This window comes from Oculina patagonica, unplaced genomic scaffold, assembly GCF_052425735.1.
Source record: "Oculina patagonica isolate OP01 unplaced genomic scaffold, crgOcupat unplaced41, whole genome shotgun sequence".
Lineage (NCBI taxonomy): Eukaryota > Metazoa > Cnidaria > Anthozoa > Scleractinia > Oculinidae > Oculina > Oculina patagonica.
The window spans coordinates 1-50,664 of record NW_027558266.1 but is presented as its reverse complement, the minus strand read 5'-3'; the positions used below and the strand labels follow the sequence as shown (position 1 = coordinate 50,664).

The window sequence follows — 50,664 nt, the reverse complement described above, 5'->3', positions numbered from 1 at the left end:
TATGCAATCTTTCGGATTCCATTCCCTTCGAATTCGAGTATGTTTGCTTGCTCAGAAACATGGATCACGTCTCAAGTCGATCAAGATAGCATAAAAATTGCAGATTACAATATGACAATAGACAATCGCACGTTTTCAACAGGCGGCAGAGTTGCTTTTTATCTAAAGTCAAACTTTGACTATACAATAAGGGACGATTTAAAATAGATGGCATTGGCCGTTTTAATTTCACACTAGAAGACGGACAAACCGTCTAGACGGACAAGTCGTCTGACGATTTGTTCGTCTAGTGTGAATTTATGACGGCTTTTTGACGACTTGTCCGTCTCGACGACCAAGTCGTCTTTAAAAAATCGTCTTCTCAGACCGTTAAATCGACAAACAAATTCAGACGACTTGTTCGTCCAAAATCGTGTCCGTCCCGTTTTCACACTAAGACGACCTGTCCGTCTCAGACGATTTGTCCGTCTCTTTTGTGAGAACGGCCATTGAAAATATTTGGGTAGATACACAAGACTTGCTAACTGGCGTTATTTATAACCCGCTTAAGAGGACCCAACAGCAATTTCTTGATGAATTTGAACAAGTTTTGCATTCCATCTTTTTGTCAAAGCGAAAATGTTTAATCCTAGGTGATATCATTATCAATACACTTGTTAAGAGTGCAATAGCAAAGGAATACTTTAATCTTATTCATTCTGAAGGTTTTAATCCCCTGATATTTGAAGCAACCCGTATATTAACTGAGACCTCATTAAGTTGTATAGATCATATTCATTCCAATTTTGTTTCTTCAAGTACAAGTGGTAGTATTGCAGTATAGATGGCTGATCATTAACCTGTTTTTACCCTTTCATACGACCTAACACTTAGCCCCTTTCCTGATACTACTGAAATCAGAGAATTTAAAGGGTTTGACAAGATTGCTTTAATTTCCGTGATGAATTAAGGAATGAAAATTGGAAGCCAGTTTATAATAGCAGCGATGCAAATGAAAGCTTAACATGATTTCTGCACGTATTCAACAGGATTAGCAATAAACATGCACCAATTAGATTAATTAAATCAAAAGTAAGTCTAACAAGCCCTAAGTAACTAGGATTAAAAAATTCGATCAAAGTTCGAATAGCTGTATAAAAAATGGTCTACAACTCGTAACAGCTATTATTATAATCTATACAAAATCTACCGAAAAAAATCTTTTCAATCAATAATGTTCCGTACCTTTTACTACGATAGCGTACTAAAGACTCAACAAACACTAAGATAATGTGGGATAACGTTAATTTAATAATTAATAAAAAGCGGCCGTCCTCTGTTTTTGAAAATTTGCAAGTTAAGGGTAAAAATCTCCAAACCGCTTCAATATCAATGCTATCAACAAATACTTCTGATGTTCCAACTGACTTGCATCTGATCTGCCTATCAGATCGCTGTGCCTCGTCTTATGTTTAAAGAAAAAAACGCAGTTCCACTTCACTAAGTTAGCGAAATGGAGGTCTTTTTACTATTAGATAGCATTGATTGTAAAAAATAATTTGGTATTTATAAGATTCATTTCTTTTTATTGTTTTTCTGCAGCGTTGAAAATATTTAGAGCACTGACTTTCATTATAAATTTAACACTTGAACAAGGTATATTTCCAGATAGTTTAAAAATTGCCAAGGTTATCCCGATTTTCCAGCAAACAAGGCTCTCGTTCCTCATGCAATAACTAACGGCCCATATCAGTTCTTTCTGCGTGTCATCGGGCGAGAATAAGCAAAAGTGAATGAATGAATGAATGAATGACTGTCCTGTAGCTAGGCCACAAGTCAAAACATCACGAGCAGGGGGTCCAATACATTGAAGAAACCATCCCCCCTTGTCCAGGCCCCGCACGTGTCCTATGCTATTACATAACAATAACTGTTGCATAAGAAGCTTACACACGTGCCTTCAATGTTGCACTATTAAAATAAACCAAATTCACCGGGAAAAAAGACATACAAATTCTATTCGCATAGCACAATAATCTCTTTCTCCAGAATAAATATTAGGAAATTTTTCCCTACTGTTATTGGATGTTACTATTGGAACGACTTTCCTTTATCTATACGTTACTTGCCAACACTTCACCAGTTTTATTTTTCTCAGTATTTAGGGGGGAATAATTTTTTTTTTTTTAAATAAAAAAAACCCGGGGGGGGGAAAAAAAAAAAAAAATTTCACCCAGAACCCGCACAAAGGAATCCAACCGGGGGCTCGTTGTCATTAACGCGAAATTATTTTTGTTGCGTTTAAAAGACGTGCCGAGACCCGGCAAACCGAGCCAGCCCGGCTCATGTAAACAGGCCCTTATTTATTCATACCTCTTCCTCTCCTATGTTAGGTAAACTTTTTTACCTTTAATTATTATTGTTATTTTAACAAGGGCCTCCATTTCTCTCCTTCTACTTGTTTTGGTTTATATCTATCTTTGTAATTTTGAAATGGAATAAATAAATTAAAAAAATACTTGCAATCGCATGCACTGCAATAATCAGATTCGCAACCCATAACGTTTAAAGCTTGTAATCGCAACTCATAACGTTGTTCCGGTGTGATTCACAAGCCAAAACATATCATAATGTAGTCCTTTCAATAGAAAAAAATAAATTCTTTTATAAAGGAAAGCTAAAATTACATCACGGAGTTTTTTTGTGCAAGGCGAAATTGTAACAAACACTAAAAACACGCAACCAGCTGTCGTAAGTTGGTTCTAGAATTCTTCTAGAAATAGCTTCACTTCACGAAAACAAAAGATGGACATAATTACTTTCAGAAGCCTGCGTCACAGACAGCCCACCTACAGTCTGGATGGAAGTGCTGGAATCCAAGATAGCTGTGGAAATTTCGGCGATTTTTTGGTTATAAGTTTAAATTTCAGTCCTTTTCTCAGCAGTAAATCTCAGGTTCAGTTAAAACATCTCGTCGTTTCTCAGACGACTAAAATTCTGACCAGTTCTCGGCTATCAGTTCAACCTTATCCAGACCATCTTCACCGCTAGTATAGTCGGTTTAATTTGTAAAACGTGCAAATTACTATGTTCCAAATTCGCAGGTGCATTTTGACAAAAGCATTACGAAGTAAACTTAATTTCAAACACACAATCGTTTTAAGATAGAGCAGTTTTCAAATGAAAACAAAAATAAACACTTTGGCCCATCACAGAAGGACACCGACAATCCAGTGAACCAATCAAAACTCGAAGCAAATACATTTAGCAAGCGCGAAGCGCGGGAAAACGTGTACGAACTTAACACGATTAGTTTTAGTTCTCTTCTGATTGGCTGAGATAGTAACGCGAGTGTATTTAAGCCAACCGCTAAGCGTAGTAATGCAAAACCAAAGCAACGCAAATTACTTTAGACACAAGTGGAAATTGCTCTATAACATCTAATGTAGTTGTTTTAAAAGAGACAATACAAATTAAAGTAATCCGAAAAATTTCGTTTTCCTTTTTAGATAAGGTAAAAAACAATTATGTTAACCAACCTTACACTCGTGAGTAACTGCATTACGCAGACTGATCAAAATTTGTCGTTGAAACCTCCAAAGGTAAAAATCTACACCAACAAAAATCACTTCAGATCCATCCTATAATGAATTCAGTTGCTAATTTAGGCGGATTTTGTTACGTTGAATATATTTAACCTTCCCCCGGCCGTCCTATACTTCCTTTTTGCATTTTCTTTTGATCTCTACCATTTGGTTGATTGTTTTTCTAATTTTTAGTTTTTCTAATATCCGTGACCGACATATTTTCTGTGTTTTTAATTTTCAAGAGTGCTTGTAATCTTATTGTAAGTACTATTTTCTTTGTGTGTATTGCAATAAAAATCTTTACTGCGGACAAAAAAAATAAACAAATAACAAGCTCATCTAGCTTTATTGACCCTGCGTGCATTTATGAAGTCTTTTTATAGGTATTATTGTACTTTTTTGCAGGCATCTGCGGGCGTCACGTTAAATTTACCACTGTAAAGAATGGCTTTGCTCTTGAGGGTCACGTGATTAAAAACCTGACTCTACAACTAAGTCAGACGCGTGACCCTTGCAGAGGACAATGTGTCATGGAGAGTCGATGCATGTCCATCAACATCGGTCCACCAATAAACGAAAGAATAGTATGCGAACTGAGTGACTCGGATCACTCTTTGCACCCGGAAGATTTTACACCACGGGCAGGATTTACGTATACCTTCACTGGAACTGCGGTGAGAGTTACATTTCAGTTCCATATATAGATGCACATTAGGGATAAATCTGACAAGCTCTTAAGCTAAGCGTACTGATCACGCTAAATAAACAAACCATTGATTGATTGATCAATCGATTGATCGATTGATCGAAGAATCGATTGATTGATTGATTGATTGATTGGTTGATCGATCGATTGATTAATTCATTTATAAAACTTTTCAAAAATTCGACAAAAACTTTAAGCTTCTGAAATTTAGAAGGTTAATTAAAACCTTTTCGAAAAGATGAATTTTGTTGCGGGTTACGGACTGATACGATGCTGAAACAAACGCTAGGTCTACCATACGAAGCCTGGCACTAGTAGCTTGTTCAACTGCGAGCTGTATTTATTCTTTAAAAAGGATGAATCGCTTACACTGAATATAAGAATGAATTATATATTTAAACTGCGGGTGAAAGATCTGTGCAGTATTGTTTGTTGTTTTTTTCACTAGCGTTCACTTGCAAATTTTATGGGTTCAAACCCGTTGAGACTTACAACACAACACTTATTGGGGGGATGTATTTTGTTCTCTTCAGAACGCGTGCTCCATTAATCCTTGCTTTCATAATGGAACCTGCCTGAATGGATTTACAGACAAGGGATACCGTTGCGTGTGTCCAAAATACTATTCGGGAGAATACTGCGAAAAAGGTAATAACAGGCAATTTTTTATTGCGCCGTAGTTCTGACGTTTGTACACAGTCGCTCAGGCTAGTATTGCTCGTTGCCTTCAAGCCGAAAGTACTTACCACCACCACAACAACCTAATCCCACCCCTAACACCATAACTGCACATCCTGATATTAATTAAACTATGTATATTTATTCAAGATCTTATCATTTTCTCTTGTTAGCTCCGCCTCAGTCCTGCAAGGAGCTGTTTGATAAGAACTTGTAAGTAGCAAGTGTAACTAAATTTTTGCTAGTAACAACAACGAAGACGACGACAACAACAACAAAATTTACAATAATAATGATGATGATGATGATGATGTTGATAATGATGATGATGATGATGATGATGAGGAGGAGGAGGAGGAGGAGGAGGAGGAGGAGGAGGAGGAGGAGGAGGAGGAGGAGAAGAAGAAGAAGAAGAAGAAGAAGAAGAAGAACAAGAAGAAGAAGAAGAAAAAGAAGAAGAAGAAGAAGAAGGCTACAAATGCGTTTTTACATCTAAAATTATCTTCCCTACCGAATGTCCGTTGGCAGCTTGGGTGGGGATATTTAACAAAGTTTAATATACGGGAAGGCTACACCCCGAGGTCCAAACCCTTACCTTTTTATATACTATATTTGACAGAAAAGGTAACCTTATGTAACTTCAATAAAAATTGGTTGCTCAAATATGAATCAACCATTAGGTGCGTCTGTAAGAGATTTTCTCGGAAAGGCTCTTTGACATAATTTAATAACATTTTACCCTTCCATTTTCTATAATTCAACACGTGAAATCTTTACACTTTTGTATACCTCTAGGCTCTTACTGAAAGTGCTAGTACTTTTTTTGGCATTATTTGGCTTCGCGAGCTTTTTTTTTTTTTTTACATTTTATCCCAAAAAGCACTGCTAGCATTATTTTGGATTTTCGACTGACTATTTGTCTAATTTTGTGTTAAAAAGCACAATCTGACTTTATTTATGGCGTCCAAAGATGCATTAGCCCTCATTTTAGTCAAAGGAGCCGTGGAGGCCTGGGGAACAGGTTTGATACGTCAGTGGTTGCCTTCTAGAAACCCAGTCCATCACACTCGTTCCAAGATGACGTCATCCACGTTGTCATCGAGGAACAATGGAAGTCAGCCAGCCAAGGCAGAGATAGCTCGAGAGCGTACTCTGTCATCAAACATTGATCGTTACATTTTATTGTTGAAAAACGTAACTGAAAATCTGCAAAATGTAATATTCTACGTTTAAAAAAAGTCGGAAAAAAGTGAGCATTTTTATGTTACCCACGAGCACTTTTTAAAAAAAATTAGTATTATTTTTGGACTTTTTTGGCAAAAAACGAGCACTTCGTTTAGCATTTAATGCCTTTTTAACGAGCACTTTCGGTAAGAGCCTATATACCTCCAGCCCGAAAACTTAAGGTACCCGTTTCGAAAGGTGCCAACCCGTATATTCCACTATAGGAAGCCCCCCCCCCTCCCCCCTCCATTGGATGCCAAGAAGGTAATTAAAACTCCAATCTCGATATCTCATTTTATTTTATTTTTGTTCTCGTAAGAGTCTCATCAAGTTTTCATGACTCTTTATTTGTTTTTCAGGTTTGAAGGTAACAAATCCTACCTTCTGAAGCTGGGACCAGATCTACTTCCTGTCTACTGTCACATGACCGCTGACCTTGGATCATGCGGAGGTGGTGGATGGACGCTGGTCATGAAAATCGACGGTAACAAGGTATTCTCTACCTCTGTTGCGATCTTTTGCAGTTAGGTCAATGTTTCCTGTTAATAAAGTTCTTTCGCTTGGTTAATACTGGCATGCATTTATTAACACAGGTATTTTTATGAACAAGTTTTTGAGGAGTACAGTCATCTTGCAATTGCTATTTTTGTTTAAAATTTTTAAGTTATCTGTTTACCTTTTTTTACAAGGGAAACTTTCACTACAATTCCAATTTCTGGGTTAACCAGAAATCGTTTAACCTTGCTGGAGGGGAGACTGGGTTCGACACCAACCAGACCAAACTGCCGACTTACTGGAACACTCCCTTCTCCAAGATTTGCCTCGGTATGAAGATAGCCAACAGATCAACTTCATTGTCATCAACAAGCAGGCCAACTCTCTGCTCTCGTTGATCGCTGACGGGCAATACCGCGCCACCTCACTGGGTCGTGACACGTGGAAGACGCTGATTGGTTCTCAGGCCTCGTTGCAGATCAACTGTAACAAGGAAGGGTTCAATGCCGTTGCCATGGAATCGTCTCACGCTAAGGTCAGGATCGGTATCATTAGCAACGACTTGAATGACTGCAAGAAGTGTGACTCCAGAATCGGGTTTGGTACAGGAGGAAAACATGATTTCAGCAACACGTGTGGAAACGAGGCTACAGTTAGTTCAGATAATGGAGACAAACGCATCAAAGCCATGGGATACATCTTTGTTCAATAATGACTGTATCAACTGGAATTTCCACAAATAAGACGAGTTAAGTCCAGGTTACCATCTTTAGGTTATTCCACTGAAATGGAACTTGCACTGAGATTTTTTTGCCAAACTTTGATTATTGATTGTTTATGTTATAGGAACTTAATTTTTTATATAAAAATGGGGGGGGGGGGGACACAGGCTCGTTTAGGAGCAACGCACTTGGTTTATACCCAATAGGTTATTCCACTGAAATAGAACTTGCACTGAGATTTTTTTGCCAAACTTTGATTATTGAATTATTGATTGTTTATGTTATAGGAACTTAATTTTTTATATAAAAATGGGGGGGGGGGGACACAGGCTCGTTTAGGAGCAACAGCACTTGGTTTATACCCAATAAATCCTTTAATATCACCAAAATTGCTTGCTTAATTCACTTTTCCGATGATTTTTTCTTATTCTACACTGAGAATCGGTCCATGAAAAGCAAGCAATCATATATTTCACACATCACTATATAGCTAAATTATATTTACAATGAGCCTGTAAATTGTTTTCTCTTGATGTCACTGGAAATAAAATCCTCAAATTCATTTATTATAATTCATCAAGTTTAAATAAAAATCAATAGCATAGATTTTTTCGACTTTATTTCTCCCCCGTTTACTTCTTTTTTGTTTCGATTGAGAAGATATATCAAACACTCGAGACAGTGTTTCATCAGCTATCCAAACACCTCAAATTTCGTAAAAAATACTCGTATTTACAACTCTCTTCTCGTTGTTTGGATATCCCGATGAAACACTGTCTCTCGTGTTTGAAATATTACGTAAAGGCAGAAAAAGAAATTTAAAAAGATAAAAATTTTAAAAATATATACAAATAATCCTTTCTTATTGTCATGTAGTGTAGCCCTATTTTCTTCAATGTGAAGTACCGCAACTAAAATTTAATTTGTTTAACTTTGGGATAAGGTCATATCGGCTTGCGTTGACCGTAAAAATACTATTAACGTCCCTTCCCCGCTCCCAACCGAGATGGTAAATCGTGACAATTTTTGACCAAGGAAACAATAAATCGTTACAAAGTAGTGTTTGTTTTCCCAGGAACTTTAGTGAATTAGTCCTTCTTTTTTCCATTGCATTATGGAACGGCTCCATCTATTCCTCAGACAAATAACTGCTATTGGGCTTATGACATTAATCATTCAGGGACTTGCAGTACTATGATAATATATAGATTTAGGCAAGCCTAAAAGCGGAGCTCCACATTTATTTAAATTTCACTGGAGCTTAAAATGTTCCTTCATTCTAGTGAATAAGCGGCCAAAGTACAATACTAATGTTTATCGGTGGTTTATAGGTGCAAGACAAATTGCTGAATGTCTGCGGTACGACAAAAATAATAATGTTGTGTCTTAAAGCGGGGCAAATGTCATTACTCGTGGCACGAAAAATTCGACTTTAGAGTACAGTAAATTATCTGTTACCCTTCTAGCAATAAAAAATAGTTTCGGGATCCTGTTATAGTTTCGCAGCAGTTTAGTAGACCCCACAATATCTATAACATTAATATAGGATTAACGTACGTACGTCGAGCCCGCCCGCGAAGCACGCCGCTAGCCAAGATGACCATGAAAACTCAAATGCATGGATTTATGAGTATGGGGCTCTGCTCTGCGACCCTTCGGGCCGCTGGAAGCTTCGCTAAAAAATTGAGTTTTCCAAACAAAAGAAGTCTGGAACCCAGCTCATTCTGCACCCAGTTGACATGGCGGTGGCATGTGCTCTACCACTGGAGTTTTTTTTTTTTTTTTTTTGAAAACAAACCAAGGAAATCTCTGTTAAATCCTAGCTGGAAATTCACTACAACGCATAACTTTTGCAAAAAAACAATGATAATCTTTATTTCTTTACGATTTCTGTATTATTTTATAAAGTGGAATGCTTGATATTTTATAATAAAATTATAAAATATCAAGCATTCCATTTTATACAATACTTGTTACTTGTTGACGGAACAAGATTATGTATACAGCCAAAAATTAATTATTACATTCTTTCATTAATTGATGGCTACTTTTTATAAATTATATTTAATGAAAATGTTTGAAACAATAACTTACTGAACGGTAACTGTAACAGAGTCTGCAACTTTTCTTTTTTTTTTTGGCCACTTTTTTTTATATTATTTTTTTTTTTTATATATTAATTTTTTTTTTTTTTTTTTTTTTAAAACAACCCCTTTTTTTTTTTTTGTTGTATTCAAATTCTATTGGTATTAGGTAAATTTCACATGATCCTCAGCTGTGCATATGTTATACTTACAATGGTTCATGCAGAGCTATATTAAATAATTTAACTTATCAAACGAACGGAGTAGATGTCTCACGGAATCGATCAGCCATGTGCATTTTCGGCAAGCGGGGCAATTATTTAAAAGAAATCTTCATGTTTTAAAAGCCATGTTAAATAGCATGCAGTGATGCTACATTCAAAAAGGAATTAAAAATATATGCTGTTTGTAAAATTAATATTTAATTCTTAAAGGAATATTTCAACATTAAATTTTCCTTCAGCAACAAGTCGGGTGTAGCTATAGTGTGAATCTGATTAACTCTTCACATCAAAAGAATGCTGTTTTAAGAGCATTGTTATTCTACAAAACTGAGTAAAATTTTGAGCGAATGAATGTTCCTTCCAGCGAAAAGTTGGGCATGCTGTATGCACAGCTTACTGTGCATACAGCATGCCCAACTTTTCGGTTAAAACCAGGTTAAAACCAGGCTGATGGCAGCTTGTTGGGCATCTTCTGGAATGAGTGCTGGCAGGGCATCTGGTAATGGGCGACTCAGGAAGAGCGCATGAAATGGCAGTGACATACAGAGGTATTGACTCTTTGCCTCTGAATATGTAGCTGAAAATAAATAAATGAATAAAGTATTTAGATAATAACATTTTGATAAAAAAAAATATGATAAATTTTGATTAAAAACGGGTAATTGTAAGCAAATTAATGGGAAAATATGTCACAAGGGTTTTAATTGTTTATCGTCGAAACTGTGCTATATGACCTCTAGACACCACAAAAAAGATATTGACCAAATTAGTGGAACAATCTTGAGCTTTATTAGCGTATTTTGGAAAAAATGCGAGAACTTAAAAAATTCCGCCCGAATTTTTCAAGTTGTAATGTATCCTTGCTGTAAGATCTAGAGTCTAAATATAATACAGTAGCTTACAGTAGAACCCCGGTAACTCGTACACCCCGCTAACTTGAACTAACTTCCATTTCCCTTGGATTTGACCCCACTTTTCAGTCATTTTTACTCGGTTTACTTGAACTCGGATAACTCTGACGAGATAAGTTGAATTTGCACTGTACTATTTACTGAAGAACTGAAAAATTAGTAAACTATCAATTAGTAACTTGGCAAATTAAATATCAAATCCACCCCGATTACTCAAATCCGCGCTTGTAATTACTCGAATTGTTTTTTGTTTCCCGTCAGAGTTCGAGTTATCGCCTGGTTCTACTGTATAGTATACAAAGTAGCTATAGTTACTCACCACACAAAAATTGGTCGCCCTGGATATTGTTTTCAAGTATTTTCTGACACTCATCATAAGCTTTGGGGAAGACTCTCTTCTCAGTTATTTCAATTGAGTAATAAGTGACCTTATCTTGGTCTTGTGCCGAAGCTTTTGCTTTAAAAATAAGGATTAGGATGTCCTCTGCAAGGAAAAATAAGATGTTGATTATTATGACTATGAACAATTTAATCCTTGATAATGCATTTTTAATGATATTACAAAAGTAAAGAAAGTTTTTGATAGAACGTTGATAGAAATATCAAAATTCCAACAAAGAAGAACAGAAAACTTACGGTATATTTTATGACTGATTGAATATTGAAACTCCAATAAATAACGGAAAACTTGAGAGATGCTTATGAATGAATGATTGACTGACTGACTGACTGACTGACGCTCACCTAAAAACTAAGCTGACTGACTGACTGACAGACTGACTGATCACTAACGACTACTAATGACAGACTGGCTGACCTGTTGATTGATTGATTGATTGATTGATTGATTGATTGATTGATTGATTGATCGATCGGTCGATTTTGATTGATTGATTTATTGGTCTCTTGGTCTACGACTCGTACCATTTTTTTCCTGTGCCTGCTAAGCAGGTAAACTGTATTATATATGAACTTTCTGTCTTACCTAGCAGCACTGTAAATTCCCTTGCGGCGTCACATGATTCTCTATGCACATCCGTCTTCAGGGAGTCAAAACCCTGGAACACTGGGCGAGGAAAAACCCACAGGAAATGAGGAGCCGAGTTGTTGTTGTTACCGGTAATGAGGGACTGGGCTGTTTTTGGTTCCGTGATGAACAAAAGTTCTCCAAGCTGTTCAAAGGTGTAGTCACTGAATGAAATCTTGTCTTCTGCCAGCCTTTCTCGTACATTTTTAAGCAAATCAACCAAGTATTTATAAATGATGGATTTGCCGGTTCCTAAAGCAAAGTAATGCACAAAATTAAAATAAAGCAAAGCCATGTGGAGACAGAAGAGTAATGAAAACTATTTTTTTATGCTTAAATACAATATTACCCTCATGTTTTATTACAGAGTAAGACCCCCGCCCCAATCCTATAATATTCTGAAGTTTCAGTTGTCTCCTCACCCTAACCACACCCATACACCCCACCCCACCCCCCCCCCAGCCCCGAGAGGCCTCAGCGTGAAAGACATTCTTTATCGGTAACCCCCCCCCCCCCCCACCAACGCGAATAGCCTACAATTTGTGTCCTATTTTTCCTCCTTGGACTACATGTATAACGGTCTTCGATTGCAAGCATCAATCAAACTTGTTCAGGAGAAATATATCACAGTGGGTATAAGACACTAAACTCGGAAAAGTTATTATGAAACAAGAATCAAAAACTATAAACTGACAAATAAAAGTTTGTTAAAACAAAAGATGTTAAACTTTCCACACTTCAGTTCACTTCACCTAGTTCGATTATCATCAAGCTGCTAATCGAGTGCGGACCGAAAGGCCAAGAGATAGAATTTCCATCCATTGCAAATTGTTTTCTTTCTTTTTATTTTTCCTTTTTGTTTTTTGAAGGTTAGGAAAATTAATAATATCATTGAAGAATAAAGTTTTGGTCTATTTAAAAAAAAGCTGACATCAATACAATATTTCGGCTGGTAATCAAACATGTTAATACTAGTGGTAACCACAGGTTAGAAAGTGCGGGCCTCGATGCAGTTAAGAGAAGGTACTGGGAGGGAAGTGTTTCAGTCAGTGTCGATAAATCACTGGACAAAAGAAAATATTCCGAGTCAGGTCGAGTGTGATTTTTCGCATTCTTATCGCTCTTGGAGACAAGATTTTTCTCTTCCGGTGTTACGACAAACTGTCGTGATTGACACATTTTTTGCATTCCGATCGTTCTTAGTGGAAGAACAAAATTTTCATTCCGGTTTGAAGTTAGCCTTTATAAACGTGGCGCGCACGCGTAATACGCAATCCGCTGGTCACTGTCAAGATTAGGGTTGCGGGCCTCTCTTGGGCCCGCAATTATGTAATTTAACCAGAAATGTAGGTAATCTGAGAACAGGTCTTATTCTCTAGAGGCCTTTAAACACTTGCACGCATTGCGTGCCTTTCTTTACGGGATTCGAGGCAAGGAGGGAAATCACTTCGCTCACTAAAACTCTTTTCCGAGTTAAAAAGGATGCATCTACGTAAACTCTGAATTTCTCGCCCAGTTTGCTTTAGCTTGGTATACGTGATGATTTGTTTTTTTTTTCAAAACTGACTCCAGTATAGTTAAAGTTAAGGCAACAATTTCACAACTTACCAATAGGCATTCCGATTGCTAACCAAAGCAGTCCTGGTTCTCGCAACATTGTGTCCGGGACCTGCACTTCAGCGTGAGCGAGGGCAAACGAAAGAACTCCCTGTACACCACAAAGCACTGCGAGCGGCGGCACGCTGAGTAAACTGCCAACAGCTTTACATCCCTGAGGACAATGATGAAAGTATATAAGCAACCTCAGAATACCCGGCTACTTTACGTAGGGCTTTCCACAAGTTGCTCGGCAACTTTTTGGCAACTTTTCATATTTCGAGCAACTTTTTTCACTTCGAGCAACTTTTTTCCTCTCGAGCAACTTGTTGAATTTTGAGCAATTTCCAGACCGAAGATCTCCGAAGATTATCCGAGTGTTGTTCAAAGGCCATACGAACGTTTCCAAAGATTTACGAAGTTTGCCGAAAATTGTCGAGGAACATCTGAAGACCCTCGGCTCATTTTGCATTAAAACATTACAAACCTCGTCAGCAAACATGACGTCATCGATATCTTCACGATTTTTCTTAGTTAGAGAAATCCTTGTTATTTAACAAATTTTCCCCTTAATATTTTATTTAGACACTTCTTAGGAAAAATAAGCATATATTTAGAGAAATTTTCTTGATTAGAAGCAGCGTTTTGGATTTTTTTGGAGCAACTTTTATTAACAGAAGCAACTTTTTTTTATTTTTGAAGCAACTTTAAGCAACTTTTTTAAAAATTACGGGCAACTTTTTGGGAAATCTCGAGCAACTTGTGGAAAGCCCTAACTTTACGGCGTTATTAGAAAGAGCATGACGTTTATTTTTCTCGCGAACGCCAAAAATTCAACTACTTCCGTTTGCCATGTAAAATGAGTAGTTGTGTGTTTTTCGTAAATGTGGCATTCTTTCCCTATTTTTATGAGGAATAAAATTCGATAAAAAAGGTAACAAAATGAAAGGCAAGCTACCGTTTTCCGTATAACTTCATGCTCAATTCTCTAGTAATAAAATCTACTGCTTGGGTAGTCCCGCAGGATTAGGGTTAAGAAACACGATTTTTGGTTAACTTCCGCAGTCCCGCATTAATTTCCCGAAGACTGATCATTATAAATATAAATGAGGCTGGTTAAGGTATCACGGAAGGAAAATTGGCGTTTTCGTTCCAAGTCAAATTGTGTGCAAACCATCAATGGTAACCCCAATAAAGTATATGTTTTCTGAAAGCTTATTGAATAAAGATTGTAATTTTGGATTTTGTTTTGATCGTATAGACCATAATACCTGTGATACCTTAAACGAATGCTTCTGCAGTCCTGCTCTTTCGAAATGGAGAATAATTAACAATTAGACTACGAGCCCGAGTTTTCTATGAGCAAACAGTCAACGAGGCGCAGCCGAGTTGACTACCGCTCATAGAAAACGAGGGCGAGTAGTCTAATTGTTTTAGTAGAAATTCTAAAGGATTGCAGTCCAAAACCTACAATATTGTGCACTTTGAAGACAAAAATCAAGAAAATTTACCGCTTAAAGAGCTACGCGCGCGCGACTGTTTTCTATCGGCGAATAGAAAACAGTGGGAGAACCAATCAGATTCGCGGATTTCCAATAGAACACAGCTGAGTTTCTACTAAATAAAGTTAAAATAGTGAGACTGCTGCTTCTGCAGTCCCGCACCTCCGAAGTCGAAGAATAATTTAAGGACTATGATGCACTGCTTCAGAAGTCCCGCATTTCTTAAGTCGAATTCCTTCCTAGCACTTATTAAAGAACAACATATACACGGTTTTTCGGCAATGTTACAAATTTGCAATGATAAATCTATAGTTTTGCACGTAAAAAAATGTTACATGTAAATAAATGGAGCCCAATGAAATAGTTAACAAAAACAACTATGAAAATGAGGACAACTTTTACAACATGACGCGGTGATTACGTTCAGTGCACATTCTTATTAAACAATCTGAACAATGTACTTTTATTGTAGTTCAAGAGGATCCGAAAGGGCTCTGAGAAAGATTTGGTTCAAATAAGGTAAAATGTTAGAATTCCATAGATACTCAAGAGAATTATTTTACTTGATTTTCGCGGTAGAGCGCGAAACGCTACACACTCGAGACGGGAAAAGCGATGCGCTCTCTTAGCGTGTTTCGTGCTAAGCGTTCGTGTCTTGCGCTCTGCAGAGAAACTTTTGCGGTTCTTTTATTTGTTAAAAATCAAACCTGTGTGATTGCAAAATATCGCTTTCGCGCAGGAAGCTCTTCTCACTCTCCGCTTCACACCAAAAACTGTCAAAAATGATTCTTACCTTGCTAATATGTTCCGGCAGCAGGTCCCAATTAAATTCGCAATCCCAACATTTACGTAGCTTTTCAGCAAGGTCATTGTTAGAAGTCATTGTAAAAGAGAGAAAAATTTGACTTGAACTCGTGTTCACTAATCGACAGTCGAGATGAAAATGCGAGGAATTAAACTTTGCACGCGCATTTATAACAGAAATTATGCCGAAGTTATTGTTTGTTTGTCGAATAGCAGATTAACGTCACTTAGGTGTGATAAATCGGTACAAGCAAAGGGCGGCTTGTTTAACAAAGGCTGGAAAAATCGGTCAAATCTGTATTGTTTATGGCAATTAGAGAAAAGTTGTGTGAAAACAATCCTTCACAAGTGTAATAAGATTTTTCAAGAGGCTTGTGTTTAAAAGGTCGGCGCAAACCCCGGTTTTCAAAGCATATAAAAGCGACTAACAATAAGGCCTCCGCTTGTGCCTTAGCAAATTAATGCTAAGAAAATGTATGTTATCAGAAGTTCAAATAGAATTATGAAATTCTGTCGCAATGCTAAAAAAAAAAAAAAATGCGGAAAGTTGATGAAAAGGTGCGATAATTCGGTACATGTAGTAACAGCTTTTAAGCTGTTACTAGTGGCTGGAAATTATCGGTCAAAACACAGTTCAAATTTGTATTGCTTATAGCAATTGAAGAAAAAGCCGTGTAAAAACAACCCTTTGAAATTGTAAAAAGACTTTTTTCAAAGCCTCGTGCTTAATTCAGGGAGGCACATAACCCCAGTTGAAGCTAAATCGTTCACGCCATAAGGCCATCCCATGTTCAACTACAATAGCGGGAAAATGTATTGTTAAATGCCCCAGTATATGAAGCAAAAAAGCGCGAGTAAATTCCAGTCGCACTGTTTTTTCGCTTCTCACTGCCGCATATTTTTTACGGTAACGGGCGGGAATATGATTTGATTTATGCATGCGTAAAATAAAATAGAGAAAGTGTATGGCTGGCTTGTGTCTGCAGAAAAGCTTGAACCCTGACTTTCAAGTCTTATTTTCACGCCTGTTCACGTAAGGGAAAAATATGCGACTATAGAAATCCACCTTCTTCACACTGGATGGACTACGAACAAAAGTGGGATGCTCTCAGTGTACTTATTCTTATCTAAGCAATCAATTTTTAACTTAAGGTTTTTTGTCTGGAACCGAATCACAAGAAAAACTGCAGCTTTGCCATCCAGCGGATTAATAGTACGAAGCGGCTTTCTACACAGGATATTCTAGACACATCATTTAAAAAGAAAACTGATTTTACGTAGTTCGTTGTTCATCGACAAAAGTTAATGCTTACCGTTATAGACTTGTTGTTTTCTTTGAATTGACTGTATCTCTAAATGAGTAAATAAAAAGCCATCGTTATTGTTATAGCACGCCGGTTCTGTTTCTCAATTTTGATTGCATTAATCACACATACTTGTGAAAATGTAAACAAAACCTAAGCGCTTAAGGTATGTATCTGGCTTTTCAAAACTTTTCATACGCAGCATATGCATACGCATGCAGCGCACAATTTGAAAGCAGTTTTATGCATGTGACGTAATGACCACAGTCGTCTTGGAATCAAAAGAAATAAATCTATGTGTCAAGTATTATTAAATTCAGACGTTTCGCGGGCTGTTGTTGTGAGTGATGTTGAGGATAGCTTGTTTTCATAAAAGAATGTCCATGTCTTTCAATTGCGGGGAAGTGAAAAACTAACTAACAAACTAACTAACTAACTAACAAACTATAACTAACTAACTATCTAGCTAGCTAGCTAGCTAGCTTTCTTACTTACTTACTTACTTTCTTACTTCCTTACTTCCTTACTTCCTTACTTCCTTCCTTACTTACTTCCTTCCTTCCTTCCTTCCTTCCTTCTTAGAGCAGTTTTCAATTGAGTGTCGTAAAACCAAAACCAAAGTAATTACTCTGGCCAATCACAAAGAACACAGACAATCCAGTGAACCAATTAAAACTCGAAGCAAATACATGTAGCCGGCACGAAGCGCGGGAAAACGTGCGCGAGCGAGTCATGATTGGTTTTGGTTTTAGTTCTGATTGGCTGAGAAAGTGGCGCGAGATTTTTGAGCCAATCACTAAGCGTAGCAATGCAAAACCAAAGCAAACGCAATAAACTTTCGACACTCAAGTGAAAACCGCTCTACTTACTTACTTACTTACTTACTTACTTACTTACTTAAAGATTGGAAATAAAATTGTCCAGTTCAGAGTCCACAATAAAATTCGATTTTTGCTCGGTTTCCACGGTGCAGGGCTGAGAAATGAAAAGAAAACTATACTTAATGTTACGCTTCTTGAAACCAAACCCCGATATAACGATATTCCCGATATAACGATGAATATTCTATGTCCCGGCAAAAGTTACAGTAAAATGTATGGGACAGAACCCGATATAGCGATCTTCGATATAACGATATTCCCAATTATATAACGATGAGAATTTAACGGACCGAACGTAAAATATTTCAGTACACGGTAACAATTTCAGCAAAATATTGAATTTAAGACAACATTACAGTAATCGAGTCAGTCATTTCTAACGTTTCTGACAACAGCTTTATACGGTGATATAAGAAAATGATACTGTGTTTTAAGCCTCTTTATCCAGCAAAAAGGATGTGCTAGGTTATCCCGATATATCGATATTTTCGGTTATTTTACGGCCATATCGTTATATCGGGTGTTTCGATATAGCGATTCTTCAACAGAACGATATAATTTTACCGCTCCCTTGACATATCGTTATACGGGGGTTCCACTGTAGCTTAAAAGCCCAGAAGGAAATCGGTAGTTAAATTTTGCTTATCGATATCATCATAGGTCAGCATACCTGACTTGCAAGTGTTTGGAGTCGTGGCGGTTCTATCGTTTGTAATTCAACACGTTTCCAGTTTATAGGGAAGAAAAAACCGTGCCTTTTTATTTTTGGGTTTGCTCCTTCTTTACACGATAGTCGCTCTTGGGGGTTTCTCTTTAACAGCTAAAATAAAATCAGCAAATACAAAAATGTTATTGTTTGAGGATATGCTATCAGAGCTTTAAATAAAAATTTCGAAAATTTAAGTTGGGTCTGAAACAGCTCCGGAGAAATTTTTTTTCAACACTACGAAATCTTTTCCTAAACTCGACAACTGAACGCCGCCATCTTGGAGCTGGTAATGTATGCTTGACGTCAGAGAGCTCAGCCTGAAGTTCGGCGGGAAAATTTAAATACTCGAAACTCCTAGTTTCTTTGTAGTGGCTTTTGTTTGTCAAAGTGCCTGTGTAAGCAGCTCCATTTTGCTCAAACAGAGCTCCAAGAAATACAGAAAACAAGGAGTCTAAAATTTCTCGCCAAACTTCAGGGTGAGCTCTTTGACGTCACGCATACATTACCAGCTCCAAGATGGCGGCGTTCAGCTGTCGCGTTTTGGGAAAGATTTCGTAGGGTTATAGCGAACGTTGAAGGCTCACATTTTGGTGAATGACATACGTGTGTGTAAACTTTTTATTGGCGTAAAGAAAATAAATGGCCATTCTGGAGTGAACTTCTCCTTTAAAGCGTAAATTAAGGGTATTTTCAATCGGTGATTCTGCTGCTATGGTGACATGTGACTTCATGAAAATGACCACAACTTGTTCAGCATATGTTTGATATCATAATTATAGCAGCAACTAATAAAGATTTGTCATACTGACATATCAAATTTTAAGAGCTAGAAAATGCTGGAACCGTTGTGAGCCTTCTTAAGAAGCTCGATGTGCTTTTTTTAGCCCTTGGGTGGTCGATTTAAAAGTAAAAATTATCTAGGAAGCAAATGCTCGATTTTTGCCAAAATACGCCATAATGATCAAATATGACCAAAATTTAATTTTTACTGGTCACTTAGTCACAAAGGTTACCATAGCAACGATTGTCGTTTCCTTTTGTTTTCAAACAAGCCTAATTTTCTTGAAATCTAGCTTGACTTTTGGTATTCATTTTTTGATATGTTAAAGATCAGTAGATTAACTAACTATTGACAGGTATATATTTAGCTAACTGGCAAATTCCAGAACCAGATAAACGAAAACACGTTGTCTTCATAGACTACCAGGGCTGTAATGCACTGCAAACAATGTTTGGTCAATGTTGTGTGCTTTGGAAAAACAGTCAAGTCATTTAGTCAGTTTACTTACGTTTCTCAGGCAATCTTTTGCTTCAACACCCAACTTCGATGCATGAGCCTTCTCCGCCATCTCATAGTGTACAAATGGTTCACGAATAAAAGAAATCACTGACAGTTGGTCAGAGCTGTAAAATGGCAGCTGACAAAGAAGAAAAGAACAAGATGCTAATTGATGCTAGGTTAGAGCTAATATGTTCATCGTGTCCAACAATTCAGACCACAAATAAAAATCTTGATAATTAACATGTAATATTTCGGTATAAGCTATACTGATGATGGTATAGCTTATACCGAAGTATTACAGTTTATTTATCAAGATCTTCATCTGTGGTCTGAATTGTTGCACACAATGAACGTATTCGGGTTATCCTTCGTCCCTTAGAGCTAATGTCTGATGAAAGCACTACTGGCCTGCGCTACATTGAATAAGGGGGTATTTATTGGAACAAGGTAGACAAGAAGTCTACAAGCTTGTACTTCGACTGAATTAATAATATTTACATGTAGCACTTTTCGGTCATTACACCTGTTCGGGTTAGGAAACCTTGTCTAAAATTTAGTGTAACTGAAAGTCGTTTGTTGCCGCATTTCTGAAAACTAAAAAGTACAAAATCTCGTTGGACACTTCAATTTATTCCACTAGCTATATTCATATAGTACCACTGCCGTTCTTCTAACCATGTTACCTTCGGCCGCATACCGCGCCGTTAATTTTTGGCGCTGTATATAAATGCATGATTCTCTCGATGGAAATGTAAACTTGATTGTCAATCAGTTGGTTGACCGATCGACCTGTCAGTCAGTAAGTCAGTCAGTCAGTCAGTCGGTCGGTCGGTCGGTCGGTCGTCAGTCAGTCCTGAGTCAGTCAGTCCGTAAGTCAGTACGTCACTAAGTTAGACAGTCAGTGAGTTAGTTAGTTACCTAGTTATAGTTATAGTTAGTTAGTTAGTTAGCTAGCTGTTTGTAAAAGAATTTGTTGTAACACTACTGAAGCAGTGTGACCCACCATTAATTAGGTATTGTACTACTAAATTATAAATGCTGAATGACGCATTGATTCAGAAACGCTGCCTTCCTTGATGAAAACAAGGTTTTTCACTTCCACGCGATTAAAAGACATGGACAGTCAATCAGTCAGTCAGAAACTAGATAATTATGCTACCTCTAGAATCATAGCTAAATATATCTTCCTAATGTTTCAAAAAAGAAAAGAAATTTTAAAATGAAAGTTATATCAATAAATAGTTGTATAATTAATAGTCCAATTATTACCGTAAACGTTTGCATTGTAATTCAATTGTTTGTTATTAAGTAATTTGTTAGCATAGTTGCTATAGCACCTTTATTGTAACTAGACCAATACCTCCCTTTGGAGTGTAAGGCACAATAAAGATTTACTGTTACTGTTACTGTTAATCAGTCAGTCAGTCAATCAATCAATTAGTCAGTCAGTCAGTCAGTCAGTCAATCAGTCAGTCAGTCAGTCAGTCAGTCAGTCAGTCAGTTTATCAGTCAATCAGTCAGGCAGTGTTTTACCCGAAACCCAATAGCTTACAATAAGTGTCGCGTTCAAACGTGCATGGACAACTAGTAAAAAAAATTCAAAAGGCGAAAAAAAAAAACTAACACAATGATCCTAAGTCTTCTAAATTGAACATTTTTTTAGCCCTCTAAAATGATGGAATTTCAAGTGTATTCTAGTTTGAAATCAAAGGTCAGATTTTGGGGCAGCTCGGATTGCTGACCATTACACGCCTAACAACGGCATAAAGCAATGTGGCGAAGATACCAACCTGGCCGGTCAGCATGACGAACAGCATGATTCCAAATGCCCACCAGTCAACTGAGCAGTCATATGGCTCATTGTCAAGCATCTGAAACACACGTCACGTGATTTACATTAAGCGGAACTGGCTTATAATGATCTGCATAAACTTGACGCTTATTTAAGGGCGGCGCTCCTTAGCACCTTCGCTCCTTCCTATTAATTTGATAAGCTAAACATAAGAACATCCATCTTTCCATAATGCTGAAGAGTTTTAGTTTTAAGGCACGTCTAAATTGAAAAATTCAAAAAGTTTGTTTGTTTTTCTTTTAAGTTTTTGTTTGCGTTTACAGCACTACACAGACGCATTTGTTTAAATAAGCGCGCGCCCTTCTACCTCAAAAACCTGTAATAAATCGCCTAAAATCTGTACTATAAAAAAAATGGTAAACGCCATACGCTATGGCGTTAACCATTTGTTAAACGGTAGCCTGGAAAAAGCCTTAGCATATGGCCGGAGTACTATCACAGATGTTTACGGGAGAGGCCCATGTACTTTTATACATCATGCTTGATTTATCTTAAAAGATAACGCAGTTAGATACATTCCATGGAAAATGGTATACATGACTAGCAACGGTTATACTGCATAATCCCTTCTGAAAAGGTTTTGCTTGAGAAGCCCCCTTGAGTTAAAATTCTCAGCGGAATCATTTTAAGTCGAAATCTTTGAAAACATTTAAATGCAGAAGCTCAAGCTTACTCGTTTTTCTTTTGTTTTCTTATATCCCTTTTAATGCTTAGCTTTAACCGGTAAAACTTGATCATGACCCTCTTTTATACTTCAGCCTGGAAAAGCTCCCCCTTTAGGGCAAGTTTCCCTGTGTTCTTACCGCGCAACTGCAGTCAAGCTGTAAAATGGCGATTTGCTTACACGTTTAATAATATAAAATTTTATCTTCTTCTCATGCTTGAAAAACAAACTATCCAAACTTTATAAAAAATATTCCAATTGATTCTGAGAGTATATGGCTTGGGCAACTGTGAAAACCTTTTTAATACCTTGACTTAACTTCCATACGAATCATATGCTGATTTACCTCAGGTGCCATATATGGCAGAGTTCCCACAATGCCTCTCGTCCCGTTAGCATTCATGGTGGCTAATCCAAAATCTGATATTTTGGCATGTCCCTCTGCGCTCAAAAGTACATTTTCAGGCTTTATGTCCCTGCGTGGGAAATCAGACATGAATTAATTATAGTAGAATCTTTTTTTCTAGAGTGCTCGGTTTAATTTCTCGATACTGGAGTCAATTTTGTTCCCCTTGGACGTTAATTTTCTGTAACTTTCCCCCCGCTATCTCGAGTCACTCAATTTTTTGGGAAAGTTTCCTTAAAGGCTTGAGAAATCAGGATTCAGTGTATGCGTTTTTTTCTCCACTTCTGGTAGTCCACAACTTCTTTTGTTTTTGCTGTATCATTTTAGAACGGCCGAGTGTAACGGCCCAAAACGCTTCCTTTAAGCGAATCGCCATATTTAGCCCAAAGGTACCCTTTGGAAAGACATTTGTAAATTTCATATTTTAAAGTTCGAATTCCAGCGCTTATTTATTTTTCAGAAATTAACGAAGATTGGAAAACGTGGTTAAAGAAGGCACGAAATAAAATGCGAGGACGAAGTCACGTCAAAGTCTCAAAAACTTCAATTGACACCAACCACATGAAATAAATCCCTTCTCTCAGGTAAGCTTGTACATTTTACCAACCTGTGAATGATGCCCTTTACATAAAGAAACTCCAGCCCACATATTATTTCTGCGGCAAAAAATCTGAAAAAAAAAATTATTTTTAAGACATTTAAAAAACGGTTTCCTATTTCCATTTTTCTTTTAGTTTCGCCATACAACAGGTATAATATTAAGTAAAGCAAATGTCTCTCTGAGACTAGAAAGGCAAGACTTAACTCTAAAAAAAGGATTCTGAAAAAGGTGAAACCGTATTGACAAACTAAAGAGCCGTATAAATAAATATCCCTAGATACTAGCTATAGATGAATAAACGGCACATTTCTTACGGATCAGGGAGAAGAGATTGCGACAGAAACAGAAAATAAGCAGTCAATAATATAATAAGACAAACTTGGCCGTCAAAATAGCCGCAAAGTATATGTTCTGCTAAGGACTTGGTCTCAGATTACTCTGTTATGACCTTGCTTATTATTTATTTTTAGCTGTTTGCTTCCCCTGTTAAAGGGATACTGTCACGAGCTTCACTTCAAAACTTTAAGAGTCAAAAGACGCACAAAAAATCTGTACGAATAGTGGTGCAGTTTCGTTCAAAGCTACTATGACAGTGTACTAAAGCTATAAACAAACGGTATTTTGTAATGCTATCAGGAGCCTTTGATCTCAACTTGAAAACGTCAGGCCTATTTTTTCAAGTTCTACCCTTGTGGCCTGGAAATAGCTAAATAACTTACAACGGCTCATAACCTTTTATCTTGTCCAGACTCGTACCCAGTCGTTACTCGTTTTTTCGTTTTTCGCTACGTTCGAAGAGGTTGATGGGAAGGACGTAGAAAAAGTAACGCGATTTAAGTTCGTCCTTCCCTTGATGCCTTGTGCGCCGCTCAAAAAGCAAGAGAAGCGACTGGGTACGAGTCTGTATCTTGGCCTCGATGTGCTAGGTGCATTTCGTGCACAAGTGAGAGTACTGCGTCAATTTTAGCACTTTTTACTTAAAAGCAAGTCCCCGTAACAAATTCCCTTTAATATTATTCATCTCACCTGGCCAGTTCTTCAGGGAATTTTCCCAATGCATTAATGTGGCCAGCCATATCTCCACCTTGTAGATATTCTAACACAAGTACCAAGGATCGCTTGTAAGAAAAGAAGAAAACCACGGTAACCATAACTTAAGGTAGGTTTTTAATACCGGGCCGTGAAGGTATCCTACAACAAAGTTTCAAATTACGCTCTAAGCTACGGATCCTAAACAAAGGAGGGAAGTCGAGGTTGAGGAGAGAAAAAAAAAAAGAAAATTCAAATTATTCCCCTGAAGCTCGACTTTATTCCATTGTTTGTGATCAATGGAGCGTAATTCGAAACTAGCCTATTTGTTTCATTACAGAATCTAAATTTGCATTCCCTTGCATTAACTCTATGGTCACTAATTGCAAATTAACACAGGATTATATAGACAATAATTCTAGTAATATAAGTTTTTCTGTTGTCATCATGACGTAATACGACGTCATTTGTGACGTCATTTATCTCAATTTAATGACTGAAAAGGTATTTAATCATTATTTTCACACGATGGAAGGTATAACCTCAAACCCTTTGCAGCAACTTGTCTGACAAGACTGTTGTGCTTGACAGTAGGCTGGTTGTCATTATCAACAATAATATAACGTCTTTATTACGTCTTTGATATTGAAATGGCCGCCATCTTGGATTCGTCATTTTGAATTGCTTTAAAATCATTCATTTCGTTAAATATCCTAAAAATCAAGATTAGCAGACTGCAAAACTTAATTACCTTATAAAAGAATGTTCAAAATTGAAAAATATGAGACATTAATTGTATTACAGAGCAAAATGGTCTGCATTGTAAATCAAGTCCACCACCGTGAATTTCAGAAATTTTAAATAATACTTGACTGAAATTAATTATTTGACTGATTATATCAGAGAAATAATGCTGTTTAAAACCGAAAATGCGAATTTTGAAACATGGTTGTAAAAAAACTGGTTGCCATGGAAACATCAAAGTTGGTGATCACGTGCTGCAAACGTGAAAATATTTCCGGAATCATTTTAGAAAAAGGCCATGTTCGTGGTTATAGTTTTAATTTTCTAGAAGTTATACATTTTCAAAGAAGGTGCGGCCCTCAAAAATCCCCCCGGTCTGAATAATGTTAATGTTAAGACTCAAATACTTAACTCACTAGAAAGAGGTTTAGAAAAATGACACAAACAATAGTGCTTTCAATCATACCGCCCGGCGCCATGCTAACGTCAATTCGTTGTCCATTATTTTTCAAAAGCAAAATAACCCAAGATGGGCTTATCAGTGTCCAGTAAGTTACCATATCATGAAGGTGTTTTATCGATTTATAAGGTTAGGTCAGGTCAAGTTCATAAGGTCAGATCAGTTCATCCCAGATTATTAGTTCAGTTCAGCGCAGGTCAGGTCAGTTCAGGTGAGATCAGGTGAGGTCAGATCAGGTGAGATCAAGTCAGGTCAGGTCAGGTCAGGTCAGCTCAGATCAAGTCATACCAAGTCAGGCCAGGTCAGTACTGTTTAGTTCAGAACAGCTAAGCGTGCTGACCACGTTAAAAAAAGGTTGATTGATTTATTGATTTATTGATTTATTGATTTATTGATTGATTTATTGATTGATTGATTGATTGATTGATTGATTGATTGATTGATTGATTGATTGATTGATTGATTGATTGAGGTTAGGTTAGTTAAGGTCAGTTAAGATCAGTTCAGGTCAGGTCAAGTCAGAACAAATCAGGTCAGTTCTGTTTAGTTCAAATCAAGATGAGTTCGAGTCAGGTCAGGTTAGAACAAATCAAGTCAGATCAGGTCAGGTCAGTTCTCTTCAAATCAGATCAGGATGAGTCAGGCCAGATCAGGTCAGGCCAGGTTAGGTCAGGTCAGGTCAGATAAGGTCAGGCCAGGTCAGATAAGGTCAGGCCAGATGAGTTCAGTTCAGGTCAAGTCAGAACAAATCTGTTCAGATCAGTTCTGTTTAGTTCAGATCAGGATGGGTCAAGTCAGGTCAGGTCAGGTTAGGTCAGGTCAAGTTTAGTTCAGATCAGGATGAGTTCGAGACAGATCAGGATAATCAGGTAAGTTCAGATCAGGTACAGCCAGGTCTGGTCAAGTCATTTCCTTTCAGTTCAGATCAGGTCAGGTCAGGTCAGGTCGGGTCGGGTCGGGTCGGGTCGGGTCAGGTCAGATCAGATTAGATCAGTTCAGGAAAGGTCTGGTCAAGTCAAGTCAAGTCAGGTCAAGTCAGGTCAGGTCAGGTCAGGTCAGACCAGTTCAGATTAGGTCAGGTCAGGTAAGGTCTGTTCAGATCAGGTCAGTTCAGGAAAGGTCTGGTCAAGTCAGTTCAAGTCAGGTCAGTTCAGGTCAGGTCAGGTCAGGTCAGGTCAGGTCAGGATAGGTCTGGTCAAGTCAAGTCAGGTCAGGTCAGGTCAAGTCAGGTCAGGTCAGGATAGGTCTGGTCAAGTCAAGTCAGGTCAAGTCAGGTCAGGTCAGGTCAGGTCAGGAAAGGTCTGATCAAGTCAAGTCAAGTCAAGTCAGGTCAGGTCAGAACAAGTTTAGTTAGGTCAGGTCAGGCCAGGGTGCGGTCAATTCAGGTCAGTTAAGTCAGGTCAGGAAAGATCTGGAAAGGTCTGGTCAAGTCAAGTCAGTTCAAGTTAGTTTAGGTGAGGTCAGGTCAGGTCAGATAAGTTTAGATCAAATCATGTACTAGTCAAGTCAAGTCAGGTCAAGTCAAGTCAAGTCAGGTCAAGTCAAGTCAAGTCAGGTCAGGTCAGGTCAGGTCAGGTCAAGTCAAGTCAAGTCAAGTCAAGTCAGATCAGATCAGATCAGATCAGATCAGGTCAGGTCAGGTCACGTGAGGTCAAATACTTGTCAAGTCAGATCAGGTTAGTTCAGGTCAAGTCAGATCAGGTCAGGTCAGGTCAAGTCGGATCAAGTCAGGTCAGATTAGGTCAGGTCAGGTCAGTTCCTTTCAGTTAAATTTAAGCTAGTTTTGCTTAACACTTACCTGGGAAGGAAATGTTCCCAAAAGTTTGCAACAGAATTTGTTGCTGGAAACTTGTTGTAATATTGCTCTTTCGTTCTCGGCAATGTCATCTTCTGTATTTCTAGTGCATAGTTTAACTGCATAATTGGTATTTGTTACTCTGCATCTATAATGCAATACCTGAAAAATTAAAGACGATTGCCGTTTGTATTATCACTAGCATGTGTCACGTAATATAAACTCGAGATTTCTTTAAAACTGGAGGGAACCAAAAAAAAATCTCAGGTTAAAAAATAAACACCAAAACTGCGAAAGTGGACAGAGCTTATGACCTCGTCCAATTTTCGCTGTCCTCAAAATTTTTCAACTATTTTTTTCAAATTAGACAGCATTTATTCCATTAACTCCTACTAATTATAATCAAAAACCAGGCTGGATTATTGCAACATCTGACATGTCTGAGCCAGTTGATTGGTTTACAGGCAATGGAATATGAGCTCTTATTATTCCACTATTGCGACATTTTACCATATTAGGGCAAAAGAACGCGCAAAATATGTCACGTTATTACACAAATATTGCCTAGTATTTTTCTCAGAAAAATACTACGCAACTCGCAAAATATCCGCGCGTGTTATATGTCAATCCGTCGAATAAGGGATTTGTATACCATGGACCACGTATGTAAAAGGTGTACGCGTCAGCGAGAAACTGGAAAGTTCAAATAGTGCATTACTTTGGGTGTTTGAAACAATAATTATTCCAGTCTCTCTTGTTGGATATATATAGGATAAATATAGCCAACTTGGCGCTACGCTCCTCGTTGGCTATGTACCATTTCATGTTAAACCCGGGCTCGTGAAATAATTTTTAAATTCTTACCATGCCAAATCCTCCTTCACCTAAAATTTTGATAAACTCTAGGTCTTCAGGATTTCGTTCAGAAATTTCTTTCAACCTGCACGCCATTCCAACCTGCGAAAAGAATAATAAAAGACGTCCTCTACATGGATCGATGTGGATCAAAAAACGCCCAACGTTGTTGTACGTGTAAACTGCAGTTCTGGAATATGTGAAATACTGTGTTGTCGTTGGAGTGTAGCGATATCAGTGCAGTGATTTGTGGTGTAGCGCAGCTCATTTTAGTGCAGTGTTTTCACTCGCAGTCATCCAGAGTCAAATGCAATTTATTGAAGGTCAGTAAAATGTAGTTTTGCAATGCAGTTCAAGATAGCGCTGTGTGTTGCATTGCAGTGTAGTGCTTTGTGTTACATTGCAGTTCAGTGTAGTGCTGTGTGTCACGTTGCAGTTCAGTGTAGTGCGGTGTGTTACATTGCAGTTCAGTGTAGTGCGGTGTGTTACATTGCAGTTTAGTGTAGTGCTGTGTGTCACGTTGCAGTTCAGTGTAGTGCGGTGTGTTACATTGCAGTTCAGTGTAGTGCGGTGTGTTACATTGCAGTTCAGTGTAGTGCACTGTGTTACATTGCAGTTCAGTGTAGTGCTGTGTGATACATTGCAGTTCAGTGTAGTGCTGTGTGTTACATTGCAGTTCAGTGTAGTGCTGTGTGTTACATTTCAGTTCAGTGTAGTGCTGTGTGTTACATTGCAGTTCAGTGTAGTGCGGTGTGTTACATTGCAGTTCAGTGTAGTGCTGTGTGTTACATTGCAGTTCAGTGTAGTGCGGTGTGTTACATTGCAGTTCAGTGTAGTGCTGTGTGTTACATTGCAGTTCAGTGTAGTGTTGTGTGTTACATTGCAGTTTAGTGTAGTGCTGTGTGTTACATTGCAGTTTAGTGTAGTGCTGTGTGTTACATTGCAGTTCAGTGTAGTGCTGTGTGTTACATTGCAGTTTAGTGTAGTGCTGTGTGTTACATTGCAGTTCAGTGTAGTGCTGTGTGTTACATTACAGTTCAGTGTAGTGCTGTGTGTTACATTGCAGTTTAGTGTAGTGCTGTGTGTTACATTGCAGTTCAGTGTAGTGCTGTGTGTTACATTACAGTTCAGTGTAGTGCTGTGTGTTACATTGCAGTTCAGTGTAGTGCTGTGTGTTACATTACAGTTCAGTGTAGTGCTGTGTGTTACATTACAGTTCAGTGTAGTGCTGTGTGTTACAGTGCAGTTCAGTGTAGTGCGGTGTGTTACATTGCAGTTCAGTGTAGTGCTGTGTGTTACATTGCAGTTCAGTGTAGTGCTGTGTGTTACATTGCAGTTTAGTGTAGTGCTGTGTGTTACATTGCAGTTTAGTGTAGTGCGGTGTGTTACATTGTAGTTCAGTGTAGTGCTGTGTGTTACATTGCAGTTCAGTGTAGTGCTGTGTGTTACATTTCAGTTCAGTGTAGTGCTGTGTGTTACATTGCAGTTCAGTGTACGTAGTGCGGTGTGTTACATTGCAGTTCAGTGTAGTGCTGTGTGTTACATTGCAGTTCAGTGTAGTGCGGTGTGTTACATTGCAGTTCAGTGTAGTGCTGTGTGTTACATTGCAGTTCAGTGTAGTGCTGTGTGTTACATTGCAGTTTAGTGTAGTGCTGTGTGTTACATTGCAGTTTAGTGTAGTGCTGTGTGTTACATTGCAGTTCAGTGTAGTGCGGTGTGTTACATTGCAGTTCAGTGTAGTGCGGTGTGTTACATTTCAGTTCAGTGTAGTGCTGTGTGTTACATTGCAGTTCAGTGTAGTGCTGTGTGTTACATTGCAGTTTAGTGTAGTGCTGTGTGATACCGTTGCAGTACAGTGTAGTGCTGTGTGTTACATTGCAGTTCAGTGTAGTGCGGTGTGTTACATTGCAGTTCAGTGCAGTGCTGTGTGTTAAGTTGCAGTTCAGTGTACTGCGGTGTGTTACATTGCAGTTCACTGTAGTGCTCTGTGTTACATTGCAGTTCAGTGCAGTAGTACATTTAGTGCAATGTGGGGTATTTATTAATCCTCAGCGCACCGAATAGCTTCTTCTCGTCATTTTGAAGCCTTTTTCGTTTTTGACTTTGTCCAGCACAACCGTATATTTGTGACTCTCTAATTTTTCTAAAAATATAGCGTTAATCTATTGTAAGATGCCGTTTGATTGTTAGCGGGTTATTACCAATGGGAGGTTCGGTGGCCTAATGGTTAGTGCGCCGGACTCCGGATCGAGCGGTCCGAGTTAGAGCCCCGGCCGGGGTCACTTGTGTTGTGTTCTTGGGCAAGATACTTTACTCTTGTAGTGCCGCTCTCCACCCAGGTGTATAAATGGGTACCGGCGACATAATGCTGGGGGGAGGGGAAACCTGCAATGGACTAGCATCCCATTAAGGGGGGAGTAGAAATATTCCTAGCCGCTTAATGCTACGGAATCCGGGATAAGCTCCGGCTGTATGGGCCGCTTGGCTCGTGGCTTCTCTCTATTACTAATGGGTACATGTAGTCGTGATGTGGGTTATTTGTCACTTTGTCTGTACCTTTAAAGACTTCTCCTCGTTCTTCGCCTTTTCCTTTTTTCGCCTTCTCCGCCTTTTGTGCACTTGGAATTTTCTCCAAGCTTTTTGTATTTTTTCAGCTGCTTTATTTTCCTGAAAAATAGCGTTCATATATTAGAATACTTCAATGGTATAGTGCTTTTTATATTTGCCTTTATATTGTAGTAATTAACGAGAATCAAAGATCTTAGTTTACTAACTAAAAATGTTTTTTTTTTTTTACCTGCTTTCTTTTTTCATTTGTTTTGTGCTGTGTGTTTTCACCGCTGAAAGAGAAAAACAAATAAAACTGCAGCGGTAACTTAAATTTCTTTGGAGGTGTAAATTTGAGTAGTCCTTCTTACACGTTTCAGTACGTAAGCATGAAGTAAACTTGTTGCAGTCTTTGTTTTATTTTTTTAACGTTTCGGCTACTACTAAAGCGTCGTCAATTTTTAAGTACCGCATTTACTCGATTAAGCGCACAACCTCGAATAAGCGCCCACTCAAGAAAAGAAAAGTTAATAAGCTCCCAGCCTCGAATCAGCGCCCATCCCCTCTCTCCCCCTCCCCCCGTCTAAAATTCATTGTAGCGCTAAGAGACCTACCCGAATACCGTTTTTGAGAAAATTTTAATGAACAGTTAAAATTTTGCTTCGGTACGTATGTTATTATTTTAATTGTTTTGTGCAAAGTAAACTTACTACTTGCTGAAAATTGTAAAAATTTATAAGCGCCCACTCTCAGGGTCCAAAAATTAACAAGCGCCCAGGGCGTTTAATCGAATGAATTAAGTATGTAAAGATGTCCTTTTGCGAAGTCAAAACTGGCCAATAAAGCGGATCTAGGGAGCTATCCATTTTACTTACCTTTCTTTTCGCTCACCGTAATTGTTGACTATAAGCGTTCCGATTGCTTTTACAGCAATAAAAGCTAACATGAACGTTACCAAAGCCATGTTGACTTTAACGTACTAACGTTTCGAACTTGAAAAAAAAAATAACGTCATAATCATAGAGATTAGTCTCGCGCGCGCGTGATATTGCGCCCGCGATACTGCTGTGCGAAGGTATGAATTTTATTTTTCAAATGGTTAAAATAATATTTTACGAATGAATACAGTGAATAACGAACGAAAATGAGTTCAAATAGAGTTGTGTTTCTTAGCTTTATACTCTAATTAAGCCTCAGCTTAATTTTGGATGCTCTGCCCGGCATGCAGGAAAGCTCCGCAAAAGTGGATGCTCGAAACTTCAATTTTTTGAATAAAAGACAAGAAGCGTCGCGCCGTGTTTTCACTAGGGCTTTCCACAAGTTGCTTGGCAACGTTTTGGCAACTTTTTATATTTCGAGCAACTTTTTTTCCCTTCAAGCAACTTTTTTCTTCTCGAGCAACTTGGTTACATTTTGAGCAATCGTCCAGACCGAATATTTCCGAAGATTGTCCGAGCGTTGTCCGAAGGCCATACGAACGTTTCCGAAAATTTACGAAGTTTGCCGAAGATTTTAGAGGAATATCTGAAGACATTTCAACTTTCGGCTCATTCTACATTAAAAAATTACAAAACTCGTTATCAAACATGACGTCATAGATATCTTCACGCTTTTTTTCTGTTAAGGAAGTCTTTGTTATTTGACAATTTTTTTAGACACTTCTTTTGCTGTAAAATTGCATAAAACTGCTTAGAAATCTTACCCTCAGTGGGAAATAAGCATAAATTTAGAGAAATTCTCTTAATTAGAAGCAGCGTTTGGATCGTTTGGAGTAACATTCGAGCAACTTTTATTATCAGAAGCAACTTTTTTGAATTTTTGGAGCAACTTTTTTTAAAAATTAGGGGTAACGTTTTGGAAAATCTCGAGCAACTTGTGGAAAGCCCTAGTTTTTACCGGTTGGGACGTCATTAGTTGTAGGATGAGTTAGTTACGAAAATTTGACGAGTTTTCTGCCCCGCTCTGCTAAAAACAAAATGTGACTCTCCCCTCCCCGAACAATGAGAGGTTTACTAGTGCCCAGTTCACGCTCATATTTAACTGCCTGACCATTTATCGCGTGCCGTGTAATATCATTCTCTTAGCAAATCGATCTGTCCAAAAGATCTTCATTTATAGCTTTTTTTGTTTTCCTTTGAGAAAGAACTAGGTTCCCTGGATTAATAATATGCGTCTTTGTGGTAGAATCTTAGTGGTGTTCGCCGTTTTAACCTTGTCAAGTTTAGTGCTCGCCGCAGACAAGAAAGACACAAAGAAATTGCAGATCGGAGTCAAAAAGCGAGTTGCCGACTGCAAGACCAGATCCAAGAGTGGGGACACCCTACACATGCACTACACTGTGAGTTATCTGGCATTATAGTCATTGAATATGTTTATATTTTTAAGCAAACCGTCATGGATATCTTTGAAGTTTTTTGGAGAGCATGCTAGGCACGCGTGCAAGTTATTAGGGTACGTGTACAAAATACGATAGGCCTGAATATTTAGCTTTGCTTTCGAGTGAATTACAGCGAATGTACGATACATTATTAATTATACTAGTTATGAAAAATGAAGGAAATATCTTAGCCCAAAAAGGTCTTGATGTACTTTACCACCAAATTAAATTCTCATGTGATGAGCTAAGTAGAAATACTGACGTGAGTGGGGAGAATTTATGGTTTGATATTGTAGCTGAGTGGCTTTGTCTATATTTAATTCAAGGTGATGATTTACTGCAAAGATGAAGGGATTACAATAAGCAGTGGTGGATTTACAGTTTTTTTTTATTACAAATGTGCAAGGCAGTGGTCGTGCACGGCAAGGCAGTGAGGCGTAATTTGGTCAATGAGCTGAGACAGCAAGGCATGCAAGGCAGAAATCCCTACTCCAAATTATAAAGGCTAAGCTCCCTATGCTAACTGTAGGCTTAGGCTCATTTAGACTAACCAGAAATTATGGATTGTACGCCTTGCTGCCTCACACTTCGTGGTGACCCCACTTTTTGCTCTTCCTGGTATCCAAAGGCTATTACAGTGTATGTAAGAAATCTTATTAATTCTAAGGGCACGGCTTTGCCTCAGCATCCCAATTCATGTGTCTGTCAGCATATTGACAATATAAATTAGCCAATGAGTATGTGAGAACGTCTGTACTGTAGTTGTTGTAAAAAAATATATTGCTGATACATATACATGCAGTAGCTTTTTCTCTTGCCATATTATAACTTGTCTTTATTTTCAGGGTACACTGGATGATGGAACGCAGTTTGATAGCAGTATTCCTCGTAAAGAGCCATTTGTTTTCACCTTAGGAGTAGGTCAAGTGATTAAAGGTTAGTTTTATTGTGAATTAAAGATACAAGGAAACAAGTTTAACTTTGAAAACATCTTAGCAAAACATCTTAGCAAAACCTGCTTTTCTTTAAGGTAGAGTACATCTCATAAGTTTTCCCATCCTGTTGCCTCAATAGCTTCATTATTGCATGCATGTTCATAAAAATGCTGGAAAAACAATGTTTACTTGGCCATGGAGCAGCCATTCAAAATCACATAATTGCTGACAGACAAGACACTCGCAAACATGAAGCATGTGACCATTAATATTTTTTAATGCCTGACAATAATTGTGCCACCACTGGTTTTTCCACTCTTGTCTAGTGATTTTGATAGCACATTAACATTTGGTTTTTGACGCAACTCTTATTATATACAAATTATGTTCTTCAGAATTTCTAAAGCACTGCGCTTGAATATGTCATCTTGTGTAATGTGCTTGCAAGTGTGAACTGTCCTTGTGGTTATGTTCTTAAAAGCTTTTATGCTTGTGTTTATCTCAAAAGTGTGAACCAGGCTTAATTAGAGTGGTTACTCCATCACCTTTTTACAGCAGTTTCATACTTTGCAGGGGTTGTAGCCAGGCTTTAATAAAGGTGTAGGTCCACACAACCATTATCTAAATTAGACTCCTAGGAAAACATCCTGGCTACATTTCTCCTGGTAATATTTATATTTATACTTCTGTTGTCTTCCGCTTAGTGCAGTTCCAGAAAATCAGATATCCATACCAAATCCATGGAAGGTCATATCAATGGAATTCCGTGGGGGCCCCAGGGGGGGGGGGTACTCCGGCTTGTAAATGACAGGGATGATCGAATGGAGGCAAAACTAAGGACCCAAAAAAATCCCTAAGCCTTCCGACATTACCCAAAAAAATCCCTGGACCAAAAATAACCCCCCAAAAAATCCCTTGTCAAATTACCCCTAAATTGCCAGGAGGGGCAATAACATAACACAAAGAACGCTCGTGTTTGTTTATTCATCATACCATAAATACGCCAAGGCCGCGCCAAGGCACTTTAGTTCGTTTTCAATACCCAAAAAAATCCCCTATCTAAATCAAGTCACCCAAAAAAATACTTGCCAAATTTCCCAACCCAAAAAAATCCCGGAATCGAAAATTTCAAACCCAAAAAAATCCTTCGATCATCCCCATCATTAACAAGCCGGAGTACCCCCCCCCCCTGGGGTGGGGGCAAAGGGTCTCTAAAACGAAATTTTTTTAAGGAAAGTACATGTATATGGGGCTTAACTGGAATTTCTGGAGGGGAGGGGAGAATCTAATCAAAAAACCTTCCATGGGAAGGGTATGAATGTACATGTGTTTTCTGGAACAACTCATTCCTAGATCATGTTGGGCATGATTTACTGATAACCATAGGGCAAGTGAGAGAACTAATTTTTTTTATATATATTTCCAATTTAATTTAAGTCCACCCTTTAAAACTACTTAACTGAAGATTTATGCTGAAAAACATGTTAGTAGGCCCAGCGCTGCAGGTCCATCAGGTGTAGTTAAGTCCCTTCATTAAAGGTAATTGATGCCAGGATCTGTTCTGAATGTTGTTTTTTTGTTGATAAAAAAACAATGATGTGAATTATGTTGCCAAAATAAGACTGTTTTCTTTTTCGTACAGGATGGGATCAAGGTCTTCTAAAGTAAGTTTAAAATAGCATTCAAGTATTTAAGGTTACTGTAACTAGGTTGAGAGTGTTGTCTTTATTGACTATTGTTTATGTTCAATAAAATCAAAGCAAAGTTAAAGCGTAAAACAAACTGGCTTCTTTTGGTTTTTGATGTAGGTAGAGACACTTTGTCTGTTGCGATCAGTTGACTGATTATTTGAGTTAAGATGCATCTGATCTTATGTTTAATTACATGTATCACTAAATTTTAGTTGGCCTCTGTCCACCTTCATCAGAGTGAAACAATGTTGTTCGTTACAAATCAGCACATAGGCATTTCCACCGTTACGGACATTATGTAACTCAAACAACATTTTTTAAGCTCGGAACTGCTCTGCACAGGGCATGCATGGTTTTTCTGTTTATTGTTAAACACATTTTACCTTAGAGTCCCCTCTCTTCCTTGGCAGGGTTAAAATACAATGTAGGAGTGATTGTTTTTAGATGCTAAATATTTTAATTGAAAGATCTGTTTCGAACATTACAACTAAAACAACCTTCAATTTTAATTCTGACTTTTAAAGCTAAATTCCTGTGAGTTGTGAGAAGTTTTTGTCAACAAGTATTTTTTTCCATGATTGGTAGGAAGTCAAATTTTTTCAAACATAATTTTCATTTTACATGTATGTGCTGTTGCTACTTTTTGGGCCATGTCAGGATGTTGATGATTCTTGGATGGGCCTGCCAGTTCAGGCAAGTTACCTTGTTGGTCGTTTAAACTGTTTATTTATTTATTTTTTGTCTTGTTAGCATGTGTGAGGGGGAGAAGAGGAAGCTTGTTATTCCTTCAGATCTTGGTGAGTCATTAAATTACAAAGTAGGCATAACAATGTATCTAGCCTGGAGAGTAAGGCAAGTTGTACATGTAGTAAAAATATTCCTCCAATCTACCTTTTGAAAGCGAAACAGTAGCCACATTGTTTCCCTTTTTCTTCAGTACCCCTTAAAAAATCAAATGAATCTTCCATCTTCTTTGCTATATTCTGAACGAAATCCCATACTTTATGCTTTTAATCCCTACCCTTATATGCATTAAGCCTGAAAAGGGTGTAACTTTTGGGCCGAGCCTCCTTGTACAGTCCACTATTGGGGGTATGCCCCTAGGAATAGGAGGAATAGGAGCCTCTATTTAATATCACCATTCAAATGAATATCTCAGTTATTAGTTTCATTCAACATTTTCCATCTGGTCTTGGTTGTTTAGTCAGTATGACAGCAAAAGAAGGGCTTCCCTTAATACAGTCTCTTCTCAAAGTTGTTTTCTGATTTTCAGTTCAGTTTTCTGATTTCTGATTACCGTTTATTTTACTGGTTAATTCTGATATGGTGTTAAATTACAATGTTGCAGGTTATGGTCAGAGAGGTGCCCCTCCTAAAATTCCAGGTGAGTTTCAGTAATGGATAAGGGTGTCATCTTGTCTGATGGAGAATTGCTGAATTTGTCGAATGTTAACCAGCCACAATCAGCTAGGTACTTTGTGGGTGAGAATGGTTTGTTGAACAGAACCAGGCATTTTTTTAGCTTCTAGCTTTAATTACAAATGAAGTGAAAAGAGAAACTGTTCATAGTCTGGAGAAATCATTAATTACAGTATATCCTTGTTTACCTATTTTAAAATTTTGTCCTTTATGGGTAACTTGCTGACCCAGGGGGAGGGGGTACTCCCCTATATCAGGTATATAGGTATGTGCCGCCCCAAAGGGTATGGTTTTTCAGACGTTTTGGTCTAAAAACGGGTATCGATTTTGAACATTTTGGTCTGAAATTGGGTATGGTTATCGGGGGAACGTTCACGAAAGCTTATAAACTTATTTTTCTTCCCAGCAACTGGGGCAAGTAACTGGTGATAGAGAAAGAGAAATAGATAAAATATATCATTCCAGCTAAATTTTACCTACACCCCCACCGAAAATTCCAAGGAGTACCCCCCCCCCTCCGGGCCTGCTAAGCAGCAGATTGTCTATATAACCTGTCTTTTGCAGATTATGACTGTGCATCTCTCATTTCTTTTCAGGCGGAGCCACTCTGACATTTGAGGTCGAACTGCTTAAAATAGAACGCAAGTCTGAATTGTAATCTGCCTCTGAGTGCTGCACCGTTCAATGTGGAGATGTCTTTTGTTACTGAACTTTTGAAAATAAAATTCTGGTTCAATAGGATAGTCCCTCCATTGTTTGTTAATTTCTGTCAATCATTAAATGGCAATTTAAGTAGAAAATGACTTCATTTGAAAAAAAAATATAATTCAGTTTTGCTTTTATATTGTAGCCATGGGGTGTCAAAACTTTAGAAATGAATAAAATAAAAATCAATAAAATATAAGTAGGCATTTTTGCCATGGCTGAGAAATTTTAGACGTACACTATGGCTGGCTTAAGTCGCAAATCACAAATTTCTCCTACAAATTCAAGTTCCAAATTTTTACCTCCCCCCCCCCCCTCCCCTCCTCCCCGCTAAAACTTTAATTTTGCTGGCTTGATTGCACGTTCTGCAGTAGTTACATGTTGATTATCCATCCAACCATGCAAACTGTCAAAACATAACTGATCACTCATTGGATGATCATGATTTACACAGCAACGTGACCAGACGCCGACATAATTCGCTTTCTGGGGGAGTAATTCTTGAAAACGAAGTGCAAAACAATTTCGGCCTTCAAGCTTTGGCTACCAGTCATTCAGCTCTACAATTTCACTGCTTTTTGTATAGACCACGAGGACATGCAGCCCCTTTGTGAGAAAATCACATGGGACGATCACTTGGGTCTGTTTATTTCATGATGAGTTCGAGTTCGAAGTAGCGAGTTCGAGTTAAAAAATCAAGTTTGAGGTAAAACATCGAGTTACCATTTTTAGCCTAATTAGCCTTCCGGCTAGCCTCATACAAATGTAAATTATTTCAGATTTGTCGTCATTAAACCTAAAACAGACCTTTTAATAATTCGAAGTTTTGACTTACTCTTTATTCTAACTTTAACTAAAAACTCTAATTCGATACACTCCAGTCACTTAGCACGCGACTTTCTCGTGTGTCTTCGCGCGAAGTGATTTTCTCGCGCGCACACTCGACTGACCCTGAGAAAAATGAAGGTTACTCGTTGTACACTTTTTCTATTGATTTCCTTGAGCAACTTGGACGCCATATTCAATTCCAGCAGCCCTAAATAATTTTAAACTTTCCTAACGTTCTAACTGAATTCAAGGCTTTTATGCCTTTACGTTCAACCTGCCACATGGGAGTCTCTCCCTCTAAGACCTCTAAAGGCTGGTTCTCATATGATCGCCCCGATCGTCTCTGTCGCTTCTGTCGTTTGCAAAGTCTGAGGCGATTGGAGCAAGCAAACTTTTTGAAGCGACAGAGACGATCGGGGCGATCATACGAGAGCCAGCCTTAATACGTCACGTTGTTTACGTACTTTGTCCCCCGGGGGGGCACTCCCATATATGAGCTAAATAGGTATGTGCCGCTGTGAAGGGTATGTTTTTCAAGGAGTTTAGTCTGGGATAGGGTATAGAAATCAGAGAGTTTTGGTCTAGAATAGGGTATCATTTGCCAAGAAACTGATCAGTGGTATGAAGAATTAAGTCCAGAATAGGAATAGGAACTCGGAAGAGAAAGAGGCTTCCACAGACGTGAATAAAATCGTTGTGACAACGTTTGTTGACTTATAGTGATGCAGTTTTTAAAAGAAGCAAGTCTGGAATAGGGTAGGGATTTTCGGTATCTAGTCTAGTATAGGGTTGCAAAATCAGCTGAAGATGGTCTGGTATAGGGTAAGGGTTTCAGAGTTCCAGCGGCACACCCCCACCCAAAAATATACAGGGTGCCCCCCCGGGCTTTGTCCTTGCCACGACTTTTTGGTTACGTTTATACATTTTACGCATATTTTTAGCATGCGGAAAAAATTGGTGTTATAACACTCCTTTTCGGAGCTACGACTGTCTCGAGATCTAGCCTAGAAGACGGCTGCATGCTGGCTAGTCTCGAGATGAATAAGCAGCAATTTCCTTTTCTCATTTCTATGTATATAATCACTTCCGGCCAATTGATAGTTCACATCACGCGACCGTCTTGACTGATTAACTTCTGTTTGCATTACCCGATATATTGAGTTGCCGAAGGTCACTGTGGTTTATTTCAGTACGTTGTTGTTGACGCTGGTGGTTCAAGGGCCACCCTTATTTGAAATGTGGTTCATTATCTTCGCCGCGTCATTATTCGCTTTTGCAAGCTCTCTTTCTTCTCCACCGAAGAGATCTACTCCTGACAATTCAACAATTCAGGGTACGTAGAAATAATTGTAATAGTTATCACTGTCAACCCCTTTCTGAAACGGACACCTCGCGACTAGCACTAATTGTCCGCCTTAGGGAAGTGTGCCTCTTATAAAGATATGAAATTCTAAGACAGCTAGGATTATATGGTTTTTGGTTTTCATGCGATCGTATGCTTGTCTAGATATCTGGTCCACGTTATTTTTCTACATTGAATGAAGTCTGAAGGCGAAAAACGTGCTCTTTACTACATTGCACGTGCACGTGGTGATCCAGAATGGGGGCAAATTTTATAGAAAGCAATTATGAGTGCTTGCTGTGTTGAATACACAGAATACATAGGTTACTTTCATGTTCGTATTTTCTGCTATATTCAACACCTTTAAACTGCTAGCAAGTATTTGTAACCATAAAAAACACATTTCAAGTGCCCGACAGTAGTTGTGTTTTAAGTGTATTTTTCACAGGTGCAAGAGGACTATGAAAACTCGCAATACTTTGTAAAAGTATTCTCCCTGTCGTGAAAAAAAATAAATATAAGCCTTGCGTGACACTAGGTCTGAGAAATAGCAAATAATCATTTATTTTGTTAATTAAGGTTTGTTTTTTGTTTTGTTTTGTTTTTTTTCTCAAAAGAGAAGTTTGAATGCAAGAGCCAGTTTGGCGCCAAAAAGCAAAAAATGTGTCTAAGACTTCCGGTTTGTGGTTGGCAATATTCTGCCCGGAAGTCTCGAAAATAGACTGTTTTTTCAGGACGCCCCGACGGCCACTTTGTTGTGCAAAAATTATAAAATGCTCCTTTTGGGAAACGAGTTCTCAAAGAGAAAAACAGACAGTGAACAGGAGACAGGTCGCCAGAAAGCTTCCCCTAAAAAAGACACCAAATACCTTATGAGGTTTAATATGCGTGTCCCACGCAAATAAGGTCCCTTAATGTGACTACAACAATTAAATACTATTATTAAATTAATTAATTTAAACAATGCTATTATTTAATTTTTTGGAATAAATCGCTCATCAGAGCATTAAGAAGTTTCTTTTCAGATCATTTTCAAACGGATTTTAATACTGCTTATAAGCGGCCGCCAGACATAATCTCCTCCCCTCCCTTGTTGTAACGTCATGCGTCGAAATCATAGATCATCGATATCAAAGCCTTTAACGGATTTTTGGCAGCCTATTTTAATTTTCAATGTTTTTTAAAACCGCTTTAAGCGGCCGCCATAGAAACGTTCTATTGATGTTAACAACAAATGCGAATGTGAGTGCAGACGGGAGTTACCATGGTAACTTAGGCGGTTAGATACTTACAAGCTCCAGAAGGTTACAAAAATCCCAGAGGAAATCACACGCGAAGAAAAGTTTCTTAAATTATTTAACCCTAAGCTGAATAGATGTCGTCTTTTTGTGTATCAGATGTTCCAAAACTTCGCCTCTCTGTTCATCCCGATTGGGAGGGGTCTGGACTCGTGGAAGTGTTCATGCACGGCCAGTGGGGGAGGGTGTGCGACGATTTGTGGGATTTTTACGATGCTGAAGTAGTTTGCCGTCAGCTCGGGTTTCCTGGTGCAGAGCAGCCAACCTGCTGTGGTCGGTACTTTGGGAGGGGTTCAGGGCCTCACCTCATGGCTTCTGTAAACTGCACAGGGAAGGAAAACTCGCTGTTTCATTGCAGTCAGGTTGGAAAGGATAAGGCATCGTGCGGTGGACATTCTAGTGCTGGAGTCATATGCAAACTAGATAAGCCGAATGGTAAGTATTTGCCATCCCCCCCCCCCCCCCCCCCCCCTCCTCATTTGCCAACTAGTTTTTTCGTGATTTTACAACAACTTTTATAACAAAACCAGTACATCCGCGTGTCCTAAATCAATAGAGCGCCAGCGTGCATCCATGTGTGACCTGAAGGGGTAAAAAATGGGAACTGGGATTTAGGTCATTTAGGCAAATTTTCACTGGGAAAATGGGATTTGGCCACTGGGACTGAACCCCGAACAAATAAACAATGAAACTGGGAATGTGATTTGAAAAAATCGGGAAAACTTTAAGCTGGGAAATATAAAAGGGATTTGGCAAAATTTGGGCTGGGAAATTAGATTTCACCCCCCTCACCCCTCTCCCTCCCTTATTCAGTACCCTTATCCATTACTCGATGGACGCACGCATGTGCTCCATTCAGTTATTTGTTACTGCCACCACGAAGATTTTTTTCACTCGCCCTAAGCTAAAAAAACAATTTTGTACAATTTAAAAATTGGGAAGGGTGGTAAAGATCTTCCCAACATGTTTATCGATGACGATTTTCTAACCCCACAAAGCATTTTAAAAGCGGACGATTAAAAATGTTTCTTTGTTATTTCCCTATTGTTTTGTTATCAAGTAAATAACTGCCTTTTAGCTGTTCGTTTGTCGAGTTATTATGCACGCACGCGGGAGTTTGGAGAGCACTCGAAAAGCAAGAATTGCTCCCGGCTACACCTCGAGCAACTCTAATAAAACGGCCTTCACCCGACAAACTATTGGCAAACTCGAGTTGGTGTGTGTGAACGACGCAGCAACGGCAAACAAGTTGGCCAACTGTTGGCGACAAAATAAGACTTGTAGTAAATAATAAAGATGGTAAATTTTAAGCTCGGTAATAAATAATGAAGATGAAGTATTCAACATGACACGAGCATGGGAGAGGAATAATGAATAATGAATAACGGGATAAAACAGAAAATGAATAAGGAATATTTAAGGTTTCAATGCTTGGAATATTGAATAAGTCATTTCGTAAAGGAATAATGAATAGCGGTTATCCACCGTGCTTAAACATTATCTTCTTATCTGATCCTGATATGGGGGTGGAGGTGGGGGAGGGGGGATTTGAGGGGGGCAGGCCAAAAAATATGGCTTTAAGGGGGGTGTGTGAGGGGGGCACTCAAAATAGTTACCCTTAAGTGTTGTATGATGGCATCTAAAATAGTGCAAAACTTCTACCAGAATGCCTAATAAAATAGCGTTTCTGGGCTTCTAAAAATGAAAATTTTCCCGGGGGAGCATGCCCCCGGACCCTCCTACTTTGTTATGTACCGGGCAGCAACAAGTCGATCCCAACAACTATTTGGTTGCAAACAAAGCCTACCCAAAGTAATCAACACAGTAACAATCACGTCCCATCAATACACTAGCAGTATTTTTGTTGAAGATGAAGTGTTCAACATGACTCGAGCATGGGACAAAGAAAAATTCTGAGTCCCCGACGGGAATCGAACCCATGGCCTCCCAGATACCGGTTGGGCGCTCTAACCAACCGAGCTACGACAGACTCGTTGTGAGCTGGGCCATTTTACTAGGTTGATAAGTGACACGCGTCCTGCATACTGCTAGGATCAGCAATGTCGAATTCATCAAGTTTGTAGTAAATAATAAAGATGGTAAATTTTAAGCTCGGTAATAAATAATGAAGATGAAGTGTTCAACATGCATATGACTCGAGCATGGGACAAAGAAAAATTCTGAGTCCCCGACGGGAATCGAACCCATGGCCTCCCAGATACCGGTTGGGCGCTCTAACTGAGCTACGAGAGACTCGTTGTGAGCTGGGCCATTTTACTAGGTTGATAAGTGACACGCGTCCTGCATACTGCTAGGATCAGTATCTGATATTGATCAGTGTCTGATATTCTAAATTTAGCTTGATACGTTTAACTTAAGAAGAACCAAGAAAGATTTAATACTGCTCGACGTTTCGGAGTCATCTTGACTCCATTATCAAGAGACTTGTACAGTATGCAAATAAGGAACGCTGCAAAATAAGCATAAAACAATGAACGGCCTAAACGAACACCTTAGCGCGGATGGTGTTCGTTAAGGCCGTTCATTGTTTTATGCTTATTTTGTAGCGTTCCTTATTTGCATACTGTACAAATCTCTTGATAATAGAGTGAATTCGTGTAACCCGTTTTTTATATGCTAATACGCCGTGTAATATTTTAATGAGCTGTACAGGAAAACAGAAAATTGCGGACAAATCGTAAGTATTTGCATGTGGAAGTCAGGTTAAAATTCAAGCATTTATATTCAACATCGCTTAAAGAAAAACAAATTAAGCTTGACTGTAACGCAATTCTGCGCGCGCAATCCAATGGGTAGCTTTAGCAAATCACGATGACAAACAACTTTTGTTTAGCAAACAAAAGGTTTAATGAGCAGGAAAATAGCTGTGCACGTGTTCTATTACTCTTGGCAAATTTCTTTCCCGTCTTCTGAAAAACAACAACGTGAAATGACTAAATCCTGCGTATTTTGAACCAGACCGCTAATTTTTCGATTTAGGTTGAACATGTTCTTGAAGTGCTTAAAGAAAGACACTTCCTGTTTATACTTATTTTTTGTATAACTATTAAAGTTATTTCTTTGAGGTTTTCTGACCACTCGTGTATTGTTTTATTGTACACAAACATTAGAATATTTTATTATATATATAGCGAGAATTTTAAGCAATAAACCTTACAAATAGAATTCTATATTTGCTATATTTCACATGTGAAAAAAGCGATACGTCCAATCAGCTTCGCGTATAGCTTTCTTCACATGTGAAAAATATAACCAATCAGCATCTAGAGTAGAACGACTCGACCAATCGCAGCGCGAGAATTCAAATGGTTTCCAACCAGGTTGCGGTTGAGAAAGCGAGTGGCAAGTTTGCTCTCGACAGCAGTTTATGTTTTGAAAACATGGCTACACGTTTTGTTCCTTTACAACACTGCCTTTTTAGAACTTAATGGAAATGCAAGCCAACAGAAACACGCTAAGCAAAACCTAAAGAATACAGCAGTGATAAAAATCATTCTTCAAAGGCGAAGTAAAGACAGGCGAAGGCGAAGTGTCGAAAAGTGAAAGCAATTGAAGACAAGACTGTCATCGGAACTTACAACACATCCGCGGACTTCCTTAGAATATTCAGGCACTCTTGGGATCGTCTTGGTAAAGTAAATTGCATTTTTTAATCTGGATTTTAGTCGTAATTATTGTTTAATTAACCGACTCCTTGTGCTGCCACAATTTGTTCCAATTTCGCCAGTTAATTCGCCAGTAGTTAATTCGCTTGTGGCGAAGTTTCCTCGATGCGATACAAAGTTTTGCTTTTAACGTAAATGTAACGCAGTGTGCTTATTTAAATAAAGTTCTTGTCCAGGAGAGTTTGTCGCCAGTAATTTTTCGTTTTTTATATTATTTAAATAGCGAATTCGCTTGTAAAGCTATGTGCATTTGCAGCTTTGTTTTCTCGCGCCGTAACTGTTTTATGTCAAAGGTTATAAACTGGAAAAATCGGCGTAAAGTGCTCAATGGTTGAATTCTCGTTATATATATAATAAATAAATTACAGCATAGAAAGTGCTTTGTACGGATTTATATTCACTCGTTGCAAAACTTTGGAACTCGTGAATATAAATCCGTACGGCGCACTTTCTATGAAGTAATCTATATATACGACCACAGGACGAAATGGCAAATTTCCTGATCTTTAAGAGAAAATTAAATGTCACTTAAAGATAATAAAAATCTTTAAGTTAAGCATTAAAATCTCTTAAAGTTATTAAAGGTCTAAGCTCCCTTTAAGTGACCTTTAAGAGATCTTAAAGGTCCAAATCGGAACTTAAAGTTAATAATTCCTTTAAGAAATTTAATTTTCTACTTAAAGGTAAGGTAAATGTAATGATTCCTTTAATGGTTTTTAATTTGCATATTAAAGGTGAAGTAAAGAATTATACCTTTGAGAGAAAGCTTTTCCAATAAAAATGGCGGATATGTATCTTTAAAAATATTTAAATTGTATCTTAAAAGTACCCCACAGAATAAAATGACAGATTTCCTGATCTTTAAGAGGCACTCAAATAGCACTTAAAGATCATAAAAATCTTAATTTCGTATGAAAACCTTTTAAAGCTATTGAAGAACACAAATCCCTTTAAGTAACCTTTAAGATGCCGTAAAGGTCCAATTGTCCAAATTGAGGAAATTCTTTGGTAATTGTAATGACACCTTTAAGAGTCAGGGTGCTTCGAAGTCACTTTGGGTTACAAAGTAAGTTTTAATTCTTGAATTCTCGATCTTCAGGCGATGTTACTAAAGTAATTCGCAGCAACAATACAAACCTCATAAATCCGAGGAGAAATAAAGGTGGTGTGTGTATGTGTTACAATGTTCCGAAAATGTGAAAGTCTAGATGTGCTGTTTTGAACAAAAATGTCGCCGTGTACACTTCTAATAGATCATTAAATTCGGCTCAAGGTAACTATCGACCATGTTTTAAAAGAAGCATTCCTTGCTTTTATTATTGACAATAAACCCTCTTTTACCAGAACTGATTATAAAGGGGAAACTAATTAATGCCCTGGCATTTGCAAGTGAACTGATAACATTTCAGGACTGCTTAAAGCAAAAGCTTTGCAAGTTATCTGAAACAATCAGGTATAAGTTACCCATGACAGTAGAGGACTGATTAAAGCCATAGATTTGCAGTTATCTGTGACTATTAGATATACTCTACCCATGATAGTTCAGGTCTGATTAAAGCAATAGTTTTGCATGTTAGCTATAACCGTCAGGTATACACTACCCACGACAGTATACAACTGATTAAAGCGATAGTTTTGCATGTTATCTATAACCGTCAGGTATACTCTACCCACGACAGTATATAACTGATTAAAGCAATAGTTGTGCATGTTATCTATAACCGACAGGTATACTCTACCCACGACAGTATAGGACTGATTAAAGCAATAGTTGTGCACGTTATCTATAACCGTCAGGTATGCACTACCCACGACAGTATAGAACTGATTAAAGCAATAGTTTTGCAAGTTATCTATAACCGTCAGGTATACTCTACCCACGACAGTAGAACTGATTAAAGCGATAGTAGTGCATGTTATCTATATCCGACAGGTATACTCTACCCACGACAGTATAGAACTGATTAAAGCAATAGTTGTAAATGTTATCTATAACCGTCAGGTATACTCTACCCACGACAGTATAGGACTGATTAAAGCAATAGTTGTGCATGTTATCTATAACCGTCAGGTATACTGTACCCACGACAGTATAGAACTGATTAAAGCAATAGTTTTGCAAGTTATCTATAACCGTCAGGTATACTCTACCCACGACAGTATAGAACTGATTAAAGCAATAGTGGTAAATGTTATCTATAACCGTCAGGTATACTCTACCCACGACAGTATAGAACTGATTAAAGCAATAGTTGTAAATGTTATCTATAACCGTCAGGTATACTCTACCCACGACAGTATAGGACTGATTAAAGCAATAGTTGTGCATGTTATCTATAACCGTCAGGTATACTCTACCCACGACAGTATAGAACTAATTAAAGCAATAGTTGTGCATGTTATCTATAACCGTCAGGTATACTCTACCCACGACAGTATAGAACTGATCAAAGCAATAGTTGTGCATGTTATCTATAACCGTCAGGTATACTCTACCCATGACAGTATAGAACTAATTCAAGCAATAGTTGTGCATGTTATCTATAACCGTCAGGTATACTCTACCCACGACAGTATAGGACTGATAAAAGCAACAGTTTTGCAAGTTATCTATAACCGCCAGGTATACTCTACCCACGACAGTATAGAACTAATTCAAGCAATAGTTGTGCAAGTTATCTATAACCGTCAGGTATACTCTACCCACGATAGTATAGAACTGATTAAAGCGATAGTTTTGCATGTTATCTATAACCGTCAGGTATACACTACCCATGACAGTATAGAACTGATTAAAGCGATAGTTTTGCATGTTATCTATAACCGTCAGGTATACACTACACACGACAGTATAGAACTGATTAAAGCGATAGTTGTGCATGTTATCTATAACCGTCAGGTATACTCTACCCACGACAGTATAGAACTGATTAAAGCAATAGTTTTGCAAGTTATCTATAACCGCCAGGTATACTCTACCCACGACAGTATAGAACTGATTAAAGCAATAGTTTTGCAAGTTATCTATAACCGTCAGGTATACTCTACCCACGACAGTATAGAACTGATTAAAGCAATAGTTTTGCATGTCATTTATAACCGTCAGGTATACTCTACCCACGACAGTATAGAACTGATTAAAGCAATAGTTTTGCAAGTTATCTATAACCGTCAGGTATACTCTACCCACGACAGTAGAACTGATTAAAGCGATAGTTGTGCATGTTATCTATATCCGACAGGTATACTCTACCCACGACAGTATAGAACTGATTAAAGCAATAGTTGTAAATGTTATCTATAACCGTCAGGTATACTCTACCCACGACAGTATAGAACTGATTAAAGCAATAGCTGTGCGTGTTATCTATAACCGTCAGGTATACTCTACCCACGACAGTATAGGACTGATAAAAGCAACAGTTTTGCAAGTTATCTATAACCGCCAGGTATACTCTACCCACGACAGTATAGAACTAATTCAAGCAATAGTTGTGCAAGTTATCTATAACCGTCAGGTATACTCTACCCACGATAGTATAGAACTGATTAAAGCGATAGTTTTGCATGTTATCTATAACCGTCAGGTATACACTACCCATGACAGTATAGAACTGATTAAAGCAATAGTTTTGCATGTTATCTACAACCGTCAGGTATACACTACCCACGACAGTATAGGACTGATTAAAGCAATAGCTTTGCAAGTCATCTATAACCGTCAGGTATACTCTACCCATGACAGTATAGAACTGATTAAAGCGATAGTTTTGCATGTTATCTATAACCGTCAGGTATACACTACACACGACAGTATAGAACTGATTAAAGCGATAGTTGTGCATGTTATCTATAACCGTCAGGTATACTCTACCCACGACAGTATAGAACTGATTAAAGCAATAGTTTTGCAAGTTATCTATAACCGCCAGGTATACTCTACCCACGACAGTATAGAACTGATTAAAGCAATAGTTTTGCAAGTTATCTATAACCGTCAGGTATACTCTACCCACGACAGTATAGAACTGATTAAAGCAATAGTTTTGCATGTCATTTATAACCGTCAGGTATACTCTACCCACGACAGTATAGAACTGATTAAAGCAATAGTTTTGCAAGTTATCTATAACCGTCAGGTATACTCTACCCACGACAGTAGAACTGATTAAAGCGATAGTTGTGCATGTTATCTATATCCGACAGGTATACTCTACCCACGACAGTATAGAACTGATTAAAGCAATAGTTGTGCATGTTATCTATAACCGTCAGGTATACTCTACCCACGACAGTATAGAACTGATTAAAGCAATAGCTGTGCGTGTTATCTATAACCGTCAGGTATACTCTACCCACGACAGTATAGAACTAATTCAAGCAATAGTTGTGCATGTTATCTATAACCGTCAGGTATACTCTACCCACGACAGTATAGAACTGATTAAAGCAATAGCTTTGCATGTTATCTATATCTGATAGGTATACACTACCCACGACAGTATAGAACTGATCAAAGCGATAGTTGTGCAAGTTATCTATAACCGTCAGGTATACTCTACCCATGACAGTATAGAACTGATTAAAGCAATAGTTTTGCATGTTATCTACAACCGTCAGGTATACACTACCCACGACAGTATAGGACTGATTAAAGCAATAGTTTTGCAAGTTATCTATAACTGTCAGGTATACTCTACCCATGACAGTATAGAACTGATTAAAGCGATAGTTTTGCATGTTATCTATAACCGTCAGGTATACACTACACACGACAGTATAGAAGTGATTAAAGCGATAGTTTTGCATGTTATTTATAACCGTCAGGTATACTCCACCCACGACAGTATAGAACTGATTAAAGCGATAGTTGTGCATGTTATCTATATCCGACAGGTATACCCACGACAGTATAGAACTGATTAAAGCAATAGCTTTGCATGTTATCTATATCTGATAGGTATACACTACCCACGACAGTATAGAACTGATCAAAGTGATAGTTTTGCATGTTATCTATAACCGTCAGGTATACACTACCCACAACAGTATAGGACAAATTAAAGTGACAGTCTTGCAAGGTGTCTGTAACCAAAAGGTAGACACTACCCGTGATAGTACAGGACCATGACAAGCTTAGTCCTCCAAAAAAATTATGCAAATTAGATCTTAATCTCCTCAGTAGAGAATAGTTCTCCATTAAGGGGATTGAAATCAGAAACATAAGTAAGTAGTTCACACCTTGAACTACTGCAATGTATTGTAAGGTGTCAGTTGCGGTATCTCTGTAGAAAAAAAAAAACAGATATTAGCTGGATTCTGGGTTGATTTTGTTGTCTTAAAATCGCAGGTTATATCGAACTGTATGAGGTTTGCCAACCACCAGTTCCTATGAAGTACTGTATTTATTCGATCAAGCGCCCTGGCACTTATTAAATTTTTGGACCTTGAGAGTGGGCGCTTATTCGAGGTGGACACTTATTCGAGGCTGGGCGCTTATTACATTTTCGCCATTTCTTGAAAGTAGAAAGTTTGTTTTACAACAAAACAATGAATAATAATAAAACGTGAAGTTGCACAAAGCAACTGTTCATTGAAAGTGTCTATAAAATGCTAAGAAAACTCGGTCTTCGGAGAACCCTCTTAGTAGTACTTAGTCAATTTCAATCTCAATGTCAATAATAATCAAAGTATTCCCCTTGTGCACTTCAGTAT

The 50,664-nt window shown here is 38.1% G+C and overlaps 3 protein-coding genes and 1 pseudogene across 5 annotated transcripts; 3 read left to right on the top strand and 1 right to left on the bottom strand.

The window, feature by feature from the left end:
* Positions 1-3,891: 3,891 nt before the first annotated feature.
* Positions 3,892-7,560, top strand: LOC144640688 (uncharacterized; annotated as a pseudogene). The gene is made up of 5 exons (XR_013568430.1): positions 3,892-4,240; positions 4,806-4,920; positions 5,124-5,163; positions 6,534-6,666; positions 6,864-7,560. The product of XR_013568430.1 is annotated as an uncharacterized LOC144640688 (transcript).
* A 2,364-nt stretch (positions 7,561-9,924) lies between these two features.
* LOC144640687 (uncharacterized) lies at positions 9,925-31,668 on the bottom strand. Of its 2 annotated transcripts, XM_078499772.1 has the most exons (16): positions 31,544-31,668; positions 30,919-30,961; positions 30,678-30,788; positions 28,131-28,223; positions 27,270-27,428; positions 24,265-24,356; positions 23,245-23,307; positions 22,578-22,707; positions 21,506-21,586; positions 19,723-19,851; positions 16,853-16,891; positions 13,246-13,408; positions 11,596-11,889; positions 10,930-11,094; positions 10,141-10,276; positions 9,925-10,095 (listed from the first exon to the last, which is right to left on the bottom strand). In XM_078499772.1, exons 1-16 carry the CDS (start codon positions 31,630-31,632, stop codon positions 10,014-10,016), a joined length of 1,869 nt encoding a protein of 622 aa, XP_078355898.1. In that variant the 5' UTR covers positions 31,633-31,668; the 3' UTR covers positions 9,925-10,013. The 2 variants fall into 2 exon arrangements, with proteins under 2 accessions (XP_078355898.1, XP_078355899.1); XM_078499773.1 differs by lacking the exon at positions 16,853-16,891.
* Positions 31,669-32,700: 1,032 nt separating this feature from the next.
* Positions 32,701-37,831, top strand: LOC144640689 (peptidyl-prolyl cis-trans isomerase FKBP2-like). Its single transcript, XM_078499774.1, has 6 exons — positions 32,701-33,006; positions 33,891-33,981; positions 35,623-35,644; positions 36,422-36,468; positions 37,020-37,055; positions 37,687-37,831. Exons 1-6 carry the CDS (start codon positions 32,836-32,838, stop codon positions 37,746-37,748), a joined length of 429 nt encoding a protein of 142 aa, XP_078355900.1. The 5' UTR covers positions 32,701-32,835; the 3' UTR covers positions 37,749-37,831.
* A 1,987-nt stretch (positions 37,832-39,818) lies between these two features.
* On the top strand, positions 39,819-41,698 carry LOC144640690 (galectin-3-binding protein-like; the record flags this gene model as incomplete). Its single annotated transcript, XM_078499775.1, has 2 exons — positions 39,819-39,956; positions 41,363-41,698. Coding segments are annotated over exons 1-2 (433 nt in total), but the record flags the coding sequence as incomplete, so codon positions are not given.
* Positions 41,699-50,664: the final 8,966 nt, after the last annotated feature.

Bases quoted from the DNA above. Each gene is read 5' to 3' on its own strand.
- LOC144640687 (XM_078499772.1), bottom strand. From the start codon at position 31,632: ATGGCTTTGGTAACGTTCATGTTAGCTTTTATTGCTGTAAAAGCAATC. The intron at 22,708-23,244 runs GTTGGTAAAATG...TTTCCCACGCAG, and splicing joins GTAAAGGGCATCATTCACAG to GGACATAAAGCCTGAAAATG. The intron at 19,852-21,505 runs GTTGGTATCTTC...CTTCTTTGTCAG, and splicing joins TCGTCATGCTGACCGGCCAG to CTGCCATTTTACAGCTCTGA.
- LOC144640689 (XM_078499774.1), top strand. From the start codon at position 32,836: ATGCGTCTTTGTGGTAGAATCTTAGTGGTGTTCGCCGTTTTAACCTTG. The intron at 33,007-33,890 runs GTGAGTTATCTG...CTTTATTTTCAG, and splicing joins CCCTACACATGCACTACACT to GGTACACTGGATGATGGAAC. The intron at 35,645-36,421 runs GTAAGTTTAAAA...TTGTCTTGTTAG, and splicing joins TGGGATCAAGGTCTTCTAAA to CATGTGTGAGGGGGAGAAGA.